The 66,455-nt window shown below is 34.8% G+C and overlaps 2 protein-coding genes, 1 long non-coding RNA gene and 2 pseudogenes across 3 annotated transcripts in view; 3 read left to right on the forward strand and 2 right to left on the reverse strand.

Annotated features, from left to right (window-relative positions):
• LOC136063428 (uncharacterized) overlaps positions 1 to 1,674 on the forward strand; it is a 2,431-nt gene extending 757 nt beyond the window's left edge. The window contains exons 1-2 of the long non-coding RNA XR_010625082.1: positions 1 to 1,208; positions 1,332 to 1,674. The exon at positions 1 to 1,208 is cut by the window's left edge and continues 757 nt beyond it. This is a non-coding gene — a long non-coding RNA (uncharacterized LOC136063428). The remainder of the gene's footprint in view (positions 1,209 to 1,331) is intronic.
• A 2,595-nt stretch (positions 1,675 to 4,269) lies between these two features.
• Positions 4,270 to 6,378, reverse strand: LOC112020224 (uncharacterized; annotated as a pseudogene).
• A 16,258-nt stretch (positions 6,379 to 22,636) lies between these two features.
• Positions 22,637 to 25,843, reverse strand: LOC112020217 (3-ketoacyl-CoA synthase 12). The gene is made up of 2 exons (XM_024052784.2): positions 24,382 to 25,843; positions 22,637 to 22,865 (listed from the first exon to the last, which is right to left on the reverse strand). The coding sequence occupies exon 1, from the start codon at positions 25,776 to 25,778 to the stop codon at positions 24,387 to 24,389; it is 1,392 nt and encodes a 463-aa protein (XP_023908552.2). The 5' UTR covers positions 25,779 to 25,843; the 3' UTR covers positions 22,637 to 22,865; positions 24,382 to 24,386.
• A 14,468-nt stretch (positions 25,844 to 40,311) lies between these two features.
• On the forward strand, positions 40,312 to 41,502 carry LOC112020227 (uncharacterized). The gene has a single exon (XM_024052790.1). It carries the CDS (start codon positions 40,312 to 40,314, stop codon positions 41,500 to 41,502), a length of 1,191 nt encoding a protein of 396 aa, XP_023908558.1.
• A 10,676-nt stretch (positions 41,503 to 52,178) lies between these two features.
• LOC111996403 (putative wall-associated receptor kinase-like 16) lies at positions 52,179 to 56,614 on the forward strand (annotated as a pseudogene).
• The last annotated feature ends 9,841 nt before the right edge of the window (positions 56,615 to 66,455 follow it).

The raw sequence follows: 66,455 nt of genomic DNA on the forward strand, positions 1-66,455 counted from the left end.
AGCATGCACAACACTATCATCAACAAATTGTGGTGCAACCTTCTTGCTTTTACGAAGGTAGCATCTTAGATTTCCCAATGCAGAGCCTATTTTACTTTTGAAGGGACAAAGTAACAAACTTTTTAGGATACCCACAAAAAGATAAAAGGAAATAAAGGAAAAGAAAAAGAAAACTAGAGTGGAATGATTTTAATGTACTATAGGCTATAGCATTATCCTTCCTTAACATTCATTTATTAAAACCAAAAAAAGATTTAATTTCAAAGGTGATTACATCCTAAGAGAGTATCTAAAAATACAGAAAGTTACTGTCATTACATTTTAACAACAAACATGATTACCAATGTGGCTTAATTCAAAAAATAATTACACATGTGAGTCATTTCTTGTAGAATAAAGCTTAAGTAACTACTACTACCTGGGTCTTCTGGATAGACATAATTTAGTTGGGCTAGCCCCAAGCCCTTGGCTACAATTAATGATTTATCTAGTTAGATTATTTTTGTTTTTGGGACCATGTAGTTGTTGCAACTAAAGTTTAAAATCTCCCTCACTTAAATCTTAAACGTTCTCAATTAACTACATGGTGCTACAATTAATGATTTATCTAGTTAGATTATTTTTTGATTAATTTTTGGACTTAATACTTGTAAGCATTTTATATTTGTGATTATAATAATTGTGTTGAGGTGGATTGTTGAGTTGGAGAAAGCGGGTGGCTTGCACGGTGCTATAAGATGGTTTACATTTATATTGGAATTGTTTATTATTTTTTGATAATTTGGATGGATATTTTTGAGTTATATTTGTTGATTATTTTTTGGACTTCAATACTTGTAAGCATTTTATATTTGTGATTATGATAACTATATTGGGAGAATTGTTATGTTGGAACAAGCGGGTGGTTTGTATGGTGTTATAAGGCGGTTTACATTCATATTGGTAATGCTCAAGTGTTTGGTAATGAGCGCAATGGTCGTGTTCGAGGTGTGGGATTTGGCCCAACACCAAGTATGCATCCTGCCAAGAGCACTCCTACAATTGCTCAAGTAAGAAGCCAAGAAAGGGATGCTAAAGTGACTCAGTTGGAGAATCAAGTGGCTTCTTTGATGGAGAAATTGAATCGTTATGAAAACTTGGAGGAACGAATGACCCAATTGACGCAACTAGTGCAAAATCAGCAAAATCATTCTTCAGAAGCTAGTCGGGTATTAAATTTTAATGTTTTAAGAATGTATTTGGTTTTAAAAATTTTTAAGTATAGCAACTATTATTTTGTTACTCGAAATTATTTCTTTATGAACTTATTAGATATTTTAATTTGTATTCAGGGTGGTTTCGATTTAGATCATCCATCTCCAACTCCTTACAGATCACAGGCTTCATCCCATCAAGAAACTAGCATATAGTGGTACATGCAGTATTTTAAGGACTCCATGGGCTATTACATAGTTATTTTGAACAACCACAATTATTTTGGAACTATTGTACTTGGTTTATAATATTGTCATAGTTTGGGTGGTTGTTTTTTTTTGGTATAGGTAGACAAATATTTTGTTCAATTTCAAATGATACATGTATTGGTATTAAACATATATATATATATATATATATATTGACTATGGTTAAATTGTTATTGTGGAATATTAATGATCAATAGGTATATTTGATCTATTACAAGCTTGTGTTAGTTATTATTGAATTTTAAGCAGGTTTATACAGCATTAAAAAAAAATAAAAAAAAAAAAGAGCAAGTTTTTGCAACGTTTTAAAGACGTTGCTAAAAATATGAGGAAATCCTTTTTAGTGACGCCTTTAAAACGCCGCAAATAATCAATCCTATAGCGACGCTTTAAAAATGTCACTAAAAAACAAGAGAGCAAACGTTTTGGCGACGTCTATAAAACGTCGCTATATGATTGATTATTTGCGGCGTTTTAAAGGTGTCACTAAAAACGTCTTCAAAACGTCGCTAAATGTATTTTCTTAGATTATTTACGAAAATGTTATATTATTTAGTGACGTTTTAGAAAACGTCACAAAAAGTTTTTGAACGCCACTAAAGAGTAACATATGGTGACGTTTTTGGAAACGTCGCAATAGATCTATAGCGACTGCTCTATTGTGACGTTTTTGAACGTCGCAAAAAAAAATGTCGCTATAGACCATTTGTGTCTATAGTGACGTTTTTTGGGTTTTTAGTGACGTTTTCAAAACGTCGCCTATACCCAGTTTTCTTGTAGTGACAGAGCAATAATAGGACAACTCACAATGTGTGCTAGATAAGCAATTGTTTCCATTAAATCTTACGCACTTGTTGCAGTGGATTTCTTAAAACTTGTCAAGTTTCATTTATACCTACAAGCATAGAAGAAAAAAAAAATGAAATGGACTTGGACTTTAAATATCGAAATATAATTAAAAGGTATGGTTTTAATGTTGCAACCAAGTTATAGGGAAGAAGCACTATGGGGGAACATAATTTTGAGGGCCCATAATTTTGTTTTGATTCATTTAAAATGAGATAGCCCATGAAAACCAAGGAAGTGAGATTAATTTTCACTCACTTAAAGAATTACACATATTAAACATGCTTTACAATCATGTCAAATTATCCAAGCTTGTATAAAATTAAGGGAGTTAGAAAATGCACAATGCACATTGTGACCATTGAAGAAAAGTTGGATAAGACATAAAATTAAGACACCTTTGTAGACACTTCATTTACTCATAATAAGGTGAAATTTGAAGAGGGGTATCTTTCTAATCAAGTAGCTATAATTTATTTATTTTTTTATTTTTTTTTATAAAAAGGTGGCTGAAAGGAAAATAGAAATTGATTAATTATTTCCAGTTCAATAATCACGTCTTAATGTTTCTCAACAAAAAAATAATAATGATGATGTTTTAATTTCTTTAAACTCCCCAAAAAGAAAACCTCAAAAAGGCAAAAACCATTAATTAATAAACTGCCACAATGTCGTGATGCAACAACATAAATAATGCCACAGTGACTTGACAATATCAAAATTAGTCCTCCTAAAAGTAGCTAAAACACCAAAAACCATACAAATTCCCACAAATTATATGCACCTTGCACCCAAAAAAAAAAAAAAAAAAACTTAATATGCAAAATCTTAAAATCGGCACTCAAACCCTTCACTTACAAACCAATGACTTTTGAGTGTGACATTGCTTATTTAATAGAAAAAAGGCCACTCATGCTTATCTGCACAAATTAGTGAAACCAAGATGAAATCAAGCACAACCCAAATAATTCAACAAAATAAAGTAATCAATAGTTTGAAAGATAGAGACTAACAAATAGATAGACAAAGCTTATAATAAATATTTGGGTATTTGGTTTCCACCACATTCAAGCATTTTCTTGAACACAAACTGAGAAGCCAAAAAAACAAAAAATACAATTTTTTAGGGTTGAGAAACCAAATAATATAATTTTCCCAAATTGAAAACCCTTAAAAGGAATCAAAATTGTCGATCTTCCAAGGAGAGGGAAAGCGATTGGTATAAATATAAAGATATTTGCATATTCCTCTATCTCCTAACAAGATAACCATTTTCAATATTGAAATCAAACTAATTGAGCCTAACACTGAAAAACATGGGATATAATATATGGTTTTTTTAGAATAAATTAATAATAATAATAAATAAATAAGGTAATATAATACGAAAACAACATACACCATAAGAAATGTAAAAGTTGGTGAGGCTAAATCGTCACTCAATTTTGGCTTTGGCTTGGCTTTGTGATGTTTATGAGAAAGGATAAGGAGGTGAAATCTTTGCTATCTCCTGGAGCTCTTGTTCTTGTATTGGTAGTACTTGTAGGCTTGATATATCTCGTGGGTCCTAAAACAATGTGAATGAATAATAAATCATTCACATTTGCATAGGAAAAAACCATAGTTCTAGATTTAGAAGTGAACAAAGAGAATGATAATTTAAAAAATATAATAAACAAAGAGAGATAAAAAGAAAGATGATAAATTTTATACCAAATCAAAGATCCCTATCGTGTTCTTCATCAACTTCAAGCATTCATTTACAATAGAGCAACCTCTTATCAAATTTAAAATCAAAGCCTCTCCATAATGCTTGTACGGACATTGTAGTAGTGTCACCAGGGGCGGCTCCAGGATTTTTGTCCAGGGGGCTCAATAAGAAACATAAATTATATAAAATCTAAAACAAAAGAAACTTGAATATATCAATATCACCACACAAAAAAAAAAACATGAAATTCTACAATTGTCTTCTACGAGGTTTCATATTTTGAAACCGTTGCATGATAGATTCATTATCAATCTTACGAGCTATATCTGTTTCAATGTACACAGTCAAACAATCATTCAACCACTGATCCCCCATTCGATTGCGCAATTCATTCTTGATATATTTCATTGCTGAAAAACTTCTTTCCACTGTTGCAGTCGCAACAGGAAGGGTCAAAACTAACTTCACAAGTAAATATACCAATGGATATATAACATCCTTCTTTGTCTCCACCATCTTTCTAGCAAGGTCCCCAATTCCTTTAAGCTCTAAAAACTCATCATTGAAGCACATATCAACAATGTAAGTCTGAAGTTGATTATCAAGTGCCAATACATCTGTCTCAGAAAAATCATATGGATAGAACTTTGTAAGACGAGTCAATTTTTGTATATCAAAAGCCAAAAACGAATCACTTGGATTCAAGCAAGCCATACAAAGTAGCAACTCAGTAGTCACCTCTGAAAAACGATTATAAAGCTCTTGAAGTTGCAGATCTATGACTTCAAAGAATAGATCAACACGATAGTGATGTAAATTTGTAATTTGCGGGGCGTTGCGTCGTGGTCTCACACCAACTACAAATATTTCTTCCATGTTCAAGATAGGAATATCATGCCTGCTACAAAATGTGGATACTTCAGTTAAAAGAGCTTCCCATTCATCATCTCTCATAATCTGCAATCGTTGCTTAGACACTTTGACAAGTGTCATAGCATGTACAATATCTTGATTTTTCTTTTGCAATGCTGTTGACAACTCATTTGTGATCCCCAAAATATTTTTCATCAAGTGTAAAGCAAAGGAAAATTCAAAAGATAGAATTAACCTTAAAATAGATCGAGCTTCAACTCTTTGCTCAGAGAGTAGGCTATCCTTTTCAATCATCTCAAGTACATCAACTGTGGAAGAGAACATCAAAATCAAGTTGAGGATTGTCCTATAATGTGATCCCTAACGTGTATCACCAGCACGTTTAAGACTTGTCTCTTGGTTCAAACCTTGCCCACTTTCAAGTTCACCCAAGTTTAATGCTTCTGTAATTTTGGCAAGCTGTGCATTTCGTAAAAATTCTCATCTTTTACAAGAAGCTCCAACAATAGTTACTATTTTACTAACCAAGCTAAAAAATTCAGCAATATCAGTATGCTTGTTAGCAACAGCTACAAGAGTCAATTGAAGTTGATGAGTAAAGCAATGGACATAAAATGCTGATTTATTCTCTTTCAAAATTAAAGTTTTAAGACCATTGAATTCACCTTGCATGTTACTGGCCCCATCATAACCTTGCCCACGGAGTCTTGATAAACTCAATGCATATTTACTGAATAAAAATTCAATTGCAGCTTTTAGAGACAAAGCGAAGGTATCTGCTACATGTACAATACTAAGATATTGCTCTGTAACAATTCCCTTTTTGTTCACGTAATGCAAAACTACAGCCATTTGTTCTTTTATTGAGATATCACGGGACTCATCAACTAAAATTGAAAAGAACCCACTGCCAAGATCTTCGATGATGGCATCGGTAGTTTTATATGCAACTGCATTCACAATGTCTTTTTGAATATCAGGATGAGTTAGCTTGCTGTTTTTTGGAGTTTTCTGCAACACTTCATTAATAACATCATTATGATCTACCAAAAATTGTAGAAGCTCAAGGAAATTTCCTTTATCACTTGAATCATCAGATTCATCATGACCCCGAAAAGCTAACCTCCGATGCAAAAGGAATCTTATGCAATCAACTATTACATTTAATTGAGTCTGATATTCAATTTTATCTTGATTTGACTGCTTAACAAAAACACTTTGAATGTGTTGATTTTGCTTCATTAGATTTTCACCATTCTTAAGAGCTTGGTTATGGGCACTATTAACACCTCCAACATGTAGGTCTAGCTTTTCTTTCTTATTCCAACTATTGAATCCTTTTGTCACAAAACTGTCCCCTCCATATTGCATACCAACATCTTGTCTAAATAGGTAACAATATAAACAATATGCAGCATCCTTTTCAATACTATATTCCAACCAACTTTCATACTCTTTAAACCATTTAGGATTAAATCGATGCATAAGTCCACCAATTTTTGTTTGAGGGAAATTGTGTTTATAAGGTTGACATGGTTTTTTTTACAAATAATATCTTCTTATTTCATCTCGATCATTAGGATGATAAAATGAAATCTTTTTTCGTAGTCCAGGGTCCGAAGGAAGATTGTTTACATTAACACAACCATACTTAGAAGATGAATCTTGAGTAGAAGATGAATCTTTAGTAAAATCTGCATCTTGGGTAGAAGATGAATCTTGAGTAAGATCTGCATCTTGGGTAGAAGATGAATCTTACAGCCTACAGGGTTTTCTTATTACAAATTTATCCATAGTACTAGCAAAAGAACAAAAAATAAACTACAAGTTCATTTGACATTTTTTTTTCTAATACAATAGATATATATATAAAATTTTCAGGTCAGGGGGTTCATTTGAACCCCTTGACTCTAACGTACCGCTGCTCCTGAGTGTCACTAGTGTGCATGCCTTCCTTCTAGGATGACTGGCCTTGAACTTGCTCTAGAAAGAGGGTTATTCAAGCAATTGGACAAAAATCAATCATTAATCAAGGTGATTAATTGTATTCTTAGTTTACATACATGTATAGGTAAACAACAAATACCCTTTTAGCCAAACAATGTTATAAATTTGCGTGATGGACTCCTCAAATTTTGTACTTAATAACTCAATTGGCACACAAATTAAGAAACTTAAATGAAACACACGGCACAAAATTAGATCATAGTTGAAATTCAATTGAAATCTAATTGGATTTTTTCTCAGTTTTGCCTCTATATATATATATATATGCTTTGATTTATTATTATTTTATCTTAATCATTATACTTTATTATGGTGATAATTTATTTAGAAAATCTAGGTTTATTGACAAATTAAAAACTATTGACTCATTCTCTTTACTAATATTGTCTCTTGATTGTTTAATTTTAATAAATACGTATTTCTAGCACACATTAAGTTATAAAATATTTAACATGTATATTGAATTGTACTTACATTACTATTAATATATATAAAGAAAAATAAAATTTTTTTAGCCCCCAAAGATAAATTCCTGGCTCCGCTATTGCACTCATCTCCCTGAACGAAACATTATCTTTAGAGCCAACTTATCACTTTCCTAGCACTTTTAATAGATTCTAGACTTACACTTGTAGGGTCTGGCTTTGTAGCCCAAGCCCAAGAAGGATGGATTGCGAGCCCAATGAACCCCAGACAATGAATTTGTAGAGAGTGGGCGAAAGGGCTGGGCTGGTTGCGAATTAAACAGTGATTAGTTATGATGTTTAAGGATCCATTTGACACAAGATCACGCTCCTCTTGCTTGACATATGTGTGTCCGAAGAGATGTGTTATTGGATGAAAGATGATTACAACTCTTGGAACTACAGTAAAATTATCTCCCCCTTCTCTCCTCTCTCTTTTTTCCCCCTTTTATTAGTGACCTCTCCTACTTATATAGCACCCTCTCCCATCATCTTCATCGTCCACTTGTTCTTCATCTTAGCATCCACTTGAGTGTATGTCCCATCAGGTATTCTCTTTACCCCTCCGTGAGTAGTAGTAGCTGAGATTATACCGTTCAGGGGTCTTGTCCACATTAATGCAGCCAGAAAAGCAGCTGCAGTGCATTTAATGTGGTGGTGGCAGCTTTTCCTTGAGATATTTTCTTGTCCTAATCATCCCCAGGTATGCCCAGAGTTTATCTTTGTCGTTGGGATTGCCAGAGAGTTAATTCGGACCTTCCATTTGTTGGCTGGGTCAAGACTATTTGCGTCCGAGGAGTATGACATCTTCGAACAAAAGGTGACTTCTTCGGATGTTACTCTTCCTACACTTCTCGGTCGGTTGCGTTCAGATGAATTCTACCCCGACCCGCTATTCCTCTTCGGACGTACAATACTCCTCAAGATAGGGCCCCCGGCCCAATAGGTATGTCTGGGCTTTTATCCCCCCCCCCCCCTCCCCCCCTCAAAGAAACACCCATCCCATGTGACCCTACTATGCATTCCAAAATATAAACCATATGTTGTAAGGGCAAAGTCAAATCACAACTACCAACCATATTGAATGGAACCTATCAAGGATAACCCTCTGAATGATATTGATAGAATCAATTTGTTGCATTTAGCCGATGGCCTTTCTAGCATATGAGAAGAGGAGACAAGGAGTAAGGGTCATACATAGGCTCCCTTGAATCTATCATGATTCTTGAGTCTACTTGTGGTTTTAATTTTTAAGCCAATGAACTTTTAGATTATGAGAGAAAGTGGTGGATTTAATCTTAATGGCATTTTGATATACAAAAATTTACTTTATTTATTTTACTGCATCATTCTACAATACACCATAAATCAAATGTTCTATTTTAACATTACAACATATTAAAATAATATAAACAACCAATAAAAAATTATTTAATTTCTTTAAACTCAAAACCTCTCTCTCTCTCTCTAGACTCACCACCACCGGGAATAAAAAAAAATATTTAAAAAAAAAAAAAAAAGAACCAAAACACCCAACTTTGATATTTGATGAGGCTCTTTCTTTTCTTTTTTTTTTTTTTTTTTTTTTTTTTTTTTTTTTTGTGTCATAAATTTTTTCCATTTCAATTTGAGATTACACATTTATCTATTAATATCACACTTTGCGAACTAATAATACAACCAGAAGTGTCATGAGTCTAACTCCAAAAAATGAACACTGAAATGACATTAAAATTATATGTTCATATGTGGATTTATTCATTTTTTGGAGTTAGACTAATGGCATTTCTAGTTGTATCAGTAGTTCACAAATGTGTGATATTAATGGAAAAATTGTAAACCTCAAATTGATATGAAAAGAAAATTATAAAACTAAAAAAAAAATAAATAAATAAGAATCTCATTGCATGCACGAATTGTGTGTGATGAGGCTAATTATTATTAGCCCAAATTATTGTGGGCCAACTTAAAACTTTAAATGCACAAACTTTAAAAAGTTTAATACTAGCATATAACAAAAAAAAAAATTGTTCAAATTTTAGGTTGCAATGGATATTGGATATATGTGGCTCCACCACTTGTGAACAAGTTATGCTTGTTATAGTGCTTCTTTATTGTTATACCATTTTATATATTTTTATTGAATTAATATTCTGAAAATCATATCACTACATTATATATTCTCTATATTTTTAACACTGGCAAAAATCTTTATGTCAATAGAATGATATTTACCTTTTGATCCATATACTTATGTTTTGTATATAATCTTAAAGTTCAAAACATGAAATTTAAATATTATACAGATAAGGTAATTATTAATCACTTATCATCTTGATATTTGCATGCATGTAAGGTATAAAGAGACAATGTAATCCGATTGATTTGTCAAAAAAAAATCCAATAAATGTTATTTAATGGTGTAATATGGGTACACTAGGTATAAACAAATCCAATTATGCATATTAGTGTTGTGGGGGGGGGTTAAAAGCCCAGACATACCTATTGGGCCGGGGCCCTTATCTTGAGGAGTACTGTATGTTCGAAGAGGAATAGCGAGTCGGGATAGAATTCATCTGAACGCAACCCACCCAGAAGTGTAGGAAGAGTAACGTCCGAAGAAGTCACCTTTTGTCCGAAGATGTTATATTCCTCGGACGCAAATAGTCTTGACCCAACCAACAAATGGAAGGTCTGAATTAACTCTCTGGCAATCCTAACGACAAAGATAAGCTTTGGGCATACCTGGGGATGATTAGGACGAGAAAATATTTTAAGGAAAAGCTGCCACCACCGCATTAAATGCATTGCAACTGCTTTTCTGGCCGCATTAATGTGGAGAAGACCCCTGAACTGTGTAATCTCAGCTACTACTACTCACGGAGGGGTAAAGAGAATACCAGATGGGACATGCACTCAAGTGGATGCTTAGATGAAGAACAAGTGGACGATGAAGATGATGGGAGAGGGTGTTATATAAGTAGGAGAGGTCTCTAATAAAGGGGGGAAAAAAGAGAGAGGAGAAAAGGGGGAGATAATTTTACTGTAGTTCCAAGAGTTGTAATCATCTTTCATCCAATAACACATCTCTTCGGACACACATTTGTCAAGCAAGAGGAGCGTGATCTTGTGTCAAATGGATCCTTAAACATCATAACTAATTACTGTTTAATTCACAACCAGCCCAGCTCTTTCGCCCACTCTCTACAAATTCATTGTCTAGGGTTCATTGGGCTCGTAATCCATCCTTCTTGGTCTTGGGCTACAAAGTCAGACCCTACAATTGGCGCCGTCTGTGGGGAGAGCTGTGCAGGGGTGAAAACAACGGTTGAGGATGGCTGAACGAAGCTAGCAACGGGTTGAGTCTAGGGCATCCCAGCATGTGGACCTTTTCCTTAATTTGGAGCAGAGACAGGATCGTGAGGGCAGTGCGCATACCGTGCACAATGGGCAAAGCCAGTCACGTGATGGGAGTCATATATCCCATGCACAGAAGAACCGGGATTTGCAGCTAGAGGTTGAAAAGTTAAAAAGAGAGCTGCGTCATGCAAAATGGAAACGGGCTCCTTCATATTACGATGAGGAATCCGACGACCAACAGGATCCCACTTACCAACAAAGATCGCGAACGCCAGTCAGTGAGTCCTTTTCCTACCAGAAGGAGCGTCGTCATGAGAGGCAACCTCTGAGCCCACCACGTGGAGGTGTAAGGAACGATGCCATGAGCAAGGCTTTGAACCAAATCTCTAGATCGCCCTTCACATGCAGGATTGAAGAAGCGAGACTCCCCCGGCGTTTTAACCAACCTGCGTTCACCATCTATAATGGTAAAATGGACCTAGTAGAACATGTCAGTCATTTTAATCAACGAATGACAGTCTACTCCAGGAACGAAACTTTGATGTGCAAGGTCTTCCCTTCTAGTCTTGGACCGGTTGCGATGAGGTGGTTTGACAGCATGAAGGAAGACTCCATCAGCTCCTTCAAAGAGCTCACTCAAGCCTTTGGTTCGCGTTTTGTCACATGCCGAAGAGTGTCCAGGCCCTTGTCCTCTCTGCTATCCTTGAGCATGCAAGAGGGTGAGACTCTGAAGGCGTATTCGGACAGGTGCTGGGAGATGTTTAACGATATGGATGGCAACTTTGATGCGATGGCCCTCGACACGTTCAAGCTCGGCCTCCCCACCGACCACGGCTTAAGGACATCTTCGTCTGGTAAGCCAGTCACTAGCATGCATCAGCTGAGGGACCGTATCGAAAAGTATAAAAGAGTTAAAGAAGATCAGCAACAGGGGAAGGGCAAGGAAAAGGTTATCCCCCAAGAAAGAAGGGATTTCAGGTCAGATAGATATAGTGGTAGTAAACCGCGGAGGGATTTTTCTGCGACGGGATCAACAAACCCTCAAGCAGTCAACACTGTATTCAAAGAGCCAGTACACCAAGTTCTAGAAAAGATTAAGGGTGAACCATTCTTCCGATGGCCGAATAAGATGGTGGGGAACCCCAAAAGGTGCAATTATAATCTCTTCTGCTAGTATCATCAGGACCATGGACATATCACGGAGGATTGCAGGAGCCTATGGGACCACCTGGACCAACTGGTCCGGGATGGTAAATTAAAACACCTCCTGCACCACTCTAGTGGCCAAGAAAGTCAGACGAGCTTAGAATCCCGAAGAAACGACCAATCCAAGCCTCCGTTAGGAACTATTAATGTCGTCTTTGCCGCACCAGGAAGAACAGGATCCTTGCCATCGAAGGTGATGTCAGTTGCCTGTTCATCCACAACGGATTCCTGCCAAGATCTGAAGAGAGCTAAGGTGGCAGCTCAACTGGTTATAGGGTTCTCGGATGAGGATAAGATGGGGACCATCCAACCCCATGACGATACCTTAGTAATTACCCTCAGAATTGGGCGATACGACATGAAGAGGGTGATGGTGGACCAGGGCAGTGCCGTGGAGATAATGTACCCCGATCTTTACAAGGGGCTAGGCCTAAAACCTCAAGACTTAACGCCATACAACTCTCCCCTCGTGAGTTTCGAAGGAAGAGTTGTCACCCCGAAAGGCCAGATATGCTTACTTGTGCAAACCGGTTCTGAAGTGGTGGAGGTGGATTTCGTAATTGTGGATGTGTATTCACCTTATATGGCAATTGTAGCCAGACCTTGGCTTCATACACTAGGGGCTGTTTCCTCTACTTTGCATCAGAAAGTCAAATACCCATCCGAACGACAAGTTTATGAGATCCGAGGGGATCAGTCCGCAGCCCGCCAGTGCTTAGTGGTTGCCATTCAACATGAACCCAAATTCGAGTCCTCGTTTAGGGCCAAAAAGGGTTTATAGCAATTAAAGTCTCGGGAATTGCCTGCCGAGAATCCAGAAGAAGGAGCTAGGTGCGAGGATTTGACAAAAGTCACCATCGAAGACAATCTGGAAAAATTCTTTCAAGTCGGATCCGAGCTGCCTCTTCCAGAAAGGGAAGAGTTAGTAGAGTTCCTCAAGAAAAACCTTGACGTATTTGCCTGGGACGCCTATGAAGCCCCAAGGGTGGACCTGGAATTCATTTGTCACCATCTGAGAGTCAACCCACTATTAACCCCTAAGAAGCAGCCTCCTCGGCGCCCATCCAAGGAACACGCTGAGGCAGTAAGGGAAGAAGTAGCGAAGCTCAAACAAGCTGGAGCTATTAAGGAAGTTTTCTACCCCGAGTGGCTAGCGAATACTGTGGTAGTGAAGAAAAAGAATGGGAAATGGCGAGTATGCATGGACTTCACCGATTTAAACAAGGCTTGCCCTAAAGATCCATTCTCTATGCCAAAGATCGATCAGCTAGTGGATGCCACTATCGGCCATCCTCGGATGAGCTTCCTAGATGCCTTTCAAGGCTACCACCAGATACCCTTGGCCTTGGACGACCAGGAAAAGACCGCTTTCGTTACCCCTATTGGTAACTACCACTATAAGGTAATGCCATTTGGCTTAAAGAACGCGGGATCTACCTATCAGAGAATGATGACGAGGATGTTTGAGCCGCAGCTCGGTAGAAACATTGAAATTTACATAGACGACATGGTGGTGAAAAGCAAGATTGTTGCTGAGCATGTGAAGGACCTTGAAAGTACCTTTGAAGTCCTCAGGGAGTACAAGCTGCGCCTGAATGCTTCCAAGTGCTCATTTGGCATGGGGTCTGGCAAGTTTTTGGGATACATGGTGACTCATAGGGGAATTGAGGTTAACCCCGACCAAATAAAGGCCATCAACAATTTACGAGCTCCTCGGAATCCCAAGGAAGTCCAGAAACTGACTGAAATGATTGCTGCCTTGAATCGATTTATCTCCCGGTCGGCAGACAGGTGTCGGCCCTTCTTCTCTTTGCTCAACAAGTGGAAGGGATTCGAGTGGACTGAAGAATGTGCTGTGGCCTTTCAGCAACTCAAAGACTATCTAGCTCGGCCACCAATTATGTCCAGCCTTGAGTCGGACGAAGTTTTGTTTGCTTACATTGCGGTGGCTCCCTGTGCTGTGAGCTTAGTACTGATCCGAGCTTAGTACTGATCTGTTACCTGCTACTGGAGAAGGCCATCCTAGCATTAGTGCTTGGTACACGAAAGTTACCTCACTATTTCCAGGCCCATATGGTCATCATCCTCACTCAGCTCCCACTCAAGGCTATACTCCGAAGCGCTGACTACACCGGACGGATTGCTAAATGGGGTACGATCTTAGGGGCTTTCGACATTAAGTGCATGCCCTGCATGTCGGTCAAAGGCCAAATCCTTGCTGATTTAGTGGCCGAGTTTAAGGAACCCCATTTAGAAGAAGCGATACCAACGTCGGCCATGGATGAAAAATCGGTTGGCATGATCTCTCAACAAAGTACCTCTCATTGGGAAATGTACGTGGATGGCGCAGCAAATCAAAAGGGTTCTGGTGTAGGACTAGTATTAATATCTCCAGAGAAGATAGTTATCGAAAAATCGCTAAGACTAAACTTCACAGCCACGAATAATGAAGTTGAATACGAAGCCCTGCTGACAGGAATAGCCATGGTTCGGAGAATGGGAGGAAAATCATTGGAAGCATTCTCAGACTCGAGACTGGTTGTAGGTCAAGTGCAAGGTGAATTCGAAGCGAAAGATGAGAGAATGCAGGGATACCTGAGCCAAGTTAAGCGCTTATGGTCGGGGTTTGGCTTTTTTAATTTACTGCACATCCCTAGAAATGGTAATGCACATGCCGATTCCCTAGCCACACTTGCCACCGCCTCGGTGCAAAGTTTACCGAGAGTCATCCTCGTCGAGGACCTGTAGGGACCTACGGAAGCAGGGACAGAGGTAGTGTAGGTTTACCAGATCAGGGCCGAGCCTAGTTGGATGGATCCTATCATTAACTTCTTGCAGTGTGATATTTTGCCCAAAGAAAAAGGGGAGGCTGATAAAGTCCGAAGGAAAGCAACCAGGTTCTGGCTATCTGAGGACCAGAGACTGTACAAACGATCCTATACAGGACCATACCTACTATGCATCCATCCTGAAGCCGCTGAATTGCTACTGAGAGAGCTGCATGGAAGGATTTGTGGGAGTCACACTGGGGGTAGATCTTTGGCTCATCGAGCCATTACACAAGGTTATTGGTGGCCGAACATGCAAAAAGAAGCCCAGTAATATGTGAAGAAGTGCGATCAATGTCAACGATTTGCGCCGAATATACACCAACCAGGTGGGACCCTCAACCCATTATCCAGCCCGTGGCCATTCACTCAATGGGGCTTAGATATCGTGGGGCCATTCCCCAAGGCCACGGGGAACAGGAAATACCTGCTGGTCGGCACTGACTACTTCACCAAATGGGTTGAAGCGGAAGCTCTTGCCAACATCCGAGATGTAGATGTACAAAAGTTCGTATGGAAGAACATCGTCACTCGTTTCGGGATTCCTCATACTCTCATCTCGGACAATGGTCTGCAGTTCGATAGCAAAGCGTTCAGGAGTTATTGTAGCGAATTGGAAATCACGAATAAATACTTCACCCCAGCTTATCGCTAGGGTAATGGCCAAGCAGAAGCCGTCAACAAGGTCATTGTAAATGGCCTAAAGAAGAGATTGGACGACATAAAGGGCAAATGGGTAAAAGAATTGCCGCATGTACTTTGGGCCTACAGAACTACACCTCGTAGATCTACCGGGGAAACCCCTTTTTCAATGACCTATGGGGCTAAAGCTGTAATACCTTTGGAGAATGGGTTCCCGACTTTGAGAACTACTTCATTCAATCTGATCGACAACAATGAGCAGCTAGAGAAGAGTTTGGACCTAGTTGAGGAAAAAAGGGAAAGTGCAATAGTTCGTCTACGACGCCAACGTAAGGCCAAGACCTTTGGAACCTGGTGATTTAGTGCTGAGGAAAGTTGTCGGCACTGCAAAGAACCCCGCTTGGGGAAAATTAGGGCTTAATTGGGACGGGCCGTATCGTATTACTTCAGGGGCTGGCATAGGGGCGTATTTCCTTGAAGATCTAGATAGCCATGTGATACCCCGCCCTTGGAATGTAAACAACCTCAAAAGGCACTATTATTAATCGAGCCTTCCCTTTAATCAGCATGCCGACTCGTCATTTGAAGCACATTTTTCTTTTAAGTGTTTAAACTTAACTCCATTCATGCTTGTAGTCCTCAGACCAGATGATTTGGGTTAGTTAACACTCCGTTACCATTTCTCTAAGTGTTTAAACTTAAACTCATTCATGCCTGTAGTCCTCGGACCAGATGATTTTGGTTAGTTAACACTCCGTTAAATTTTCCTAAGTGTTTAAACTTAAATCCATTCATGCCTGTAGTCCTCGAACCAGATGATTTGGGTTAGTTAACACTCCGTTACAATTTCTCTAAGTGTTTAAACTTAAACTCATTCATGCCTGTAGTCCTCGAACCAGATGATTTGGGTTAGTTAACACTCCGTTACAATTTCTCTAAGTGTTTAAACTTAAACCCATTCATGCCTGTAGTCCTCGGACCAGATGATTTGGGTTAGTTAACACTTTGTTACATTTTCCTAAGTGTTTAAACTTAAACCCATTCATGCCTGTAGTCCTCGGACCAGATGATTTGGGTTAGTTAACACTTCGTTACAATTTCTAAGTGTTTAAACTTAAATCCATTCATGCGCGTAGTCCTCAAACCAGATGATTTGGGTTAGATAACACTCCGTTACAATTTCTCTAAGTGTTTAAACTTAAATCCATTTAGGCCTGTAATCCTCGGACCAGATGATTTGGGTTAGTTAACACTCCATTAAAATTTCTTTAAGTGCTTAAACCTAAGCCTATCATGCTTGTAGTCCTCGGATTGGATGATCTAGATTATTTAATTCAAATTGAAATTCTCAAATGTATTTAATTTAAAATTATGATAGGACTCCATCATCATGCTTAATTCAAAAACGAGAGGCACTAATGCTCTCTACGCATATTTGAAAAGACCTGTGAAGCTTCCATAATCACTTGCTGCCTTCGTGGCTTGTTGGTAAGGCTTATACTAACTGTTCTTCTTAGTACCAATTTTAACTACTTACGTCATCTACATGATATGATGGATGAGTTTAGCTATATTGTTACCTCAATTAAAAGGGACAGTCACTTGCAACGATAACAAGTCATAAGAAATATAACAGAGACACAAGAAATAAAAGTGAAAAAGTTTCATTAATTAAAGAGAAAAAAGTTTACAAAATCTTTGCATAACAGAAGAAAATATTATAAGTACAAAATAGAAACCCCTAAATTTCTAGGCCTTCTTCTGAGAGACCGAGGGATCAGCAGCTTGGTTCTTGGATTCTGGGAGGGTCTTCTTCTTCTCCGCCAAAACTTTGCCCTTGTCCTGGGGAGCCTCAACAAGCTTGTTCGGATCATTGGGCCGACCAGATTCCTTGGAAACCTCGAGGCTGGCTGGTGGGAGTTGGCCGATTAGGGACTGCTCCGAAGCCTCAGGGAGCTGTGTAGGAGGAGGAGGATCAGACCCTGGGAGCTCTCGGATTTCAGGATCATAGTATACACTCCCAGGTAACCTTAGGTTAGATTCAGGAGGGACTCCAGCAGCATCCAACGCCTTTTGCCAAGTTATGTTGCAGTAGTCTCGACTAACTGAGGCAAATTGCTCCGAAAGCTGGGTCCCGGTCTCATCCACCCCTAGTTGGTAAGCTGCCTTCCTTTCAGCCTCAACTGCCTCCTGGGCCAGTCGAGCATTTTGCTCGGCTATTCGGGCGCTATCCTTGGCCTTTTGAAGTTCGGCCTTGAGACCCTTCACCAGCTCCCTCTCAGTTGCCAAGTTAATCTCTTCCATGTGCAACCTTTTATGTTGATCTTCGACCTGAGCCTCAGTGTTTTTGAGTCCAGCGTCGAGGCTGTTCCTCTGATTGGTCATCTCTTTTAACTGCTCAGAGAGCAGAGAATAATTCTCCTTAAGGCTGCCCAGAGATCTTTCTGCCTCCGATTAAGATTGGGCTGCAACCTGGGCTTCGAGGTGGGTTTTCTTGTTCCACTCCTCGGCCACATATATCTGCGGGTAACCTGCATTGCAAGAATTTTCAACATAGAGTAAAGACAAGAGGTAAAATAAAAAACAGCACCCGAATTAAGAGGATCAGTTCACTCATCATGGCTATATCCCTCTTGAGGGACAGGAAGAGTTCGTATTGGTTGAAGCGCCGATACGAATCCATATCCTTTGGAAGAAGAAGAGGCTGCTCCAGAGCCTTGGCAACAACACCTGCCCTCCCCCGTCGTAGTTTCTGAGGGAGGTGTCCCAGGGGATGGGGGCGCCATATAGCTCCAACCTGGGGGACCAGGTGGGCTTTCGGCGCACCTCGCCACATGGACATCCTCTCGGCTCTTAGTAGAAGAGGCCCTCTTGTCCCGTGACCTTTCGTCACCTTTTACTACTTGGTTCCTTTTGGGGAGCCACCTCCCTCTCCTCAATGTCAACGATAGGTCTCTTCTTTTTCGGATCTGGCACTTGCTTGGTGCCAAATCTAGAGGAATCTGAGGGGTGGCGGTGGAAGGTTCGCAACTGGTTGGGACATTCCACTCCCTTTAGTCTCTGCCTTTTGCCCCTATTTTTCATTAGACTTTTCAAGTCCACCATATCGTCGTCGAAGAGTTTTCGGAAGGGCAGTTATCAAGACGGGATGGATACTGGACTGCTATCGCCTTCTTCCTCGGCGTCCGAGAGCTCTATCACTCGTTCCCCTCCTGAAGCTTCTCCCTCGAACGCAAATTTATCTATCTGCTCCTCTAGCGAGGAGGTAGAAGGAACCAACCCTTTCGCCTACTGCTACCGGTTCAAGGGGAATTTGCTGGATCGGCTGGGCGAGCGGGAGTACACCTTGAGGGTTTGGATGGGAACGGGGTGAGGTCGTATGGTGCAAGAAACCTTTCCGAGCAATGTCTATGCGGTTGAGACGATAATCTCCCTGCGTTATCGCGTTGTCGATCGGCTGATAATCCTTCGGTTTCGCTGTATACCCAAGGATAAGCGGAATCGATCTAAGCTGCCCGTCCTCGCTTACGAAAATCTCCGATCTTAATAGGTAATTGAGGCGGCAGTGTTTGTGAGGCTCAACCGAGGAGTAACCTGGTCTCTATCTGTTAAAAATCAGAGCAGAATTCAGTTAGAGACTTGAAAATAGTAGTACGAAGAGAATTAAAAATTGCTACAAGTCGAAGACCCTAAGCCTACTGTTAGTGAACCTAAGTCTAGCATGTCCCACCTGGCTCTCCTGGTGTGGTCGGACAGTGATGACCGTCGTGCCATGCGCCCGAGACGATCACATAGTCGTCCTTCATCCCTTTGTTGGATTTAGGAAGACAATAGACAAGCCTAACAGTATCGGACCGGAATTTTAAATAATATCCCGCCCTTGTCAGCTGTGACACTCGTACATGTATACCACGTCTAGCCAGGTGAGCCTCAATCCTAGGTGACGGTCAAGATCCTCAACTGCCCCTAAGATCCTAAACATGTTGGGCGCATATTGGTCGGGACTAAGCCTATGGTTTCGAAAGTAATTAGTGGTGATGGGGCCCATGGGGATGGTCATCCCCCTTCTAAGAAAGCAATAACGGGGATTACGACTTCGCCCGTTCTCCAATCCATTAGTATTTTCTCTGGAGGGCAATACCTCACACCCACATTTGGGGGTATGTGATAGGTGGCCCTAAATTCCTCCAATCGAGCAGGACTGTCCACCAGATATTGGAGTTTGCCCATCACGCTTAAATGGAAAGATGGAAGCACTGAGTGTAGCAACCAGGGAATGATTGTTCAAAAGTCGAGGCAACTGGCCGAAGAGAAAATTGAAGGATCGAAAAAATGAAAACTTACAAGAACTGAACTGGAGAGTGATCTTCGAACTCGTACAAGGATCCTCAAAGGCTCTGGAGAAGACTGGGATCGATGACTGAAAGAGCGTGGTGAAGTCGTGTACTTGTTCTTGCTGGAAGTCTGATAGTTTGCAAAGTGAAGAAGAAGTGACTTCTCCTGAGATTTTATACGGGGTCAAACAAAGAGGCAGGAGTTATTTCACTCAAATCTCGGGGAAGAACCACGCCCGTTAGATCAACAGCCCACCGTTGGATACAAAGGACAAGGCGCCGCTTGGAGTAATTAATGCAGCGCCTTGGAAATACGAAAACAAACACTGGCAATAATGAAGCGCTTCTATCTAGGCCTACACGCGTGCCAGTTCAAATATTTGTCTGTCCTCAAACTTCTCACCTCGTGACAAGTCAAAATCCCACCTTTTCTCTTCGGATGCGAGGGAAAAGTTAGGATTTTAAGGGCTATTGTCACAGGAATGCGAGTTAATAGATATACTCCTATGAATTACAAAATTTATGCAACTTAATTAGGTAGCTCCAGAATTGACAAGGGTTACTGAATACTGATACAAATTAATGAAAAATTAAATTGATAACAAAATGACAATTACAAAATGTAATTTATAGGACATGTTCTTAGATGATTGGTCAGTGTGCTTTGGTCAAAGTAAGGCATTGCCTCAATTAATTTGTAATTTGGTCAAAGTAAGGCATTGCCTCAATTAACGAAATGACAATTACAAAATGTAATTTATAGAACATGTTCAAATAGGCACTTTGATATTTTTGGAAGTGCCACAACTAAATTGCCTGCTGAAGAATGAAGATAGAATTAACTGAGCCAAATTGACCCAAATTAGAAGAAAAACGTGAAGTGCAACTAAAACATAAATGAAAATCACGAAAATTAGCTGAGCCAAATCAAAGTAGAACATGAACTTGTCTCTCTCCTTCTCAAAAAAAAAAAAACTTGTCTCTCAAAAAATAAATAAATAAATAAGAAGGAGAACATGAAGTGCTGCACTAAGAAAGGAGTTGCTTTTAGATGGGCCCATGGGCCTGACTATTGTCAATCAAAATAGCCCATCACTTTAACGTTACTTTTTCTTTTCTTTTTTTTTTTTTTCTTTTTTTTTTTTTTTACTAAAAAGATAGAAACATTGTAGATTACTTGAGTTTTTTCTTTGTAAAAGATTGGTGTTAAGCATTTTGACATTTGAAACTTCTACTGGACAAAAGTTAGATTAGACGGACTTAGATACCAAAAATTATTTCTATAACAATGGCATGTAGATAAAATGATGTGAATTTATCACCAATGGTTGGTCTAAGTGATTTAATTTCAAGCTTATGTGATTTATGAGGTTTAAGTTCAAATCTTTTGAATTTTGATCAGCATCTCAATACCACCTCAAACGGACTCTTTTATATAATTACACAGTGTGTATGGACCAAAGGAATTACACTTACACTTCTAGTTAGTCAAATGCTCTAAAATTAATCAAAATATTTGTCAGTTAAACAGTAATCAAAATATTTTACCCTATTCCTCTAAATGTAATGAACAATGAAACTCTCATTGCACCTACAAATGGCCGTATTTAAGAAATTTATAAAAAGATAATAATTTCAAACTTTAATTGAAATATTTAAAAAATTAAATTAAATGAAGAATGTAGAGCTCTCTCTAAAAAAAAAAAAAAAAAAATGAAGAATGTAGAGATAAGGGCCTAGAATCATATATTGGGCCTTGGGCTTGGTCTGAAGACATTAAATGGTCTGAGAAGAGACAAATAATTATGAGGGTTTCCAATTTTAAAATCTCATAAGTAAGGAATGAATGAAGGGTGGTTCGAGGAGGAACTTCTCCTCAGATTTGATGAATGCAGCTCAAATCTGTATTCCAACAATCAAGGTAACCTTTCAAGAGGCTCCAACAATAAGGACGTGCATCATACACGTATAAGAGTGATGGGAATTCAGAAACATCTAAGGAAAAGCTGCTACCATCGCATTAAATGCACTGTAGCTACTTTTCTAGCTGCATTTATGTGGAGAAGACTCATGAACAGTATTGTCTTGGCTACCACGACTCACAGAAAGCCAAATAGGGTGTTTGATGGGACAAGCACTCAAGTAAGGGCTCAGATGATCAATAAGTGTAGGATCAAGATGGTCCAAAGGAAATTATATAATGTGAGAGACCCTCCATGAGAAGGGGATCGGAAAAATAGAAAGAGAGTATTGTAGCAATCAAAATTGTATTTATACCCCTTTGTTATTGATTTATGAAAAAAAAAAAAAAAAAGATCTTCTCGGATAGTGAATAGATTTAGCTCTATTTTCCTTGTTCATGTTTGATCATCTTTTAAATCCATACTAGCCGTTGTCAAATTCATTAGGGCTTAGTTCTCTAACACACTCTCTATAGATTTATTATACTAGACTCACTAAGCCAAGATCCCATACATTTTGGGCTTGGGTTACAAAACGTGTCCTTACAAAGAAGATGGCTAAACTAAAATTTTTACCAGAGGCTTCCTAGTAGCAATGAAAACGAATAACAAGAAACATTGTTATCTTCTAAACAAAGAAAATGTCTTTAATAAAAAAAATTGGGAGTAGCGATGAATAAGAAGAAAAGAGGAATAAAGGGTAGAAGACTAGAAGTACCTAGCTAGTGGTGTAAAATATGAATTGTCACAATGTGTTGGCATTGTCAGTTGTCATTTGCTTATATTGCATATACTACTATCACTAGTCATCATTTTGCTACTTAGTCCAAAATCAATCATTTTTGGCTTGAAATCTCAAATAAAAAAAATTAGAAGAGGCAGGTTACTAGATAAATAAAAGCTTAATATCATATCTGAGACATTTTTTTTCAGACATCTTGTACATATAATCTTTTAAATATAAAAGAAAAATAATTGAAAATACATGTTTATGTTAGTCCAAGGTTTGTAAACCCTGGACTTTTCATAAATATACAAGATACATATATGGAGAGCATGTCCAATGACAAACGTTATTAGTTCCCAAAGATAGCTAACCTATCAGCACATGTGTAGCTTCATGGTAATGTGCTATATCAATATATCTGCTAGGGCCTAGCTAGAACAGTCCTGCAATAAAAAATTAAGGCATTAATTGAAGAAATGAAGAATAACAAGAAGTGCAATATATTTTTATATTTGTAAGGAGTCTAATTTCTAATATAATATTTTGGTATCCCAAGTTTCATGCCAAAGACAAGTAATCCCTAATGGTTCATAAGTCATAACTCGGAAGCTAAACTAGAAGTAAGGCCTCTATGACGAGGTAAGCCTACTTACCAATTGCCCAGATTAAACCATTAACAAGTCGTTCTTGGAGTCATGGACATGGTTTATGGAAGGTATTCATAATAGAAGGGCCTAGCGGCTTGCAGTTGATTTGGGGTCACATCATGTACAGTAAGTTTTTCATAGGGTAGAGTTTAGAAATAAGGGTTTATTCCAAATTGTAAATTTTGATTCTATTTATTGAATTTCTTATTTTAATAGTTTTTCCTTTAGATGCATCCAACTTATATTTTTCACTTCGTCACCATACGTTGTGTTGATTAGTTTACCATTTATAGCTTTTCATATGGTGATATTGCATGCTTATGGTAATTAAAATGTTCTAATCAAATTCACATAATTGGTTAACTGGCTTAAAAACTTAATTTGTTTAATCTGTTGCATAATTAAATTTGGGGTCTAAACGAAAGTTTTCTTAATTCTTTCAAACTCAAATAAAGCAGTGTTGCTATCAATCCTGAAAGTACAAAAAAGTAAACTAAAAAATGATAGCCCTTAAACACGTGGCAGATTCTTATCAGGTTAGAAGCAACACACTTACTGGGTGATGAAATCCGCCAAGGATTTCAACCCTATTAAGAACCTTCTTATAGTTATCAATAATGCTACTGCCAAACACTTTTACACACGTTTTATCACAACTATTTTATCTAATACTATAAATACTAAAAAGAAATAGTGAATTTATATGATAGCGATTGACAATTAATCACAATATTTTATATAAATGGTTATGGTAAAGTGTATTTTTTTTTTTTAAGAGAGGAAATACAATGACACTTTTTTTTCTTTGAAAGAGTTTCAATTTATGACATCTACTCTTGATGACAGTTCTTTATCATTAGACCAAAATATCAATTGGTTTTTGGTGTAGGAAGAAATTGAATTTCAAATTTTTTATTTAACCATTAGAAACTTTACTAGTTGAATAAACTGAAACCACAAGTGCGTGGTACTTACTAGCATTATATTTGTACCAAAAAAACCTCCTTTATTTATATATAGGTGTGCCATAAGAGCATTTGTTAATGAACTGTTTCAAGAAAGTTTTAATGCTATTATCATTGAAAATATAAAAAATCGTCAAAAAATAGTTTTTTTTTTTTTTATATATATATATAAAGTTTTTAAAAATATTTTTTTTAACTAATACTTTCAAAACTTCCCTTAACATTTCTCTCTCTCTCTCTCTCTCTCTCTCTCTTTTATATATATATATAAACACACACAAACGTGATTGAAAATATTGTAAGAAAGAAAACTTTGAGAAGATGGGCATAGTCAAAAGTGTTTTAACCTGTTTTACTCTGGGCGTATGAAGGTAGCTGGGTCCTCCTGGTTGATCCAACCGAACTTCTCCATGAAAGGGTTGACCAAGGTCACAGGTGGGTACCCTTCAATGCAGTCCTTCCATGGATTTGCATCATCCAAATCCAAATTCCTCACCACCTCCCACAAACCACTGTTGCATTCAAAGCCAGCACCCAAGCTTATCATCCACACTTTATCACCCTTTTTGAGCCTTTTCTTGGCTTCCATGTACCCAAGAACATACCAAAGACTAGAAGCTGAAGTGTTACCAAAACGGTGCATGGTCATCCTTGAAGGCTCTATATCATATTCACTAAGACCCAAGCTCAATTTGACCCCATCTATGACAGCCCTTCCACCCGCATGGAGGCAAAAATGATCAACACCAGTCTTAAAGTTGATTACAGGTTTTGTTTTCCCACCAGCTACACTAGAGGTTTTTCTCATTTTTTGGACAAGGAACATAACCATAAACCTAAGTAATTCACTCATTGGTAAAATCTTAGGTGCTAGCTCTTTCAGATGATCAACTAAAGCTACTGTACCAACTTTAGGGAGATTCTTGCCTAGGTGAAAACCTAACCTCCCTTGCTCATCTTCTTTTTGAATGCAACAATTATATGACTCGTCTCTAGCCCCATGGTGTGTCCTAAGTAGACAATTTAATTTGTACATGGCTTTGTGTTTTAAGGCCCTTTTGTTAGTCAAAAGGATAGCACACCCACCGATCCGGAACAAACAATTGGCAAGCAACATTGATCTATCAGTACCTGCATACCAATTTGGAGCCATAGACTCGGTAGTGACAACAAGAGCATACAAGTTCTTGTTGGATTTAAAGATGTTTCTGACTACATCAACTGAGATAAGGCTAGCACTGCAGCCCATCCCAGTGAGATTATAGACTTTGATGTCATCTCTCATTTTGTAATGGTTGATAAGCCTAGCGGCTAAAGAAGGAACCGTGGTGAGCATGGACACGTTAACCAGAAGCACATCAATTTCTGAGGGTCGAATGCCTGTCTTGGCGAAGACCTTTGCAACACTGTCGTGGAAAAACTCTTCCATCTCTAAGACGCCATCAAGAACAGTGGGATTCTGTTCCCTGCCCTCAAACACGATTTTTGGTGCATAGGTTTTCTCACCAATGCCGGAGCTCACAGTGGCTTGTAGGAGGAACTTCAACTCTGGGAGACCAAGTTCCTTGGTCCTCTTGATGATCTCATAACAGAATTCAGTGTCTATCGTTCTGTCATTGGTGGGCTTATAGCACTGGTAGTCAAGAATGTAACATTCTTGGTCTCCTCTTGCATAAGCCCGCTTCCCTATCATGAACAAGAAATAGAAGATAAGGAGAGCATAGAGTAAAATGAGAAGCTCCATGAGAGAGAGAGAGAGAGAGATGGGACTATGGGAGGTTTTGTAACTTTGTTACTTCTAAGTAAGGCTTTGTTAGATGATTATCCATATGGGGACTAATACTTATAAGAACAATATGTGAGACTGTACGTGAAGTGGACGTGTGAAAATGCTTAAGACCCATTTTTATCACTCAACTCCCGACGAACTGATTTGCCTCAACTTTGGTATCAATATGGAATAGGAATAAAACCCTGCATAATTCGGTTTCGGTTTAAGAAGAAACTTGTTTAATTTTATTTATTTAACAAACGAGTTATATTTTTGCCTATATTTAGACTTGACAATAAAACAAGTCAGATTCAAATACGAGAAATTATTGTGTACTTCTTAAGTATTATAAATGCATTTTTTTTGTATTTTTTCCTCTCACATAAATGATGGATCCTACTAATTAAATTCATAGTGAAATTTACTATTTATGTAAGAGAGAGTACATATTTATAGTACTCTACGAGTACCTAATAATTTTATAACACAATAATATATTTGTTAACAAACTCATAAATAAAAAATCTAATTTAAGTATATGCATGTTTGTATATATGCATGTGCGTGTACATGAATAAAGATACACTTCAACCATTGACCCTACAATCCATTGGAATATTAAATACCACCGGTGGAAAAATGTAGTCCTAGATATTTAATTTTGTCGTTGAGCATTAATTTTGACGTTGAGTAGGGAGACCAAAATTAAAGTTGGTTGGAAAAGGTTTTTTTTTTTTTTTTTAAATAAAAATTCTATTCTGACTTAATCTAGTTATATATGAGTGCGAAGCTATTTTTTGGAGACTTAAATCTCAATTCTTTTCTTCTTAAACTCCACAAATATTTATACTTGTAAAATGACTATTATATTAAAAATGTACCATAGTGTGTTTTCTTTTTTTTTCTTTTGGTACTTGGAAGTGTCAATAACATTGATTTGAATCCTGTGCTAGACAGTGACACACATCAATAGTCCATTACATCATGCATCCGTCATAATTAATGGTTCATAAATCTCAAGCCCCACCACCTCTTCCAAACGAAACGATTTGAAACTGAGAGCCAACCACTTCCACTCTTTTGTTACGTTACAGTACTATACTTGAATAATTCTAACTCGTAAGCCCTATTTTCTTGAGTATGAACCAATAGCAAAAGAATAGTGTTTATTATATACTCACTAATACACATATTTTTGCACACCCATAAAAAAAAAAAAAAAATGAACGAAAGTTGTGATTTCTTAAGTTGAAAGTCATGATTTCAATTATTCATTTTTTATGTCTGTGCAAGAGTGTGCGTATTATTATATGTGTATCATAATTTTTCCTTACAAAAATTATTTGAATGGTTAAATGTACCCCTTGGTCTTGTTATATAGAAATTTGTGTTGGACAGGTAGCTAAACAAGAAGAGAGTTGAGATAATAAATGAGAGTGTATGCAATTCAAATATAACATCTACATCCCTAGGATGGAAATTGTCCATAGACAATATTTTCTCTCAATGTTATTAAAGGGCTATTGCAAATTTTTCCACATAATACAACTAAGCATATTGAGTCCTAAAAATAACAATTTTGGAGAAACCCACAAAATTTCTAGTGTTTCTTAAATTTTTTATTTTCATATAAGAGAAACCGATGTTTCTTTTAATAATTAGAGTTTTAACAGTATAAATAAACCATGAAAAGTCACAAATGAAGTGTTATAGCTGTTAGAAAATAGTTGAAAACTATTTCCCAACGTCTACAAACTTTTTCATATTAAGTGGCAAAACTCTCAGCATTAAATTCTGCAGAGAAATCACAATCCTGCCTAATTTCTCTTGCCACTCAGTTGTGCAAGTGCCTAACGAAACACTAAAAATCGTCAAATAAAAACTTTCAATAGTCTCTCGGTCAAGAAATTTCTAACGGAAGACTGGAAAAATCACAACAAATATTTTCCACTTGCTTTTCTATTGTTTCTTCCACTCCATCTCTGCTGAAGAGATAACAATACTCTTCCACTTCCACTAGGTTGTCCTATACTCTCTCACTGAAACATTTAATTGACACTCTTTCAATTTAAACTTCTTCTTAGTGTAATTGTCTCAAAACTCCAAGAGGGTTAATAGCGACTTAAGCCGCAAAACTCTTATATCTCAGAATCAGAAACAACACATACATAAGAATGTCCACAGTTTTTATGAAATCCTATGTTGTTCTACCATTTTTATGGCCTTGTGCTCTTCTCAATTTAGGGAACATTTACAAGAGAAAAATCTTACTTTAGAAGTGGCACCACTTCGGCACTTCCATGCTCACATAAGTGAAGTTCCCTTTTATTTCCATGTTGCACAGACATTTAACTTTAAAATGAACCTCATTAAGAATACGAAAACTCATCCTCCAAACATAACAAAGAGCTTTATTCCAACCTGAGTGAGACTTTGAAAAATTTATGCTCAACTACCCATGTATCAACCGCTTGTTGTTACCCATTAAACCTATTTCAACTAGATTTCATTAAAGTCGGGTTCCTGCTATTCTGCTATTTGAAAGTGTTGTAACCACATTCCAATTGATGTTACTCTTACCAAGTTTCAAAAAAAACTTCAGTTTAAGGGTCTTTATCACTTTTAGATTTTTATGTAGACCACTCCAATCACATTTTGCTTACTTCAACTTTAAACTATTCTGTTTTAGACTTATGTATGTCTACACTTCACACTAGTGGCAGGATCACCTTGACTTGCAAAAATAAATAAATAAATAATATATATATATATACACACACGCTTTCCAAAAAAATATTATAGGCTAAACTAAACTTTTGTGACTATTTTAATAAAAATGTTGAACACCCTAATTTGAGAATTACAAAAATTTGGGTTCAAAAAAAATAAGAGTAAGACTACATTCACAACATGTTCACAATAATTTCAAAATCAATCCAATGTGGTAAACTATGGTAAACTGTTACTGATTCTAGTTTGGATCTAATACTGATATTATTTTTTTACCCACTAATAATAGTTTTTTGCATAAAATTTATTGTAAAAATATTATGAACGCAGCATTACTCCAAAATTAATTATATCCCCCCAAATATAACCCTTAATCCCTTTTATAAATAAAAAGTTTATATAACAACAATAAATATTAGCTCAAATAACAACAAACATAAACCATACAAGAACAAGACACGACCAAACAACAAGAAGTGAGTAAATTATTCTACAAAAATCCTATTATAAAACAAAAAGATAAAATTCGCTAAACATACAAATTTGTAGATCGTTCAACCTATTCAATAAAAATAATTTATAATTTCATTTTTCCTTAAAAATGGTACCAAGAAAAATATTATGGTTGTGAGTTCTCCTTGATGGTAACTACAGTTATACTCTTTTTGGCTTTACAAGCACAATAATTTTGCTCTCCTTAGTGACTCGACTCGTAGTTATAGTAAATATTCAAGTTATCATTTTATTAGATTTTGTATAATTTTCATTTCTTTGTAAAAATTCAAATTATTACTTAATTAGATTTTGTATAATTTAAATTTTTTAGTAACCATCCTAAAATAAATTCTTAGACCAGCCGCCACAGACTCTTTGGATTCGTTTGGAAATAACTTATTTAGTTGAAACTGAAAAATTTTTACTGAAGGTACTGTAGATAAAAGTAAAAGCTAGTTAAAATAGTATAGTGGGACCATGAATAGTTACAAAAATAAGCTGAATAGTTACAAAAATAAGCTAAATAGTAGCAAAAATAGACTAACTTTAAACTCTAATCCCAAATACAACCTAAATCTCTTTTTTTTCTCTCTTCCCGAAACTTTACTTGTATACTTAAAGTTTGGTGGCTTCCACTAAAATGATTCGCAACGGTCATGACCATAACTATTCAAAAAAGATTGAAAACTATCACTATATATAATTCATAACCCTAATAAGAGAGGGTTTGGATACCACTTCTTCTCACTCATTGTAGAGTTGCGTTTTGTGTTTTTTTTTTTTTTTTTTTTTTTTTTTTTTTTTTTTTTTTTTTTTTTCAGCCGGACTTATTGACTATTTGGAGACAAAAATCACTGTGCATAAACAGTGCGTGCACTGTTCATGTATTGTTTACAATTAAAAAATATTAAAAATGGGTCCCACGATACTATTCATACATTTAAAAATTATTTTGCTACAGTGTTTTCAGCAACAATCAGTTTTCAGCTACTTTCAGCAACAATAAGTTCTATCCAAATGGACCCTAAGTGTCATTTCATCGTGATATACACAAGTCGAAGCACTAGCATGCCGACGAGCCGTTCAGTTTGCCAAGGAACTAAGTCTACACGAGGTGCTTTTCGAAGGTGACTCACAGACTGTGATCAAAGGACTTTTAGATGGTAGTGCTAACCAATCCATTTATGGTCACATTATTGATGATATTCTTCATGTGGCAACCCAGTTTACAGGGATAGAGCCAAGACTTGGAATTAGGGAGGGCGGCTCTACTGCTCGATGTGTGTAGCAACTCCGGCCTTTGACTCTATTGCTTTACCACTAAGGATTTTTGTTTAAAATATTTTAAAGGGTCATGTTGTTTATTTTGGATAAAATATATTAATTGGACCTTTTTTTTTAGCTTTATTATTGGTCATTTTTGTTGTTGGGCTAATTTTTTTGGGCTTGTATATTTTGTTTTAGATTTAATCTATTAATTTTTATGGCCTTTAAAATGTGAAAAATGCTGAAACTACAAAAAATTTATAAATTTCTAATGTGGTGAGTGGTTATTGGTAAGTAAAAAGTTATGCAAGTGTGCGAACCAATAAAAATTTGCTACTTCAATAGTTTGTAAAAATGTTGTAAAAATATTTGTAGCTATAACATTACTCGTAAAAGAATTGATGACATTGTTAAGGAGGGCAAAGTGCAATTTTATTAAACAAAATTGCTAAAATTAGTACCTATTAATATATTAATAATTTTTATAAAAAAATATTCCATTGCCCTCTAGTCCATATATAGCTCCGTCCATGCCATTTGAGGTTTTCAGAGTTTAATTATGTTAATCGCAATTGTAATAAAGTTGCTGATGCACTGGCAAAAAGAGCTAAGGCAGTTTTAGATTTTCAAGTTTGGTTTGAAGACATTCCGGAGGAGTTTGTTCCTTTAGTTCTTGCTAATGTTTCTTAAATTTTTTTTCTTATTTCAATAATAGCCCAGTCTGGTGTTCCAGTCTGGTTTCTCAAAAAAAAAATATTATTATTAAAGTCATCATCAAAAAAATCATCAATTATCACCCTAGCTAGGGATGTATATATGTTGATAATCTTTTTCTTTTTTTTTCTTTTTTTTTTAGAATACTAAGTATTTTTAACACGCACACAGGGAGAGGGGAGTTAAAGAGTGGGTTAATCCCACATTGAAAAATGAGTGTGAGTTAAAGAGGTTTAAAACTTATGTTGTATATCCAAAAGTTAGGCCCTTTTGGATACACACCAATGTAAGTTTCTTTTAAAAATAAAAAATAAAAAAATAAAAAAAAACTTCTCTCCTCTCCCCGTGTGTATGTTAAAAATACTTAGGTTATGTTTAGTAACAGCTTTTGTTTTCCATTTTCAAAAACTTGCTTTTGGAAATATAAAGAAAAAAACAATGTTCTTATATTTTTGAAATCAAAAACATGTTTGGTTAGTTGAAATTAAAATTAAAAAAAATAGTTTTTTAAAGAAAAAATAGAAAATACAAAAATATGTTATTATTAGGATTTGAACTTTAATGTTAACTCATTAAATGAGACAAATTCATTAAATTAAATACATTTTTTCATTAACTTTTAAAAATTAGAAACTAAAAACAGAATTTTGCATGTTTTCTGTTTCCTTCACAAATTAAGTTTTGAGAATAGTTTTTGTTTTCCGCCTATTTTAGGTTGCCAAACAAATTTTTTAGTTTCAAAAATAGAAAATTGTTTTTGAAAACAGAAAATAAGAGAAAAAAAACAGTTACCAAACATTCCCTTAGTATTCTCAAAAGAAAAAATAATAAGTTAATCTCACATTTAAAAATGAGTGTGAATTAAAGACCTGTGCTCTATATTCAAGAATTATATATCTAAGAGTTAAGTCCTTTTAAATAGACACCACTATAAATTTCTTTAAAAAAATTTCCCTCCTTCTCTCTTTGTATATATAATATATGTGTTGATAATCTTAACTTCAAAAGATGGGTAGGAAAGAGAGTGGTTGGCTCCCAATTTCATGAAAAGGACAGTGGTTCTGTTCAGGAATTAAAAAAAAGGAGGGGATGGTGGAGGTTGAGATTTATCATTTATGAGTAATTGGATGGACTCCTGTGCTTATTACTGACTTATCAATTCTTTCAACTACCTAAAAATGAATTCTTCCAAACAACTTTGACTTTCTGGGCCTCTTTAATACTAGTATCTTTGCGACGACTGCTTTATAAATAGTGGTCAAAATTTGTTCGATACAAATCAATTTAGTTGAGAATACTTGTTAACTCACTAGCCAAGATTAGGGATTTATCTAGGAAGTACGGAAATTCCGTTTAGGATGTCATACTCATATCTTATCCATGTTATATTAGTATTGTATTCACCATGTCATGATATAATTTTTAAAAAAAAATTGTTTATTTCACCGTATCATATCCATATTTATATCAACACTCGTACATGTGTCTGTGTTTCTCAAGGTTTTAGTCATTAAACAAAGCCAGTAACAATTTTATTTTAAACCTAGATGGTATACTTTTATTTCTTAATCCATTGTCTTCATTCTTTTTGTGTGTTTAGTTAATTTTTTTTAAAAAAAAATACTTACACACTTTTTAGGATTGTGTTTATTACTCACAGTCTAGTTTTATATACAATCCAACAAACAATTTAACAGTTTCAGTTTTTTTTTTTTTTTTTTTACCAATTTATGTGAAACAAGTATTACCTTCAAAAAAAGCCTTTTACAAACAGTTTTGTTTTCGCTTATTACACTTTTTACATCCGTACTTGTTTTTTTTTTTTTTTTATATATATATAATCCATACTTCCAATATTTTTTTTAAAAAAAATTGCAAGTTTCATTATTTGGGGTTGAAGATAAATGTAAGAATCATCATTCAAATAAGCAACGTCAATGAAAATGATACGCTGCCCATATTCTAAGATAAGTTTGACAAAATAATACGTAATCATTATTATCTTATATTGAAACTTATCTTATTTTCAAAATAAGATAAGTTTGAGAAACAAAATAATAATGATATAATAATGACACTTAACCATAAACTTGTCTTATTTTCTGTTTTCCCAATAATTAGACCTCCTTGATTAATCCTATGGATTCTATAAACCCTTTTTCTATTAACATGATAAACATAATTCAAAAACCAAGCCTTTCCATCGAGAATGTAAAAAAAAAAAAAAAAAATTTAAAAATGTCATTTGATTATCATTGGTTTAAAATTATTAGGTTGGCTCAAGGTTGATCCAAGAGGGTCTATGACCTGGATTTAATAGGTTAATCGCGGACAAAATTGCCAAATGCCCTTTTCGGACAAAAATAGCAGTTCTTTGCCCTATTTTTCAAATTAATTAGGGAAATGCTCCTCTTTTATAACTCAATTTGTGATAAATTGAGTTTAAAAAAAAAATTCTAGAACCCTATAGCGGCGTTTTTAAGAACTTATAGTAACATTTTAAGGACCTATAGTGGCGTTTTGTAACTCGACCTCCATGAAATCGAGTTATAGGCAATTTTTTTATTTTTTTTTTACCTATAACTCGATTTCATAAAGGTCGAGTTACAAAATATTACTATAGGTCCTGAAAACATCATTATAGGCTCTTTAAAAACATCGCTATAGAGCCTAACTCGATTTATCACAAATCGAGTTTCAAAATAAAGGTATTTTCCTAATTAATTTGAGAAAATGGGCAAAGAGCTGCTATTTTTGCCCGGAAAGGACATTTGGCAATTTTTTTCAATTAATCGCTAATCAAGTCTTTTATGACATTCGATATCGTACTTATGGTCCCTAATATTAAGCGACAAATACTCATGTAATTTATTTGACACATTCTGAGATGATTGTTCAATGCTTGGAACAATTTCGTAATGGCAAGGCATTGCCTCGACTCACTTAGGCACTCAATACTTTTTTGAAGTGTCACCAGCAAATTTGCCTGCTGAAGAATGAAGATGGAGTTTGTGGCAGGAACTTGAGAAAGGCGTGAAGTTCTTCAATAGCCAATGAGAAAGGATAGTTGCTTTCAGATGGACCCGACTTGTCTTTGTCTCAGTGCAAATAGCCCACCTGGGACTGAACCTCCCTTGGACTAGGGGGCAATGGCCGCCTTAATTTTTTTTTTTTAATATTATTATATATATGTGTATTAATTTTAGCAATTTTATTTTATAAAATTACATTTTCTTTCCCTTTAACAATATCATTGATTCTTTTAAAAGTAATGCTATATTCACAAACTTTTTTATAACATTTTCACAAACTATTCTGATAGCAAATTTTTATTGATTCACATATGGGCACATCACTCACATTATTTTTTTACTTACTAATAATCACTTATCACATTAGTAATTTATAAAAAAAACTTGTAGCTCTAGCATTTTCCTCATTTTAGTGACCATAAAAAAATTTATAGATCTTAATGTTTGGGTAAAAGAACTACCCTCTGATTTGGATTGTGTACTCCAAAACGATGTTTCTTAATTTTCCTTTTTACATGATCTTACCTTTTTTTCAAAAAAAAAAAATTATAGATCTAAAATCTAAAACAAAATATACAAGCCAAAAAAAAAAAAAAAAAAAAACCATCCCCTTCAAATTCTTTTTCATCAGACATCGAATTCACCTTACCAATGGCCTTGCAAATCCTCTCGGCCACTCGTTTGTTTCTGAAGCGGATTGGTATATCGTGTACCTGCACCTAAAACTTAACCCACTTGAACTCCAAGTCAGTCAGGTCTACCTCCTTATCATAGCTTTGCAGCACCATTATGTGCTTGTCAAAACTCCAAGGCTCCGCTGCTACAACCTTCTCCATCTTGCATTTATCGTCAAAAGTAAAGAGAACAACATGGTCCCCTTCTTTCTGAATCTTAAAACCGTTCTTTGCTCTCCATAACGGTGTGAAGGTTTTTGCAACAGCATCAATATTTAGAGCACGCTTGGTTAAAAATTTCACAGCCAAAATGTGTTCCAACTCAGCCTATTCTTCTGTCAAACGAAGGCCGGAACCTTCATTTTCTAATAATGTCAGGCAACTCCAAGATTTTGTTAGGTCTTCCATAGTTTCCATGTAGATTAAAAAAAAAAAAAACTTGAAATATGTTTCCCTGTAACTCACAAAGCCTCGCTGGTAAACTTGTTACCAAGAGGGACTACGACACCTTCAAAAGAAGGGACTGCACATTCTACACCCTAGTAGAAGAGGGAAGACCCACATTCTCTAGCGGAGAGAAACGTTGTGCAAAATTTTCATTTTTCAAACCTATCATATTATGATTGATTGCTTTTTACTTTTACATAAATTTATTACTTTTTTCCACTACTCACAATCAACCATATAGTTATGAAAATATACGTGGAATTGGGTGTGGTCTTAGAATTTTATAATATATATATATATATATATTGAGTAAAAATAAAATTGACAAACTTGGAAATGAATTTTAGTAAACGTAACGGCTAAAAATATTTATGCTCTCACCTTACACTTTAACAACCAGCAGACAGTCAAATGACTCAAACCCCAAACACATGACATTGTCCCAATTTGCTGAAACTAATTTCCTTGTATAAAAGCCTATTGAAAGTTGAAACTTCAAAGAAGCACGTGGGAGATAAGAGTCAAATAAATTAGAAAGAGTTGGTTGAGGATTTCTTTGACAAATGTAATGGTTATTTCACAAGTATAAATGCTTGTGGGGTGTGGGGTAAGGGCCGGAGTTCAAGTATCTAAGAGAAAGCTTCACCCACATATACACATAGATTAGGTTAGAGTAAAAATTCTATCTTATATAAAAAAACTCTTTCTAACTTATTTGGAAAATCAATGAGGGTTTCATTGTTCATGGCTTTTAGAGCAACTAGTTTTTCACCCCATGGATCCACTTAAAGGTATATAATAAGATGCATAATATAATTCATATATATATATATAATTCAAATACTATTGATAGTCATTTTTATTTTGTTAACTCTTTAAAAATTTTGTAAGGATTTTATTAGGTAAAAAATGTAAATTGTCTTTTTTTGTTTTTTTAAATTATTGTGAAACGTTTTTTTTTTATAATTTATTTATTCTATACTCTTTGGTTTTTGTACTTAATAACTCACTTGGATAAATATTTATGATATGGTCTCACATTTGATTTTAAAATTAAAAAAAAAACTTTTTAAGAATAAATAATTTAAGATACACGGTGTAAAATTAGAACTCTAATTTAAAATTATAATTTGAATTTCTCTCAATTTTACCTATTATTATTATTATTATTATTATAGGGTAAAATATTCTGATTTTTGTTTACCTCATGGATGATTGAAAGCGTTGTCGATTAACACACTTCATTTTATGAAAGGTTCTAAAAATAGTTTTAGTTTTTTTCCCTCTTACGTGAGCGTCCAAAACTTTCTAAGTATTTGACTAATTTTCGGATGCGTGTCATTCATATAAAAACCTTTTTAGAGTGATATCAAGGTGTTGACGAAAAGACTTGATCTTAAAAGCTCATAAAGTCACATGAGACTTGAAAATCACTGTATCAACCCTCAGCATTAAATTCACACCTCCTACCGAACTACATGCCATGGTTATAGCAATAATCTTAGGTATCTCAAAAAAAAAAAAAAAGGTATCTTAATACTGTCTAATGTAACTTTCACTGCCACCACAGCCGCCTTCAACTCTTCTTTATACTGTACATACATATATACGTAATCTTCTATAAAGAAAAATCTCAACCAGTAATCTCTATTGAAGTGGTGGGCTACCGGGATAGAGCTAGAATTTTGAGTTTGAGTGGTAGTTTTACTATTGACTGTGTGCGGCGGTTTCAACCTCTAATTCTGCTATTTAGCTATTGAGGGTTTTTGTGTGTGTGTGGGGGGGGGGGGGGCGGGAGGGTAAGAACAAAATTATTTTTGTTTAGAATTTTCTAAAGGGAATGGTTATTTATTTTGGATAAAATTAGCTAATTGAGCTTAATTTTGTTTTTAGTTTTACCGGTAATTTTTGTTATTGAATTGGTCTTTTTGGACAGCTTGATGGCAACTGAACCCTCAGGAGGGTCATCCATCTCTTCATCGGAGAAGAGCTCCTCAACTTCATCAGTCAGAAAATTAAATGCCTGGGCATAATCACCAGATATGTCACCAACGAGTTTGGCCTTATAGGACAGAGCACCAGTACCCCCTCCACCCCCATCGCAGCCCCCCTGCGATACACCGAGATGTTGGTCCTCCTTCACTTTTTTGGTGCTGCGTTGTAGTTCCGCATCTTCTTCACCGGTTCGTTCACGGGGTGTAGGTTCGCACTCCATTCTCCGTAGTAAAATAATCCAATCACTACAAGTTACAACAATTCGTCAACACCTTGATATCACTCTAAAAAGGTTTTTATATGAATGACACGCATCCGAAAATTAGTCAAATACTTAGAAAGTTTTGGACGCTCACGTAAGAGGGAAAAAAAACTAAAACTATTTTTTAGAACCTTTCATAAAATGAAGTGTGTTAATCGACAACGCTTTCAATCATCCATGAGGTAAACAAAAATCAGAATATTTTACCCTATAATAATAATAATAATAATAGGTAAAATTGAGAGAAATTCAAATTATAATTTTAAATTAGAGTTCTAATTTTACACCGTGTATCTTAAATTATTTATTCTTAAAAAGTTTTTTTTTTTAATTTTAAAATCAAATGTGAGACCATATCATAAATATTTATCCAAGTGAGTTATTAAGTACAAAAACCAAAGAGTATAGAATAAATAAATTATAAAAAAAAAACGTTTCACAATAATTTAAAAAAACAAAAAAAGACAATTTACATTTTTTACCTAATAAAATCCTTACAAAATTTTTTAAAGAGTTAACAAAATATAAAAATGACTATCAATAGTATTTGAATTATATATATATATATGAATTATATTATGCATCTTATTATATACCTTTAAGTGGATCCATGGGGTGAAAAACTAGTTGCTCTAAAAGCCATGAACAATGAAACCCTCATTGATTTTCCAAATAAGTTAGAAAGAGTTTTTTTATATAAGATAGAATTTTTACTCTAACCTAATCTATGTGTATATGTGGGTGAAGCTTTCTCTTAGATACTTGAACTCCGGCCCTTACCCCCACACCCCACAAGCATTTATACTTGTGAAATAACCATTACATTTGTCAAAGAAATCCTCAACCAACTCTTTCTAATTTATTTGACTCTTATCTCCCACGTGCTTCTTTGAAGTTTCAACTTTCAATAGGCTTTTATACAAGGAAATTAGTTTCAGCAAATTGGGACAATGTCATGTGTTTGGGGTTTGAGTCATTTGACTGTCTGCTGGTTGTTAAAGTGTAAGGTGAGAGCATAAATATTTTTAGCCGTTACGTTTACTAAAATTCATTTCCAAGTTTGTCAATTTTATTTTTACTCAATATATATATATATATATATTATAAAATTCTAAGACCACACCCAATTCCACGTATATTTTCATAACTATATGGTTGATTGTGAGTAGTGGAAAAAAGTAATAAATTTATGTAAAAGTAAAAAGCAATCAATCATAATATGATAGGTTTGAAAAATGAAAATTTTGCACAACGTTTCTCTCCGCTAGAGAATGTGGGTCTTCCCTCTTCTACTAGGGTGTAGAATGTGCAGTCCCTTCTTTTGAAGGTGTCGTAGTCCCTCTTGGTAACAAGTTTACCAGCGAGGCTTTGTGAGTTACAGGGAAACATATTTCAAGTTTTTTTTTTTTTTTAATCTACATGGAAACTATGGAAGACCTAACAAAATCTTGGAGTTGCCTGACATTATTAGAAAATGAAGGTTCCGGCCTTCGTTTGACAGAAGAATAGGCTGAGTTGGAACACATTTTGGCTGTGAAATTTTTAACCAAGCGTGCTCTAAATATTGATGCTGTTGCAAAAACCTTCACACCGTTATGGAGAGCAAAGAACGGTTTTAAGATTCAGAAAGAAGGGGACCATGTTGTTCTCTTTACTTTTGACGATAAATGCAAGATGGAGAAGGTTGTAGCAGCGGAGCCTTGGAGTTTTGACAAGCACATAATGGTGCTGCAAAGCTATGATAAGGAGGTAGACCTGACTGACTTGGAGTTCAAGTGGGTTAAGTTTTAGGTGCAGGTACACGATATACCAATCCGCTTCAGAAACAAACGAGTGGCCGAGAGGATTTGCAAGGCCATTGGTAAGGTGAATTCGATGTCTGATGAAAAAGAATTTGAAGGGGATGGTTTTACTAGAATTAGAGTCACCATCGATGTTTCAAAACCTCTGTGCCATGGACGGGTGATCTCTATGGATAGTGGTAAGGAATTATGGGTGTCTTTTAGATATGAACATCTCCCTAATATTTGTTATTGTTGTGGTTGTCTTACGCATGACGACAGGGATTGTGAACAATGGGTTGAATTAGAAGGCAGTTTGTCGAATGAAGCTAAGCAATTCGGACCATGGATTCGTGCTCCACCTTTTTTTCCATCAAGGAAAAACGTCATTAAGGTCCCTAGCTTTGTCGCTCGACAGGGAAAAGAACAATCTACTACACCACCACCAGCAACTGGGAAGCTGCCGATGTTTGTTGTTCATACAGGGAGGTCGACGCTGGAGATAATTCAGACAAATAAGGAAAGCACAGCCAATGGGCAGCAAGGCAATTATAGTGCGAATTCTCAGGAAAATATGCCGCCAAATTCATGTCAATATTCCTATAATTCGGGGATGTCAAGGAATTTGAATTTGTAGTCAACGGATTTGGAGGAAAATCAGTAAGCTTATGAGATATTTGAGGAAAGGATTGAGGAGATTGATAAGGAATTAAAGAGGTTTGATCCAACAATAACTTCTGCTGCCAAAAATATAGCAGACACGGGTAAGGAAAAGAGTTTAGCCTCTTTATCACTCACTGATGATCACCCCATGGACACTCAAACCTCACGTGCATAGCAACCCCAGGTTTTAATGACACTGCCACGTGCACCACTATCAGTTATTGATGAAAACACAGTGCAAAAAATTGAAAGAGGTGCAACTTAGAAAAGGCTAAACATAATTGAGGTGGGGACAGATGTTGTTATGGAAGACATTGTAGGGGAAAAAAGGAGGGGTGATGGTAAGGATGACCAATCTGAGTTACTTAAGAAGAGAAAGGTTTCTCAGGTGGGTAAGAAACACAAATCGATATTGGCGGAGGCTGGTTCCCAGCCTTACCAGAATCAATGAGTATTTTATGTTGGAACTGTCGGGGGCTTAGGAACCAACAAACAGAAAATCAGCTTGCAAAGATGGTGCGGGCAAAAGATCCCTCTGTTGTGTTTTTAGCTGAAACATGGACGGATAAAGCAAGGCTAGTGTTTGTGAAGGAACGTTTGAAGATGAAGAATAAATTCGTAGCTCCTAGGAGAAATAAAACGAGTTGTTTGGTGATTTTTTGGAAGGAATATTTTGATCTTACAATAGAGACTTTCTCGAAGTACCACATAGATAGTACAATTAACAAGAATAAGGAGGGGGAGTGGCATTTTACTGGATTTTATGGGGAACCAGACACTCAAAAAAGGCATGAAGCATGGGGAAGGTTGAGAAGTTTGAAAGAGATAGGAAAGGCGCCTTGGCTATGTGCAAGTGACTTTAATGACGTAACCAAGCAATCAGAAAAAATTGGGGGTAAGGCACGACCGCATGGAAAAATGCAAGGGTTTAGAGATATATTAAATGAATGCGGATTTATGGACTTGGGTTTCATGGCACCTATGTTCACTTGGCATAAGCACTTTGAAACTTATACAGTATGGGAGAGGTTAGACCAAGCTGTTGCAACCAATGATTGGTTCTTAATGTTTCTGGATACCAAAGTGTACCATTTAGATGCAACGGCTTCTGATCATAAAGCTTTATTAATTCGGCCTGAGGGCATGGAGTGTAATCAGCAGAAACCTTTCAAGTTTGAGCAGATGTGGATGGCCGAGCAAGGTTGTGGTGCAACCATTGAAGCAGTGTGGAAGAGGGATATTGAGGCCACAACTTGCAATAGGGTGATCAAAAAAATTCAAAACTGTGGAGAAGCACTCGCAAAGTGGAGTAAGACAAGTTTTGGGAGTGTGAGGCGTGAACTAAAGGATAAACGGAAACTCTTGACCAAGGCTGAATTGGTAGCTAGTAGAGGAGGAGATGTGACACATGTGAGAAGGCTTGAACAAGAAATAAATTTGCTGTTAAACCGTGAAGCTCAAATGTGGTCCCAACGGTCTAAAATTCAATGGCTTAGAGATAGAGACCGAAACACTCGGTTTTTTCATAGCAAAGCTTCTGAACGACGACGAGGGAAGATGGTGCACGGATTAGAGGAATATGGTGGACACGGTGGTGGATTTTTATCAAGAATTATTTTCCTCCTCAAATCCGAATAGTTTGGTTACAATTTTGGAGCAAATCCCACATGTAGTTACAAAGGAGATGAACATAGAATTCATGGGGGAGTTCACGGCAATGGAGGTAGAGGTAGCACTCAAACAAATGGCGCCTTTAAAGTCGCCTAGACCAGACAGTATACCTCCAATTTTTTATCAAAACTATTGGTCTTTGGTTGGTAATGATGTGACTAATGCTATTCTAATGTATTTGAATACGGGCACTTTTCCACCCCCACTTGGTCACTCCTTTATTACTTTAATCCCCAAAGTAAAAAACCCAGAATACGTTTCACAATATCGACCTATTTCCCTTAGTAATGTCTTGTATAAGGTATATTCTAAGGTAAAAGGTATATTCTAATGTCTTGTATAAGGTATATTCTAATGTCTTGTGTGTTAGGAGTGAACTTTGTACTTTTTTCTCTGTCAGGATCCTAGGCTAGACTGAGCTCGACCTTTCAAAATTCAAATACCACCTCCCCCGTCCAGTGTAAGGTAAAAGGTCTTGAGTTTTGTCGTTTTTGAGTGCTTCTAGAATCATAATTTTTTATTTTTTGCTACAATTTTCACATGATAAGTTTTGAATAGTTTGAATTTGTTTGGATACGGTTTATTGTTAAAAATTAAAAATTAAATATATTATAATAAAATAATTTTTAAATGTGTGAATAGTGCTGTAAGACCCAGTTTTAAAGTTGATTTTGCCATATTCCGTATTAGCAGTTCTTGTAAACAGTGCACGGGACTTAAGGAAAAAAATGCAAATGCGCAAAACGTGTAACCTACCGCTATCCAAACTCACACTTTATCTATTACTTTTACATGGACAAATTATTTTTTCTCCTCTACTAGTTGCGTTTGGATGCAAATTAAAAAACCAGATTATTTTACTATTCAACTTATTTTTGCTACTATTTATGGGCTCCACTGTACTTTTTGGTACTATTTATGGGTCTTACTATACTATTTCAGCTAATTTTTACCTTTATTTACAGTACTTTCAACAAAAATTTTCAATTTCAGCAAATAAGCGGTTTTAAACAGACTCTTAGAGTCTACTTGCCATATCAAAATTGTGGCCCCAAAAAAAAAAAAGTTGTGGTGCTTAATTTTCTATTATTGTTACTAATGGCTTACTAATGAGAGGAGAGCAACTTTCGAGTTTGTCAAGGAGATCTTATATATATATATATATATATATATATAGAATTACAAAAAAAAAAAAAAAAAAAAAAACCAGCGGGAAGCCCAAGAGTCCCACCAAATCAAAGCATTAACTCTACCCACCAGCGCGTGCCACGTATGCCACGATTTGCGAAACGCTGCCGCATTGCATTTAATGCGTATCGAAACCCCAAACAACACTCGTGAGCTATAAAAAACTCTTCACATTCTATAACCGTCATTTAAATGATGATCACAGAATCGGGGGGCAACTGACGAGTATAACGAGTTCGTGTACGCACGGACGATCCCATCGATACTGACGAATACAAGCTCTGGCTAGGGGAGTCAATTATATGCTTTACTGACGAAGATATCCAGGCCATTCAATGCAGGCAATCAAACCCAAAACGGTTACAGGGACAACTGTACAAACCGTTGAAGGACAGTGAAGGCACATTAAAAGGCCCCAGACGTTACCAAAAGGAGCATTAAGACCTCCATAACTACCCCAACGGCTAGAGGCCATGGGAGCCTATATAAGTCTCCCGCATTGCCAAGGACCAGGTACATAGACACAAAAAAACTACTTAGAGATCTTTTTAATTCTTTCTAATTACATTGCCTATTTCTTAGAGAACTTCTTATACTGACTTTGGCATCGGAGGCTTTGTGGCAGGCACCACACCAGTGACTACCTTCGAGAATCCGATCACACAGGCCGAGGATTTCTTCCATCTGACCAACTTGACTGACGAACTTACTTGACTGATGAACTTACGTTTCATCATATACAATACATTTAGAGTAGGGGTTGGACAGCTCTTGTCATTTGTTTTGGGAATGTAGCCGAGCACGTGAGGTTTGGGATATTTTAAAACTGTTCAGTATTCAGTCATCCATACATTTCTCTTCGTTCATGGATTTGCTCTGGTTCGGAATGGTTGAAGCAGAGTGGGACTCAGCACTGATTGAAAAAGTAGTCATGGTTGCGTGGGCTATATGGTCGAATAGGAATGAACGAAGGCATGGGGGAGTGATGAAATCTGCTACAAGAATAGGGACTGAGATGCTGGAATATTTGGTTGAATACCAGGAATGCGTAGCAGTGTCGAAGCAACGAATGGACGTTCAACTTGAGGTTTGGAAGCCACCACTGAGAGCAATGTTCAAGCTTAATGTTGATGGGGCTGTTTTTGCTGATCAAAGAGCTGCAGGCACGGGTGCTTTGATTTGGGATGAGGAAGGTAATGTTATTAGAGCCCTTAGAAAGAAGATTTCAGCCCCTCTAAAAGCAGTGGAGATTGAGGCGAAAGCAGTGGAGGTGGGTCTGCAATTCGCCAAAGATCTTAGTGTACAAGAGTTTATTACTGAAGGTGACTCCCTTTTGGTGATCAATGCTCTGAAGGATCTTTCTCTGCCACCATCATCTGTGGCTGCTATTATTTCTAGCTCTTTATCTGTTTCTCAAGAGTTTAGATAGGTTGGTTTTTCACATATCTGTAGGCAAGGCAATAGGCTAGCCCATTTATTAGCTAAATATGCGCCTCTGGTAAAGATGATTTTTTAGTTTGGTTAGAGGAGGAACCGTGTTTCCTTAATCAAGCGCTGATTAAAGATGTAACCTTTTCTTCTTTGGTTTAATAAAGTTTTTAGTATTTCCCATTAAATATATATATATATATATATATATCTATACAGCTATACACTAAGGGAAAAAAGAGGCAAGATTTGTTCAATACATTATGGTACTAGAAATTTGTATATTTTTATGGAAAATTATTGAGTACCTCCGAAATACCATAAATACGTACTCCACTCCCTTACATGAATTGTGGGTCCTACCATGAATTTAATTAGTTGGACCCACAATTATGAAAACATATTTTCATTGGAAAGAACTTTTGGAGGTAGCTTCAAGATGTTGGTTCAAGGAACTCATAAATCTCATGAACTTTTACGAATCATTAGACCAATCCATTAGAAAATTTTAAATTAATTCATAATATATAAGTTAAACCTTAATTTAAAAAAAAAAAAAAAAAAGCCTTGTTTCTCGGGTGCTACAAGCACTAATTAATTAAGCAAGTTATTGTTAGGCTTTAACTCGAGTAACCTGTAGATGTTATTATAGCGAATATTGTATAACGTGCATGTGACCATTAGTTTGAATACGAGATTTCGGTGCAATTTATAATAGTTGTTAAGATCGGTTTGATGATTATAAGTTTTAATAATTTGGGGTGTGAAGCAAAGATTCAGAATTTCAGATTCCCCCTTAAGAGTCAATTGAGTGAATTATAGATTCTTTAAAAAAAAAAAAGTTTAATTACTACTTTATTATGGTGTATTACTTAACTATAATGAGTTTGGTTAATGGATATCCTTAGCCAATTTGTTAATGGATCGTTTTAAGAAAATTTTAATACTATAATTTTATTGAAAATATAAAAATTATAAAAAAAATTAATTAATTTTTAATTTTTTTATTAAAATGTTTATAAAAATATTTCTAAACCAATATTTTTAAAGCAGTTGTTAACTTTTTCTAATAATAATTAGAACTTTTGCCAAGGTCAAGCTCCACTTAATTTTTTTTCTTTTATTGGTATTAATTAAGTCAAGGTCTACTTTATGGTCTACCATCTACCAGTCCACAGATCAGTTAGATTGTGAACTGTAAACACAAAACTAGTCATAAATATTCACATCAAGACTCGCGTCAGATGTGGTGTAAACACAAAACCAGTCATAAATATGCACACCAAGACTCGCGTATATTTAACGGGTCTTCTCTTTACGTATGCCTTTAAAAAGTCCAGCGTTTTTATGAAGCTCATACCAAGTCATTACTCTTAAAACCCATAAATACGTACTCTTCTGGAAAATAGTGAGGCTATAGGTTGGTGTGGTATTATTATCAGTAAAAATGACAATGCAGCAGAAAATTTCCATTATCCTTCTGCATAAATTGAAGGTTGTTACCTGAAAGATACTGCTGGAGATTTTTCTATCCGAAGACTGGAAATGTCGTTGTCACAATATTTCAATCCAAGGCGATATTGACATCATAATGTTCACGGAATTGACAGTTACGAGTCAGTCAGGTAAGCCTCTGGAAAGCAAGAAACTAAAACTCTTGGTTCCCAGTTTCACACGGTTTGTCACTCAAGACATGTTCGTGTCGTGGGTGTTGGCTGAGTCTGTGACACTTAATGTTGAAAAGTAAAACCTTGCACCCAACAACTTATGCATACCTGAATGGTAATCTGAACTAAGAACCCTTCTCCATCAGCTTCCTGTCCAGATCTAATAACATATGAAATGTAGTCAATGGGACTTGCTCTGGATTGGGTGTTGCCAAATGGATATTCCTCAAGATTTGACAGATATTAATTTTAAAGCACATAGCTTTAACAATAACCACACAAAAGTCTGGGATTCAATCCTTGCAGTTTTGCCTTTATAATCCGAGAAGACAAGTTCAATTTCTTCTCAGATTATCTATCAGTCTACGAAATAATGAAACCCTTCCATGGTTCTTTAATTGATTGGGCAATCGGTAATGAGACCATGAAAGTTGCCCAAAACAAAGTGAATTACGTTTGTGGAGGAAATAGCACATGAATTGATCCAATCCCAACAACGGGTCTAAGTCCTAAAAAAATTGGTAAAACATTTTACAAAAGCACAATAACTCTCTCCTCCCTTATCGGCTAGTTGGAAGGCACTGATTTTAATGATTTATATTTGAAAAATTTTATGTCCATACCAAAAACTTGAAAATGTTTTGACTGAAATCATTTTATAGTGAGACAAATGGATTCTTCATTTCCTTAGTTTCTCGTTGCTTTTAATTATAGTGCTTTTTAAAATTTACTTAAAATTATAATTTTATTATTATTATTTTTATAATTGCACACATTAATAAATACGATGAGCTCAATGTAATTGCAAAGGCAATCAATATTGTGCTAATGAACCAGTACATTATCATTATTTCTACGTCTGAGGATACCATTTGGACCGCGACGCGTGTGTCACCATTAGGAGTGGTCATTTTTATCCATATCCATGAACTCGCTCATTACGTACCTACTTTATTTGGATAAGTTTTAATCCAACACATTTGAATATTTGGGTTAAATGGATATAGACCCATTTTGTTATTTAATTAGGTGGGTTTAAATGGATAAATCTGCTAATACCCACTATACCCATCTAAAATTTAAAATTAAATAAACTCACAAATGTCCACTAAACTCTTCTAAATCTAAAACTTACATAAGCTTAAACACTTTCCCACAGGTTTTCTAAGCCAAAACATTTGGCCCTCTCACTCTCACGTCTCACTCTCTTTAAATACTTTCCCTCAAATTTTCTCAATATCCAAACAAATCCTATAACTTTTTCACCAAAACATTCTGTAAATCCATTATATCCATAGAAACTAAAATTCCACCCCCACCCAAAAAAAAAAAAATATATATATATATATTAAATTCACCACCTTTGATAGATTATTACTTCCTGATTCAACAATTTCCGGAAGATTGAGATCCAAACCGTTAAATTTTATCTTAAGAATCTTCTAAGAAATTATAAAAAATAAAAAATAAAAAATAAAAAGGAAAGTCAACAAATTTAGCATACGAAACTCGGCGATACTTACTAATATTATTTATATTTAGAATAAAAATAATAATAATAATAATAGCACTTGAAACAAATGCAACAGAGTGATAGCGTTGAAACAAAATTAACATTCTAATGTTAACGTTAATGTTAATGAAAGTAAGAGTTGTACAAATTTAGAAACGCAAGCAAAAAAGATTTAGAACAATGCCGACAATAGCAATTAGATCTCTCTTACATTAAATTACAAAATGCACCTTCTACCAAGAATTGGAGAACTGGATGGAGAGAGTCTTTGTCTCTCTTGTAAACGGAGCGAAAACTGAAGCTTTTCAACTCTGTTCCTGGAGAGTCGGGACCCTTTTTTTTTTTTTTCCCAAGAAACAAACAGAATTTTAGGGGTGAATTCCCAAAGAAAAAGAGAAAATTTGTGTTGTGTGTGAGCTCAGCTCTGAAAGAGCGAGCCAAAAAGAAAAAAGAAAAAAAAAAAAAGATCTGATATTTTCTCTCTCTTCAATTTGAGAAATAAAGGGAATTTGGGTATTTAAGGGTATTTGGTAATTTTGGAAATCAATAGAGTATTCAACTAGTTTTAAAGGTATTTGGGTCATATTGGGTTAAATGGGCGGGTTACAAATTAAATGAGTTGGGCGGGTAATAGATAATTAATTTATATATAAACGGGTTATAAATAGATAAATGGATAATTACATACCTAACCTATTTATAACCCAACCCATTTATCACCCAACCTGCCCATTTGCCACCCCTAGTCACCACTCAGATTATCACTAGCAGTTAACGTCACAGTTGGCAAGTATATATTCATTGTTTTTTCCCTCAGATCCTTTCTATTGTATCGTCAAGCTGAGTCAAATATCATATATATATATATATATTATCTAAGATAGAATTCTACTATAATATAATCTAAGTGTATGTATGTGAAAATTCCTTCTGAAAACTTGAACTTTGGCCCTTGCCCTCCTCCCTTTTTCCATATCTCACAAGTACTTATAGTTGTGGAATGATCATCACTCCCATAGTCCCACGTGCGCAGTGGTAATATCAAACATAATTAATGTTTGAAAAAATTGTGCCTTTACAATCTTTCATAATAACTTTTTTTTTTAATTTGAAATTGATTTTTAATTAATGTAGGATCATATATAGAATGATTTTCTACTCTTGATCACAAGAGAATAGGAGATTTTTCTTTCTTTATTTTTATTTTTTTATATTCTGAAAAAAGAAAAAAAAAAAAAAAAGAAAGAAAAAGGGTCATGATTGGTATGGAAAAAAGAAAGAAAAATTTTCCACTTGTTAAAACTTTTTGTTTAGTCTCCATTTTCCAAGTTCTAGAAAATTTAGACTTGATCAATTCCTTTAAACTTGAAAAAAAAAAAAAAAAAAAACTTTTTCTTTAGTCTCCATTTTCCAAGTTTTGGAAAATTTAGACTATATATTCTGCGTCATAAAAATTCCATTGAATAATTTTAGTGAAATTAAATAATTCTACAGCATGATTATCCTTGTGATGTCGCGGAAGCCTGAAAAAAGCATACATGATGTTCTCTTAATAAAACAGAAATTAAACTATTAATTCTGATAGTAAACCTCGAATCTACAAGTGGTTTCCCTAAATTCACAAAGAGATAAAAACTAGAATCCACCAGAAGAAAATTTGACAAAACATCTGTATTTATTGATAATAATCTAATTTGCTTCTAAAAGCTACAAAACATATAAATACTAAGAAAAACATCTAAAACCCTAATTCGCACTAATTACACATTTAGGTGACAAAATACTGAAATTTACAAAAAATTACAAAATTGAGTTAAATGCAGAAACATAAACTACTGACCTTAAGGGTCATCTCAAAATAGATGGGACCTTATTCTGACTTTTAAACTAAAAGTTATTAAGAAAAAACAAATATTACTATAAATAGCAAAAACACTGTTTTCGGGGCTTTAGCAAAGGAATTGCTTGACCTTCAACCTGCCAAATTTTATAGAATTCTAATATACATATTGTCACCCCAATACTCTCTACTGGCATCCCTCTTTAATCTTGCATTGTGACTTTCGGTGTCATTGCTGCTTTAAAAAGACAAGTGCTATCTGTTCTACATCACTTTGTAGAAGAGAGTTCTAAATTTACCTATTCGCTATAAAAATAGTATGAAAACAAATAGTCAATTATTACAATTCTATTTCTTTCAATTGTAGGTGTTAGCGCAGGTCATGCTTGTCTGTTGCTCTTGGATGTACTTGATAATCAAGCAAAGAAACTTAATCAAACTCATTAAAGAAATGTTCTTTTATGGAAAATGATAGTTTAATGTTACAACAACACAATTCTCTAGATAGGAAAATTCATCTGAAACCGCCATAATCTTCGCCATAAAAGTAATCAAGGCCACCAATAAATTATTATAAAACTATATTTTTTTTTGTTGCTGAATTTATTATTATTATTATTAAAAAAATTATTAAGAAACTTTAATTATTGGTCGGGGAGATTTTGTTATTGTTTATAAAGGATTTTTATTGAATAATAGGATCGTGAAATCCAAAATGGTGAATTAAAGTAAATATGAGCAATTCATCAATGAGGTAGTTGTCCTTTCCTGTATAAATCATAGGAATGTGGTTAAATTATTAAGTTATTTGGAGATATTAGTTCTTTTACTAGTCTATGACTTTATACCTAATGGGCCTCTTTGAGTTCGAACATAATGAAAGCAAGTATCCACTATATCATGGAAAATTTGTCTTAGAATAGCTATAGAAATAACTGAAGTAGTATCATATTTTCTCTATGCCCTTTGTCTTAATAAAGCCTCTTCTTGTCAAAATTAAGCAGGAAAAATTCTTAGATACTTTAAGAGTATGGATAAATCGTGCTCTCCCCTCCCACATTCATGGTGGATCCCACCATGAATATAATGAGTAGACCCCACCATGAATGTGAGAGAAGGGAGTACGATTCTCTGTACTCTGGGAATACCTAAGTATTACTCATTAAGCAGAAAATGATGTGTTCTTTGGATTAAAGGCTCTTAGGCTGCTCCATATATATATATATGAATAACATTTTAGAGTAGCATTAAGGAAAATATCGATACCCTATGAAAAAAAAGGGGGTAGGTTTTGGTTGATTTTGTGGGTTTGGTGGTTTGTTGTGATGTTTGGCGATGCTGTGGTGGTGGTGGTTTGGTATGGTTTTTTGGGTGATTCTCAGTGGTTTGCTATGTGAATGATGGTGGATCTTGGTGTTTTGCTGGGTTTATATTGGTGTCTTGGTGGTTTGCTGGGTTTATGATGAGACAAAAACTCTAAACTAATACCATTTGAGCTTTATTGGGTTCCTGTGAGGTATTAACTTAATCATCGGATGGTTGTCAGTGAATAGGCCGACCCCACATCAATGCTCTTTGAGAGTGTGTTCATCCTTGCAAGTCTTCTAGAGCTCTTCGTTTGGACTGTAGACTCACTGAAGATTTTTAATGCATCATATATTAACCCTAAACTCTAGCCACTCGATCCCAAAAAAGGTCTAAACAACACCACAAATTAGCCCGGATAAAAGTCCATTTCAGCTCAAACAATAACTAAAATTTTAACAAAATAAGTAAAAGCCCATTTTTAGAAGGTGATAACAAAATAAAAACCATTTAATATTGTAACTTATCTCGTATTTTACCAAAAAAAAAAAAAAACCCAAATACTACTTGAAGAGAGAGAGACTTAAAGAGAATTTGAAGTGTCCAAGTACTTTGTGTATGAGAAGATGCCAATTAAGTTATAAGGCTTTTGGCATATAAAAATAGTTATGAAAATTAGTAAAGTTAGTGATGATTTGGGAACTAAAAAAAAAAAAAAATAGTGGAAAATTAGTAGAAGCATTTGATTGATTAATATTGTTGGTAGTGGGGTAAGAGTTGGTGTGGCCATGCGGGACTGAATAATTAAACAAAAACATAGACAAAAATAATTGCTTCAAACATCACATAAACTTAACTAAACTAAATTGTGATACCTACTCACATTAATGTTTTATAAGAGTTTGACTTATCTTTAGTACTTTCTAAAAATGAATCTTCTTTTATTTTAATGAAATAATGCCACATCACTTATTAACTAAATAAAATGTGGGGATTAAAACTCACTACCACTTATCATTGTATATTTAAAACGAAATGACATGTCTAGTTAAAAATGTATTGGATGTAAGTCAAACCTGATTCTTAATAATGCTATAATAGCTAAGAAATTGATAATATATAAATTTTGAAACTTAAAGACAATTATTTATAAATTAATAAGTGATGAATTTATATCTTTAGAAAAGTACAAAATTTATAATAAATGCATTATGCATATTTCTTACATTCTTATATTCATCTTTACTTAGTAGCAATAATAATTATTCCTGATTCAATAATTGATCATTTTTTAGATTTAAAAGAATGTCGAGTTTTGATTCTTAAAAAAAAAAAAAAAAAAAAGAATGTCAAGTTCCCTCCTCACTAAAAGATTGAAATGTAATGTATAAAAAACAATGATTTTGTGTTTTTGTATTTATTGATATTTTGTTTATGCTAAATAAATGCTTATTTGGATTGTTATGATTTTTTTATTATTATTTTTTTTTATAAACTCCGCCCACCCCACAACTAGGAATCCTGACTCGGAGGGAAGGATTCTACATCGTAGCTTCCTGCAATAAATAAAGACGACTTGAAGAAAGAGACTTGCACCTAACTTAAACAGGGGCATTGACCTGGTCGTCGTTCTCTATGCCTACAAAAGGTAAAGGATTGCGAGAAAGTTATAGCACATCCAAGCAAAAAATAAAATAAAAATATTTTCTTGCTGAGAAGCAAGGCTGTGGCAATATGGACTTACATGGGATGCTAATGCAGATCTCACTGATTGGAGTGATAATAACGACAATTTTGGCAACGACTGCATCAGAAGCAGCTCAAGCCAAGCCTGGCTGCGACTACATGTGTGGAGATATAAAAATACCATTTCCATTTGGCTTGACTGATGGCTGTTATCTAAATAAGAATTTTCACATCACTTGTGAGGACAATGTAACAGCACTGACAGGTGATTTGGCTGTTAAAAACATATCCATTGAAGATCATGAGTTGCGAGTCTTGAACTTTGTAGCCCATCGCTGCTACAATAAGATTGGTGAATTAGTGGACGGCGTTAAAACCTGGATCAATACTGGCAGGTATACCATTTCCAACACCAAAAATAAGTTCACAGTCGTTGGGTGTGACACTTATGCATACCTTACGGGTACACAAAAAGGAGAAAATTACTCAATCGGGTGCATGTCTCTATGTAATAGCCTACTCAATGTGGTCAATGGCTCATGCTCTGGTGTTGGGTGCTGCGAGATAGAGATTCCGGATGGATTAAAATATATAGAAATGAAAGTACGCAGCTATTATAATCACACAGATGTCTGGGACTTCAATCCCTGTGGCTATGCTTTTGTTGCTGAACAAGGCCAGTTTGATTTCTCCTCTGCTTATCTCAAAAATCTTACATATGAAGAGCTCCCTATGGTGCTTGAATGGGCAATTGGGAATGAGACATGTAAAGAAGCAGCTCGAAACAAAACGGCTTTCGCATGTAAGAGGAATAGTTACTGCCAAGACCTCGAAACCACGTCGGGGTATCGTTGCAAGTGTGAGCAAGGTTACCAAGGGAACCCATACCTCCCTGATGGTTGCCAAGGTACGTATTATGCATTTATAAAGCTTCCAAAATGAATTTCAAATATCAATTGAGGTACTTAATTTCTCTTTCATTTTGATGTATGTATTCCCGGCTTGGTATTGTTCACTTCATTTGCAGACATTAACGAATGTGAGGATCCAAATCTCAATAGTTGCACAATAGCAAAAAACTGTGTCAACACTCCAGGGAGTTATAGTTGTCGTTGCCCCAAGTGGTACCACGGGAGCGGAAGAAAAGATGGTGAAGGTTGTGAAGCGAATCTCTTGCTAGTGTTTAAGATTGCTATTGGTAAGTATATTTATTGAATTGTTTTATCAATTTAGCACTTGGATTACCAAATAATTAAATACTAGCTTCAAAATTTTGTTAAATTATAAATTTTATTACATCTTTAAAGTTTTGACAGTTTAAAATTAAATCTATTTATAAAGTCACATAAAAAGATTTAAAATTTATGCTGTGTATCTAAAAATTAGATATTTTTATGTATACATTACTGTCAATTTGTTTAAGATTTTCTTTTATCTGTGTATATGTTAAAAATACTTAATATTTTAAAAAAAAAATCACCAAACTCTCAAAAAAAAAAAAAAAAAACCCTAATTCCATCCAGGTTATGTGAAAAAATCCCATAATTCCATAAATGTAAAACCATATAGTTTTGTTCAAATTATTTTAATGCTTCAAACCTAAAATAAAATTAAGAAAAATATCTTTCATTGAGTTTTTTTTTTTTTTTTTTTTTTTTTTTTTTAAATCAATAAAAAAAAATCACCCAGCTCTACTCAATAGCCCAACAGTTACTGTACACAACGTAAATTTCACGTTCCAGATCCCAGGTACGGATCTCTGCACCAATTCATGGGCAGGGACTTTTTGGGTTTGAGCTCTAAATATCAGGTTCCCTTTTTACATTTCCATCAATTTGGTACTTATCAAAGCACTTTGCTTCTGCAAAGAGCGTAAGTCCATTAATGCTTTGTTTGGATGCTCAGAATATGTGGAAGAGGAGCGAAAATGAGAATTTGAGATGGGGGTTGCTTGATTGATGCTTTGTTCTAATGGGTTTGGGAGCTTAGGGGGTTTGGTTGCGCCGACGAGAAAGGATGGGTTTCTTGTGGTGTTCACTGTTGTGTCTTGTGGTGGCTCATTATTTATTTATTTTTTTAAATAATTTATCATATAATTATATAATTATTTTAGACAAAATTATTTCTTAATTTAAAAAATAGAAAGTTTAAATTCAATTTTTATGAGAATTAACGACAGGGTTTGTGTATATACAATGTTAATTTTTTGGCAAGATAAAACTTATATACAATACTTTTAAGTTTCTTTGAATTACAAATTTTGATTATTTTGAATTTAATTATTTTTAAAATAATATAACTATTTTTTAAAAGATAATATTATTTTCGTCAATGCAGTCAATGACTTAAATTCAATTGAAATATGTAATGTTCTGCACCAACTTTATCATTTTAATAAACCATCACTTTAAAAAGTTGAACATGTTGTCAAGTGGGAGGAAAAAAAAAAAAAAAAAAAAATCTTGTATATGGTTGATATTGACCGTTGACATCTTACCCTTTGGAACAAGCTCTTGAAATGAATTGAGTGATCCTGACCAAACATGTTTTTGATAATCCAATATAAACTGACTTTTTCATAAATTTTTTAAGAGGCCAAATCTTCTATCTTACTTTTCCTACTCCACTATATACTTTACAAATAAAAATATGCTACATGTCCATCTATTTTATTAAATACTAAATTTATATCTTCTATTATTTCAATCATATAAAATAAATAAAAAAATAACCCATTATATTTAGGCAATTGAAATAATAGAAGACATAAATTTAGCATTTAATAAAATAGATGGATATATGACATGTTTTTATTTGTGGAATATATAATAGAGTAAGAAGAGTGGGATAAAATATTTAGACTCATTTTTAAGTTACATATTTTAGTTAGTGTATAGTGAATGGTACAAGTGTGCACCAAATTTTATGTGTGACATTTTGATAACTATGTTTAAGTGACATAATTTTTTTCCCCTTTTTTCGGAGAATCTATTGACATCATTTAATTAGTGTATAGACACTCAAAATGGTACAAGGCAATAAATGCTTAATGTTATGCCTATAACCAGTGGTGTTCTATCAAAATGAATAATGTTTCAACTTTTCAAGTGCAGGTATTGGCATAAGCTTTATTACGATGCTTGTGGGCAGCACTTGGCTGTACTTGATAGTCAAGAAAAGAAAACTTATCAGGCTTAAGGAAAAGTTCTTTAAACAGAATGGTGGTTTGATTTTAGAACAGCAACTGAGTAGATTCGAAGGATCAACCGAAACAACCAAAATCTTTACCCAAGAAGAGTTAAAGAGGGCTACCAACAACTACAATCAAAGTAAGATCATTGGCCAAGGAGGTTTTGGTACAGTTTACAAAGGGGATTTACCAAATAACAGGGTTGTTGCTATCAAAAAGTCTAAAACAATCGATCAAAGCCAAATTCAGCAATTCATTAACGAAGTATTTGTCCTCTCCCAAATTAACCATAGAAATGTGGTCAAACTCTTGGGTTGTTGTTTGGAGACTCCAGTTCCTTTGTTAGTCTATGAATTCATCACTAATGATACACTGTTCAAGCACTTACATCATAAAAGTAATACATCTGTCATGCCATGGCAAATCCGTCTGAAAATTGCTGCAGAAACAGCCGAAGCACTAGCGTATCTGCACTCTGAAGCTTCTACACCAATCATCCATAGGGATGTCAAGTCAACAAACATACTCTTAGACGAGAAGTACACTGCAAAAGTCTCTGACTTTGGGGCTTCAAAATTGGTTCCGTTAGATCAAACTCAATTAGCTACAATGGTGCAAGGAACTCTTGGATACTTAGACCCTGAATACTTACTCACAAGTCAACTGACAGAAAAAAGTGATGTCTATAGTTTTGGGGTGGTTCTTGTGGAGCTGCTAACAGGAGAGGAGGCACTTTCATTCAGTAGGTCTGAACAGGAAAGAAGTGTTGCTATGCATTTTCTTTGTTCCTTGAAAGAGGAGAGATTGTTTGATGTTCTTGACGATCATGTAGTTGAAGAAGGAAACAAGGAGCAGCTCAAGGAAAGTAAAAGGGGAGGAAAGGCCTACAATGAAAGACGTTGCAATGGAATTAGCGGGAATAAGAAAGATGGAGATGCACCCATGGGTTGATGTTGGAGAAAATTTGGAAGAGACCGAACACTTGCTTGGAGAGACATCTGGCGCTTACAAACACAGCAGTAGCAGTAAAACTACTGGATATGATAGCATGAACAACCATGTAATATTGGCCTTGGGGGATGGGAGATAAATGTGGCATTAAAATTAAAATATCAGCCCTTGAAGATTTATTTTTGTTTATTATTTTACTGTTGCTTTTGAAGTTTCTATCAACCACTAGCTTTTATGGTTGAATTTCTACGTGTAATAAATGACTGAAACTTTTTTGTTTCATTTTCAACTTCCCACTGGAAATATTTTAGGGTCCGGCTCCCCTTCCGTTTGAAACCCTCCAGTTCTCTCTTTTTTTTATTTCGATGAATGACACGTGGCAAAGAAGTAATCTAACGATTAGAAAAACGCCAACTCAATCTTTCTATTTTTCTAATCTTACTTCTGTCTTTGGCTGTCCTCTTCTCGCTACAAAGTTACCGTCGTCACTGGGCATCTGTAAACGCAACCCACGCTGCAAGCTATGATTCAAAACCAGATTTCAAAGCAAATCAAACTATGGCTTGTCGGTGTGGATGGGTCTGCAGTTGGAGATAATAGGCGCCAAAATGCTAATTGGGACTATTTACCGTTGGAGGTTGGGCATAGTGCTTCTGCTATGTAGTAATATTCCCTCTGTTTTGTGATCTATATTATGTCTATATGATTCAAATAAATTGATACTGGCATTGTTTTCGGATTTTTATATTGTTATATTTAACAATGATTAATATTCATAGATTTGGAAAGTTGTTTTTGCAACAATTTTTTTTATCTTTTTAATTCTTGTCCTTCTGGGTAAAAGATCTAGAGAAGAGAGAAGTACTGGATTTGATTTGCTGGATTTTGAAAGTTCAAAATGGGTATGAAACACCCTTGAACGTTTAGACTCCAAATAATAAAATTACCAATTCAAGCTTTATATCAAATAATTAATATGCGAAACATGATAACAAGCTCATAACAGAATTAATAAACAATCTAAGCCAAATATAAACACATCCACAGCAGTAAATATAAGGCAAAGATAAAGGAAAGGAAGATGCAAACACACGGACAACACACGATGTGTTATCGAAGAGGAAACCGAAGTCGTCGGCGTAAACCTCTCCGCCGCCCTCCAAGCAGTCAAATAATCCACTAAAGAATGTAGTTGGGATACATGAACAACAGAAGACCCTCCAAGCCTAATCTACCCAAGTACCTAAGCCCTCCAAGTTTCTTGCTCCAACGAGGTTACGCTGAACCTATTTCTTCTTTAGCTTGCCGGATTCCGCTACTTAACCATAGCATCAACCAATGTATATTGGTTCCTTTCCAAACTGCTTCCTAAAGCACCAAATGGACCTTCTCACAGACGTGGGTGTGGTGAGATAAGGGTTTGGTAAATGACCTCTCAAGGGTATGACAATGGAGANTGAGCTACAAAGCTCGCAAATCAACCAAAAAAAAAAACAAATCGGCAATAATTTAAGTTACGGCAAAAAAAAAAAAAAAAGTACAAATAAAGATAAAACTACAGAGATCAAGCAAGACAAAGCTACCATAAACAAAGTTGAAGATAAGAGAGAGAATGGAGTACCGGCGCTGCAAGAAGTAGGAGGATCCTTCTGCAAATCCTTGAGCTCCTTCAAGATCCGCTTGGAAGCCATATCGAGAAACCCTAATTTCACAAGATCCCCAAACCCTCAACAAAAGATCACCAATTCAAAATCTAAACACGCAACACTACTCTCGTCTCGACCGTAAACACCAGTATATATATATATATAGAGAGAGAGAGAGGTTGAAGAGGATGGAGGAGCCGTACAAAGAGAGAGATCCTTTCCTTTCCTTCCCTTCCTCCTTCCCCTTTTTTTTTTCTTCTCTCTGAAATGGAAATGGTGGAAAGAGAGAAGAAGAAAGAAGGAAAGAAGGAAGAGTTTGATTGGGTGAGAGTTGTTTTGTTTTTTTTATAATTTGATAGTGGGTCCCGTCCCGCGTTTGCGTCTTCTTCACGATATGATGCTGTTTCTCTTTTTACGCCGAAAGTGGACTTCTCTTCAATTCATTTGCCGACTCAGACTCACGCTCACGCTCACTTCAATTATCTTTTTTTTATTTATATACCTTTTTTAAAAATTAGCCTTTTTTATTTATTTATTTAGCGGATGAGATTTAACCTCTTTTGCCACGACGTTGGTTTCAATGGCGCGCCACCGTGCCCCCGGTTGTCTTAACGGTTAGATTCATTGAATGATTGACTGATTGATTCATTTTGGGTGACCAAATTATAACAATAAAGTCTCATCATTATTCAATTTTTTTTTAATATGGTATATAAATTTTATTCTAACTTAATCTAATTATATAGATGTGAAACTTCATTTTACATACATAAACATTAGTCATTCTTATTTTATTCTTAATAAACAAAAATACAATGATAATTGTTGCTTAAAAAAATAGCAATTATCAATTTTTTTGAGAAACAAGAATGTTTCTATCATCTCTTTTAGTCATTTAACTGAAGATGTAAAAATTCTCACCAATTATGTTAGTGGTTTTTTGGTTTGAATGAAAGATGTTTCATCATATTTTAATGCTACAATTTTAGTTGATTTGACTATTTTTGCTTAATAAATTTATGGTTTTCTTTTTATAAAATAAAGTTTTTAATTTTTTTTTTTTTTGAATTTCTTAAATAGCAATCCATCTAATAATATGCCTATGATTTGCTAACTTACACAACCGCGTTCTGTGACCAAATTTTCTTTTCCATTCAATATTTTGAAGAAAAAAATATAGACGTTACAATTGTAATTAAAAAATAAAAATAAAAAAGAAGATATAAATCAAACTTCTACACATATGATGTTATCTATGGGTTTAGAATCCTTCTTTTTGTTTCTTTTAACTACATACGTAGAAGGTAGACCTTTTTATTTGTGGTTTAATGATTTATAAGCTAAAAAAATAATAATAATAAAGAAAACCTTCGCAATTAAGAAAAATGGCGGTTGGCTTAAATTAATAGGCACTAAAATGACAAAACACGTAAAGTACATATTCCTATTTTCTCAAAAAAACATAAGGTGCAAGAAAGAAATGTGCTGGCAAAGCATATGAATTGGTCAAAAATAAAAATATACTTTGTCATAGTTGAAAGGCAAAGAAGAGAAGACAAGTCAATTACGGATGAAAGTTATTTCTAAAAAATATAATAAAATAAAATAATAAGGATGAAAGTTATTGTTTTGCAATTGTTGAACAAAATTGGCTTGGGTTTTTTGTTTTAGAGCATGGGTTTTAAAAATGTTAGGGTATGCTTGGTAACTGCATTTTTTCTTTATTTTTTGTTTCCAAAAACAATTTTTTATTTTTGAGATTAAAAACCTTGTTTGACAACCCAAAAATGGACAGAAAACAAAAACTGTTCTCAAAACTCAATTTGTAAATGAAATTGAAAACATGCAAAATACTGTTTTCAGTTTCTATTTTTCAAAAGTCAATGAAAACACGCATTTAAGTTAATGAATCTATGTCATTTAATGAGTTAGCATTAGAGATCAAATCTTAGTAACAACATATTTTAGTATTTTCTATTTTTTTCTTCAAAAAACTATTTTTTAAATTTCAACTAACCAAACATGTTTTTAATTTCAAAAATACAAGAAAATTGTTTTTTCTTTATATTTCCAAAAACTAATTTTTAAAAATAGAAAATAAAAACTGTTACCAAACACACCCTTAGCATTTTTTTTTTTTGAGAAACAAACACACGCACGCGCACACACACACACATGGGTGGCTTTACATTAAGGCCAGGGGGTTCAAATGAACCCCCTGGCCTGGCTCAAACAAAATTTTTATATATAAAATTTTTAAAAACTTTTCATTTTGAACTCTTAAAATAAAAAGTTGAACACCCTAATCCTAAATTTTGTTTGAACCCAATTGAAATAAGCTTGAAACTTGAATATGATCATCTTAATTTTAATTTCACAATATTTTTACAATAATATGAGGTAAGTTGTAACTACTTTTTATTTGAACCCACAATTAACAATATTTTTTTATCTAGCTTTAACAATTGGCCACCTAAATTTTGTTGTGGAATTTTTTTGAAAGTATTGTGTCAATTCCAAAAATTTTGCTCATTCATTAAAAAAAATATGAATATTCTTTCCAGGATTTTGGCTTACTTTGCAACTGACAACGAAATGAAGTTGTTTTTCCTTACACTTTTCTTCTTCATTAACAAAAAAATTACATCACTGTTACAACCAACACGTTTGTACAAATCTGTATCTATATCTGTAATTTTTTCCTCATTCTCTCTATCTCACTTTCGCCTTTCTATTTTTTTCTTAGTTTTTCTTTTTATCTCCAATTATCTCCAATTCTAAGAGAGTGACTATGTCTATGTGTATGATTAAGAAGTCATCCACTTCAAATGTAAAATCTTATATCAGTTACTATTTTATTTTCTTAGTTTCAAATTTACTCCTAGTTCTACTCCTAAGTGTGTTATTTCTTTATCATATATTTTTATATAATTGATATTACATATAAATATACTAAGTTGTTATTAATTTGACAAAAATGTATGATTAGTAATTTAATTACATTAGTTTATGCATTTAATAGTTGTTGTCTTACCTATTTTATAACAGTTTTAGACTATTGTATAATATAGTTGTATTGTATACTAAATTGTATTTAGAATATTATTTTAAATTATTGTATATAATATGGAAGTTTATCTATAAAAAAAAAAAGATTAATCATTTAATTTTTTACTCACCCCTCATGACAAATGACAAATTCCTAGCTTTGCCATTGCTGACTCCCCTAGAAAAAAATCCTGGAGCCGCCACTGCACACACAAAAGGGAGAGGGTAAGGGATTCTAACATAAAGGCACACCACAACTCCACTCAAAAGTTATGATAACTTTTAAAGGAGAGTAGGACAAGTTATACTACACATAACACTCTCTTATGCAATGTGGGACAATTACCCATTCTTTTTTTGAGAAACAAACAAACAAACACACACACACACACACAAGGGAAAGGGCAATGGGGTTCTAACCCATTTAATATGTTACTTTTCAATACACTTAACATCAAAACTTTTTTTTTTACCACTTCATTAAAATATTATTTATTTATCATTTTTTATTCTCATCACCTAAGCCACCACAAACCCACAACGTCATCCACGACACCACCCACGGCATAACCCACTGACCTCAACCTACGGCACAACCCACCAGCCTCAACCCACAACACCACCCACTAACCTCAACCCATACAACACTACCCACAGCACAATCACGACACACCAACCCACTTTTCCCTTTCATCCTCTCTTTGCCTCAACCCACAGCACACCAACCATAAACCCACCACCATTACCCAGCAACCTAAGTTTTAAAAAAACAAAACAAAACAAAACAAAAAAACACCATCAATAACCCAGCAAGACCCATCAAGCAACACCACCCACTGCCCTTCCCTTGCTCTTCCATTCTTCAGATTAGTTTCCTACACCCAAAACCCACCATAAAACCCCAGCCAAAACCCACCCTAGCCACAAAAATAACCACCACCCCAGTGGCCCAAACTCTCCAACCTCAACTCCAACCAAAAAGGCTGACGCCAACTTAAGAATGCCTACCATGAACCCAAAGAGGGAGAAGTGAGGCATTGGAGAGAAAATAATAAATAAATAAATAAAGAGGGAGAGAAGGAAGAAGGCTGAGACCGGATTGAGAGGAAAAAAATTAAGGGAGAGAGAGAAATTATATTTTATTGAGAAAGAGAGAGAAACCTAATAAAAAACTATTTTATGTTTTGAGATTTTTGCTACAATGAGCTGTCATCTACAGTAAGGGTGTGCAAAATATTCGCTTAACCCGCGAACCCGCCTAACCCACACCTGACCCGCCCGCCCCGTGCGGGTCATTAAATTAGGTGGTTTGGGTTGGGTAGGTTAGACCCTCAAAATTGCAAATTGGATTGGGTTATGGATTAAAAAATTGCCAACCTGCAACAACCTGACCCACCCGTTTAATTATACATACATAAAAAATTATAAAAAAAAAAAATTAGTTCAGATTGTTAAGTATTTAAAGTTGATCAATTCACCTAATAAATTTTTATAACTAATCAATAATCAATTCCCTAAATAGAACTAGCCTTCAAAAAAATCCTTAAACAAAACCTAAAAAGTCAACATTAAAACCCTAAACACCTCTACCTACCACCCATCCCATTTACTTCAACTATATGTACAGTATACACTTTGTGGCTCTAGGTCTCACTTTTTCTTCTCACCTTTCACTTTTGGCTTTCACCTTTAGTCACTATCTTTCCCTTCCTCTTTCTTCTTTAACCTTTTTGTAGCCTATTTATTATCATTTCAATTCTTCACCGACAATCACAAAGGTACGTAAATTGTGTTATTGTCTTCTACTGTTTAAACATTTTTTGTCTTTTTTATTTTGGTTTATGTCATTTGATCTGTTTACATATTATAAAATGTGATATAATATGACAAGTAAAGCCATTCTAGCATGTAGGTTCATTGTATATTCAAGTTAAATATGTTATATATCACATAAGAATACAGTTCATCTAATTCTTTGTCTTTGTCTAATTTTTTTTTTTAATCCTTGATGTGACTTTGGAAATGTTAAAACTTTGAGTTTGTTGATTTAATTTTCCTAAGTTGTAAGGTAGAGCCTACTGTTTTTAATTTCCTAAGTTGTAAGGCAGAGCCTACTTTTGCTAGTGATGATATATCTCTTTTTCATAAACCCTATGTTTATGTTAGAATTGAGATTATTTAATGAAATCTACCTTTAGTTTTTTTTATGCATTAGTTATTTTTTGAGATTATTCAATAAAAAATTGTAGTTTGTGATAAATTTTTTTTTTTTAAATGTTGTTAATGCCAACTCGCCTAACCCATCGAGTTGAAACCACCAATATTTGTAACTAATCCGCCGGATTTAAACTTTGGTGGGTTGGTAGTGGATTGGAATTTTCCCAACCCACTAGTAGTGGATTGGATAGAAATATTAGCGTTTACCTGCCCAATCCGACCTGCGCACACCTCTAATCTACGACAGCCCACTGTAGCTGGGTGTTAAAAATTATAAGATTTAACATTTTCGATGTAGTTTGTTTTTGTGTGTTTGATGTTATTAATAGCACTTTTAGCATTTTAGCATTCTTGATGAGAATACTCTTACGTGTTAAGTTGAAATTATTGGTTTATGCTCTAACCAAGTTTGGGATTAACGATAATTGGAAGCCATATTATATTTAATGATTCAGTTAATTGTATTATTTACACTAAATAATACAGTCATGTTAGCATTACAAATAAGATTTAGGGATCTTTATATATATATATATATATATAAAATATATATTTAGTTGCAATTATGACATTAAATCATAAGCCTCTTAATCATATTTTATTTTTTTATTAGCTTTTTGAGAGAGTTTCAACCTATTGCGTTTGCTTCTGATGATAGCTCTTTATCATCAGACCAAGACACCAATCAGTTTTTGGTGTAGGCGGAGATTGAATCTCAGATCTCTTATACAACCATCAAAGACTTTACCAGTTGAGGTAACTGGAACCCACTTATTTTTTTGGTTTAATTGACCAAGATTGCATCTTTAGAAATTATAACAAATTGGTTATAATCAAGTGTAACATTAAAATTCTTCTAAAAAAAAAAAAAGGTGTAACATTGAAATTCACAGCTGTAAGATTATTGTTCTATTTCCTGGCCTGTAGTTGCATACTTATTGATTTTGAAATTCACATCTGTAAGATTATTCTTCTATTTCCTGGCCTGTAGTTGCATACTGATTGATTTGGCATTTTTTTTTTTTTTTGGGGTTTTGATTGGTTCATTTGTTGACCCATAGATGTTGTTGTTTTTGGTTCTTAGGGTTGTATGGTAGAGGTGTTGTTTCAGTGTATTCTTCTAATTTTGGAGTAGATGTAATTGCTTGTGTTTAGGTAGTTGTTTAGGTGTTTTATGGGGAAAATGTTGTTATGGTGCTTTGTCTACCTGGGGATTGTTATTTTTGTTGTTTGAGATGTATTATTTTTATTTTGGTTGGTATGATTTTCTTATTCATAAAATAAATAAATAAAAATAAAATCTTATAACATTGTTCACAATAAATGACACGTATTTGAACCTACACCTTAGGCAATATTAATTTGGTTTGACGGAAAATATTTTTCCAAAGCATAAAATTACATAAGGTAAAAAAATTTCAATTGTTTGGTTAAAAATGCTATGAAAACTACCAGTAGCAGCAAGGCAACTGGCTTCTAATGGTGGCAAAGACTAGTAGCAATAGGTTGTCAATAGTGGTGGAGAGTAGCTGTGGTGGTGTCAATCAATTGGGATGATTTGAATCATGAATGTTTCTATTGAAAAAACTAAAAAATGTCAATCAATTAAGACACAAGGCTGTTAACAAAAGCTTATTTATTTAAGCAACTTATATGAATTCATTGTGCCTTTATGCACTTGATATGATTGAATGTGAAGTTCAAAATTATTTGTTTGTTTCTATGTTTATGCTTGAAGAATTAATTACCCTTTAACGTTGTTTTATGTGTTTTGTGTGTGTTTTATAATTGCATAATTTTATTGCGAGAATTTGAATATTGAATGTCTCAACTTAAACTTTTAATAAGTGAAAAATACTAAAGCTTCCATTATGATACAAGACACTCTTAGCTATTATTATGTGTTTATGACATTGACTTTCTTATGTAATAAGTTTTGTGAAAATATGTTTTTTAATAAAAAAATATGTAAATATTTTGGCCTAAAAACAGTGGCGACTCCAGGAATTTTTCCCAGGGTGTTCCTTAAGAAGCACAAATTTTTCCAATGGCAGCTTCAGGAATTTTTTTCCAAATGTATTGTTGTTTGTTTCATTAATTGGTTTGTCTTTTTATAAACTATAATTTGTTATATTGTTGTTTTATTAATTATAAAATTATTAATTGTTGTTTAACCTAACATAATTTAACTTGTTTGTCTTATATAATGTATTGATTAATTATTGTTTATTAGTTGCTTTCCCCAATTAATTATTGGTTAATTTAATATCCCAAACAAACAAAATTAATTAGTTCAACTAATTACTATGGTTGTTTGATACTTCCCTACTTGGAATATCACACTATTACTTAACAAAGAAAAAAGTCAATAAATTTTGCAGCACAAAAATATATAGGCCGTATAGCTTAAGTCCAAGTCTAAAAAAAGAGTGATTTATTACATATTTATGACCATTAGTTGAACTAATCAACTAGCACACAGCGCATAGGCCACAACCATATTTATTAATTATTAGTGGCACACTAGCACTAGCACACAGTACAATTGCACTACCAGGCCCCATGCCCCCATCTACTCTCCAATTCAACATACAGAGCCCAATGCCCCATGGCCCCCAATCACAAGACTAGAACCAATCAAATAAAGCTAATTTATTGTATCTCACCAAAAGACACCAACACCAACACTAAAAGACAATTAATAATCTCACCAAAACCAACACCTTACACAGTTACTGAGTTACTAAGTTACACCAACACCAACACTGGATATTCTCAAAAAAAAAAAAAAAAAAAAAAAACCAACACCAGATAAAGGCATAAAGCCAAAAACAGAATAAATATTACTCATAAAGAGAGACTGAGACGAAGAGAAAGAGACTAAGACAGAGAGAAAGAGAGATTGAGAGATTGAGATGAATAGAAAAGAGGCGAGGAACCTTTTCTTAACTAAAATATATAATAATAATATAATATATAAAATATGCAGTGCAATGTAGTTTAAAATTAAAACAACAGGAGCCCAATAACTCTTTTTTTTTTTGGTTAACGGAGCCCAATAACTCATCCCAAGAGAAAAAGCTTATTTAATATATATATATATATATTATTTTTAAATCTAATACCCCACTTCCCAACACTTAGGCGTTCTTCCCCAAAATAAATATCAAAACTCACTTCACTTGCTCCTTGTCACAGACTCAGATTTTTCTTTCCTCCACCTTCACTACGAACGACTCTA

The sequence above is a fragment of the Quercus suber genome, unplaced genomic scaffold (genome assembly GCF_002906115.3).
Source record: "Quercus suber isolate HL8 unplaced genomic scaffold, Cork oak 2.0 scaffold_525, whole genome shotgun sequence".
In the NCBI taxonomy this organism is placed as follows: Eukaryota; Viridiplantae; Streptophyta; class Magnoliopsida; order Fagales; family Fagaceae; genus Quercus; species Quercus suber.

Bases quoted from the DNA above. Each gene is read 5' to 3' on its own strand.
- LOC112020217 (XM_024052784.2), bottom strand. From the start codon at position 25,778: ATGGAGCTTCTCATTTTACTCTATGCTCTCCTTATCTTCTATTTCTTG.
- LOC112020227 (XM_024052790.1), top strand. From the start codon at position 40,312: ATGAGTATTTTATGTTGGAACTGTCGGGGGCTTAGGAACCAACAAACA.